The sequence below is a fragment of the Lactuca serriola genome, chromosome 2 (genome assembly GCF_051521515.1).
Source record: "Lactuca serriola cultivar US96UC23 chromosome 2, Lser_US96UC23_V15, whole genome shotgun sequence".
In the NCBI taxonomy this organism is placed as follows: domain Eukaryota; kingdom Viridiplantae; phylum Streptophyta; class Magnoliopsida; order Asterales; family Asteraceae; genus Lactuca; species Lactuca serriola.
This window is the reverse complement of record NC_136409.1, coordinates 168,288-240,376: the sequence shown is the minus strand read 5'-3', so window position 1 is coordinate 240,376 and position 72,089 is coordinate 168,288. Positions and strand designations below refer to the sequence as shown.

The window sequence follows — 72,089 nt, the reverse complement described above, 5'->3', positions numbered from 1 at the left end:
TAGATCAGTAGTTATAAATAACTGTTGTAAGGTCTATTTTGTTCTGTTTATGCTTGTGGTCTGTATTGAACATGACATCCCGAGATTTTGTTATATAATGAAAATACATTTCTTTAAAGAAATGCTTTGATAATTTTTATCATATTTTGTTTTGGGAACAAATTCCGCAACTGCTTTCTTTAAAAGATAACTCTGATTTTAAAACAAAACATAAACACATCGGTCTTTTCTGGCCATGAAATTGGGGATGTCACAGTTGGTATCATAGCATTAGTTTAAGTGAACTAGGAATTTGTAGGATTTCTAGACTTAAACTTAGAATGCTAAGCGATGATTGTGAAATGAGTGTCTACCATATTTTAAGACACGAGCACTAGTATATTTTAGGAATGATGCCTAAAATGCTTTTATGTGCTAAATGTTATATGTTTTCCATATATGCTATTATTTGTTCGGATCTATGGTCTGTTGCCGACTGGATCTGGAGACCTTATGTGTTTAGGATTCTAAGCGTTTGATACGATATTAGAACTAGCATGTAAACGTTTCGGAGTGATAAGGAGATTTATACGTCTATCGTAAATAAAGCTTTCTTATCTTAAATTCTCGCCCGGTGCACCGAACGTCTGCTTGGATGTACAAAACGTTATGGTGAAGACTCGTAGAGAATTGAGTAAATGGAGGAAAGGAAAGGCTTATGATAGTGAATGACGCCTATCAGAAGATATCGTAAGAGTGGTATCTTGCCTTTAGAATATGTCTTATAAAATAACAGTACGTTTAGAGGAGTACGGTACGTTTGAAGTACACCTTCGATTGGCAGTATGATGGAACGGTTGGTGTAATTCTTGAAGTTGTCCCATTCTTCTGGAGTTTCCATCACCAATCGAGTTGAAGTAGAGTTGATGATTGAAGATACGCATGGAAGAAGTCCTAGTAGAGTCTAGGAGAATTTTTATGATTAATTGGACACATTAGTATGTGTTAAATTGTTTTGTGATTTTAGGACTTGGGGACTGTGAGACAATACTCGGGACGAGTATGAGTAGGTGTGAATAGTAGTAGAGATCTATACTACTGGAAGCACAGGACTCACGCTTGGATCATGGGAAGTCGCAAGGTTACCAAGAAGCTAGTAATTGATTCTGTTTTATTCAAGTATGTCATTACCCATGTTTCGGTAGTGGCTAGTAGGAGGATGGTTATTCCGACCCTAGTGGTCATATTAAATTGAGTCCGACTACGATGAGAGGTCATCGAGACACGACCCATCGGTTTGTTACAATAGATAAGGGAATGTACTTATCCTAAGAAGAAGAAGGAGTCCTCAAAAAGGATTTATTTTGTAACTCGAAGGTTATGATTGAAAGTCCAACATAGTATGAAGAGCAGATGCAGGATTGAGCATCAAGGTTATTACTTAGGATAGAGAGATAACATATGGAGTCATTATACGAATCCTGTTTCGTTGATGATTCCGGGACGTAATCATCCTAAGGGGGAGATTATTGTAACGCCCGTAGATCAGGGCTAGTCAATTTAGAGACGATAAGCATCAAAAATGACTTTTTGTTGGAAGATTTTATAGAAGGATTAATCTTAACCAAGTTATAGTATATGTCACAAGGTTTCCGTGCATATAAAAAACGTCAAAATCTGAGTTATAACGAAGAAGTTATGACCTGTCGAAGTTTTGCGACAGAACCGACACGACCTAGCGCGACCCAGCGCGACGTAAATAGTGAATTTAAGGTTGATAGATATCTATCCTTAGTGATCTAAATTATAATTGAAGATCTCATCGATAGTAGTGCAACGACGGAAAGACAGACGAAAACGGACGTCGGACGAAGGAGTTAAGAGTTTATAACGGAGTTTTCCTGTCCCGTCCTACTAAAAGTAATATATAAGTAATATAATCATAATATATTAAAAATAAAGTCAAAATTAGCCAATGGAGTCTAAACGAGAGTTGTAGAGCATAATCTCACCTTCGCGGCGATATAAAGAACGTCGAAAACGGAGTTCGTATGCGAAAGTTATGAATTTCTGAAGTTCGGGGCGCGAAACCCCAAAACTGTCAGAGACCACGACGTGGCAAGCAGTGCCACGACGTGGCAAGTCTCCTGACACCTCCGAGAGTCCCCCATATGCAACTTGCGATGACGCATGCCCACGACGTGGAAAATGGTTCCACGACGTGGCAAGGGCCAGTTTTGCCCTATAAATAGATTTGAAGGGCCAGCCAGGTTTGGTTGCTCATTCTCTCATCTCTCTCCCATATTACATCGTTTTACGTGCAATTTTAACCCCCCGAAGCCCCGGTATCAACCCCGAGACCCGAATCAAGTTCCAAAACCCGAAGATCCCGAGAAGAAAAGAGTTTCCGAGCCGAAGCTCTGCACACGAGAAACCCGGTGTGTGAAGTGATCCCGGTTTCACCGAAGAATACTATCATTGCAAGCCGTAGTGTTGTCCGATCATCTTCTGATCAAGTGAGTGTATAGTCACTTTCATCTTACACATAGATATGAAGTATTTTATAAAATACGTTCTATGTGTATATATATATATATATTGTTGTTTATACGTGTAAGTGTATAGTCACTTTCATCTTACACATAGATATGAAGTATTTTATAAATACGTGCTATGTGTATATATATATTGTTGTTTATACGTGTGAGTGTATAGCTACTTTCTTCTAACACATAAATATAAAGTATTAGCTATGAAATATGTGCTATGTGTTATATATTATTTGTCTATTTGAAATGGGCATGGAATTGATGTTTTATACTAGTGTTAAATGATTTAAACTGTGTAAGTATTTATATCTACAAAAATGTTGGGTAGAACAAAGGTAGATGGGATAGCTGGTGACTATGGAGTTAGCACCTACCGTTAGATAAACCCTGGCGACTATGCGACTTAGTGCCTATCAAGTAAACCTTGGTGACGATGTGACTTCGTGCCTATTAAGTAAACCCTGGCGACTATGCGACTTAGTGCCTATCGAGTAAACCTTGGTGACGATGTGACTTCGTGCCTATTAAGTAAACCCTGGCGACTATGCGACTTAGTGCCTATCGAGTAAACCTTGGTGACAATGTGACTTTGTGGCTATTGTATAAACCTTGGTGACTATGGAGTTAGCGCCTACTGTTAAGTGAACCTTGGTGACTATGGAGTTAGTGCCTGATAACTATGGACTTATTACATGATAGATAAACCTTGGCAGCAATGGACTTCGTGCCGATTCCTTAGGTAAATCCTTAGGAATGAATGAATAAAGGATAGTTGATTCTTAGGGTAAAACCTTAAGAAATAAAGAAGATAATGGGGATGGATAATTGGGTTGATTGTATAATGATTGAATATAATAATTATATTATTGTGGGTTGAAAACCCTATATGCTCACCAGGCTCCCAAGCCTGACCCACTCAGTTTTCTTTGCATTACAGGTAATGGCACAAGAGTATAAGTTGGTGGACTTGACGAGAGATTTTGGATTATAGATCAGTAGTTATAAATAACTGTTTGTAAGGTCTATTTTGTTCTGTTTATGCTTTTGGTCTGTATTGAACATTACATCCCGAGATTTTGTTATATAATGAAAATACATTTCTTTAAAGAAATGCTTTGATAATTTTTATCATATTTTGTTTTGGGAACAAATTCCGCAACTGCTTTCTTTAAAAGATAACTCTGATTTTAAAACAAAGCATAAACAAATCGGTCTTTTCTGGCCATGAAATTGGGGATGTCACAATTAAGCGGTGGCGTGTTCGAGATTCAAGTGTGAGAATATATGTTTTCTGCTTGTCAGGTGAGTCTTCTCACTATATTTTACCTAGAGTAGTAACAGAGTTATGTGACAGGGTTATGGTATGCTATATATGTGATGTGTGGCACTACATTATTTCTATGTGATTTATGATGTGTGTATATCAGAGTTAGGACCGGAAGGTCCACAGAGCTAGGACCAGAAGGTCCACAGAGTTAGGTTTAGAGTTATGTGTCAATGTATTTGTATGATATTTATTTTATGAGATTTATTGTGATATGTGATATGCATGATTCAGAGTTATCAGAGTTAGGACTTTTGGGTCTAAAGAGTTAGGGCTAGAGAGCCCACAGAGAGTTGGGAATGGAGGGTCCCACTGAGACACACTGACCAGAGGGTCAACAGAGCTATAGCCTTGTGTGACTAATGTATGTGTTAGAGTGGTATTTTGGGGAACTCACTAAGCTTCGTGCTTACAGTGTTTTGTGTTATGTGTTTTAGGTTTTTCTCAGGATCACGGGACAGCACCGGCTCGATTGTACACACCAGAGGAAGCATTTGTTTTGAGGATTCTGGTTTATTAAATTGATTGAACAAAAGAGCCATGTATTGTAATTTATAAAAAATGAGATTTTTATGAAAAGTGTTAAAGAGATAAGCGATTTTAAATGAAAATTTTATTTTGAAAATTTGGTGTTACATGATTCCATTGGTTTGTGTGATGGAGTGGATCCTCCATAGTAACCATTACTCAAAGGAAGTTAAATGTTATGTTGTGGTTGTGGTGATAGGCGTGGGTGTTTGCACTGTCATTGATGTCAAAATTAATGTCGAAGGTTTTTTATGTGCTTGTGTCGCTGTTTTAGCCACATCATTGCAACAAATTGTAAGTACATCAACATGCATTTTACCCATATAAATAATATTCCACCTTTTTGTTCATATATATATATATATATATATATATATATATATATATATATATATATATATATATATATATATACATATGTTAGTAACATATATTATATATTTACATAAAGGTCCCGGGTTTAAGTCCATGGGCCTGTTTGATTTAGGACATGTTCAAGGAAGTAATATTATGATATTTCAGAAACCCAGAAAAAACCTGAACTTGAGATTTTGTCAAATTGTTGTGATTTGATTTCTCTCCGAATCAGAAACAATTTGCACATTCTTTGTTTTTTACTCCAGTAAGTCGACAACTGAGCAATTGATTTTTAGTTTCTGCTTACCATTTGTCATTCTTTTATACTAACAGTAACAATATTATCTAGCAACTGAAAAAGAACTGAAAGTACAAATAATCCTGTCGCTCATTCTAAACATATAGAAATCAACTAACTACTCTTCATCCATAGAAAAGTGTTGTGGAACTAGTGCTTGGCTTGCAATAGTTTCATGTTAATCTAGTTGCGATATGAAAATAATCCATGTCTCTTCTTCCTTCCTGTCCTAATCTAACAGGATATCAAATGCAAGAAATAGCAATGTACTTTATTTGTTTGTTCTTTATGGCAATCTAATTCTACTTGTTCCTATTACAGAAATTTACCCAATTGTAGCATTAATGTCCTCCAAATACAAATACAAATATAAATCAATTTTCAATGCGATGTATTGTACTTTGAAAAATCTACTCATTTAAAAATATAACGTTGTAACTGGATGGGTTTTTCAAAGCACAATGCATGTGTTGATAAGAAAAAAAATACACAAATAAATGAGAGTACAATGCTATTTCTTGCACTAGCCGAATCTATTATATATGAAGATGTTGCTCATTTCTCAAAGGAAATTAATGTATCATGTGTTGCAGTCGATAGGGTCTTTGCAGAAGAAGTACTCGATTGGAGCTTTTGAGCTGTTGAGTAAGACGGCTCCTATTCAAGCTGTGTCACTCCTTGTATTTGGTTCCTTCATTGACTATTATGTTAGCACAAACCTTATATTCGATTACATTAAGACCATAAGTTCTGGTGTAATTATAAGCAAAAACCAAAACCTCATATATCCATCCATAACATATAATATATATATATATATATATATATATATATATATATATATATATATAAAGTAAGTTGCATGCATGGTGATGGTGATGTAGGTGTTCATACTCCTTTCATGCTCGTTGGCGGTTTTCTGCAGCATTAGTCAGTACCTATGTATCAGATATTTCTCAGCAATTTCATTTCAGGTTTTAGGCCACATGAAGACAATATGTGTCCTGAGCCTCGGGTGGCTCTTATTTGATTCAGAACTGACTTTCAAGAATATTATGGGGATGCTGGTTGCAGTGGCAGGGATGGTAATTTATAGTTGGGCAGTCGATGCTGAAAACTCCTCCTCCAAGATCACAACTCATACTAAACACAGTTTAACTGAAGAAGACCTCAATTTACTCAAGGAAGGTTTGGAGGACATCCCCATTAAGGATTATGAGCTTGGTCAATCTAAATAGCTACACGCTTCACTTTATTTCTTATGCATTTAATTTGCTCTTTCCTTGCCATTTAAATCCTTTTCTTCATTCATCAAATAGGAAGTTTTTGACATTTCTTTTAGTTATACATATGAAGATTTTTGGCTTTTGTTTATAACTTTATATTCATTTTTACCCTCCCTCACATTTGATATAGATGACAGTTGCAACTTGAACCATGCTACAAAACATTCACATGTTCTTTGATTGAATACTAGGATTGTAACCTGTCACACCCCCGAACCAGACGACGGAATCGTAACATAATTCATCACAATGAATATACATGAATCGTAACATAATTCATCACCATGCATTGAAATATTACAATTGATATCGTTTACATTCAGTACATTGTTTTAGATGTTACAATTTCATAACATGAACCATTCGATAGTAAATCTAAGCAAAACACCATGACATCACTTGGTACTTATTCTTCGGTTTACCTGTTACCTAAGAATACAAGTTATTTTGGAAAAACATCAACATATGAAATGTTGGTGAGTTCAAAAGTAATGTTATGGAAAATGATTTTTGTGAAGTTTGAAAACCCAGAAAATCTGATATTTTCTTAGAAGAGTATTGTTTATAAAAAGTGTGAAGATCCGTAAGTATGCTTGTCGATTTTGTAACATGTATAATTGTTGAACTTTGTATACATCACATAGGTAAAAATGTTGAACTTCCCGGGAAAACCCGATGTTTTCCCCATACATAAAATTTCGTGTCTTATTTATTGTTATACCGATACGACGATTGTTTTTGATTACCTAGGTGACATTGGATTAGTTATGGGTTGTGAGTTGTTATAATCACGCATTACTGAAAATGACTAGTTTATAACTACCAATTACAAACGATCATTTAGGCGTCGTCCATACTACTCACTTAATCCAACCACCCTGACTTCTCTTGATTTACGCCACGAATCTGTCTACTCGATTTCTCATAGCCCCACAACCGAGGAGAAAGGAGGGTACGACGCCCCCCTTTATTTCCATAAGTTGTTCAAGGCTATCGGGAATGCGAAAGGTGCTTGGCCCGACTCGCATTTGACTTCTGGACTTCATTAGCAGTACCAATGGACCCTTGGGGCCCAACAGCACAATAGAGCTATTGAAAGTCCTTTTACATGGAATTAGGTCATAGAAGGCCCATTAACATGTAAGCGCGTTCCCTTCGAGCCCAAAGATCATGTTATTGGGCTAGCAAGGCCCAACAAGCACGATTTGAAACTTTCAAGCCCGAAGATTGAATATTGACTCCTCGTAGATTTCGCGTGTTTATTGAAGTACTACGGTTTATTGATTTTTGTTTTGTTATTGATTCGAGACCGAATCAATTCGTTTGGTAACGATATAGGTGTTGAAAGTGTATTTGTTATTACGTTTCGCCGGTAGTCATGGATCTCGTATTTTGTCTTAAGGGATTTATTTGTTTAAAAGTAAGATTTTTACCTTTTCACGACCCTTCTTTTATAAAATTAGCACTTTTAGTCCTTTATATAAAAGGATTTCCATTTTAGTCCTTAAACCATTTTTCTTGACACTTTAGTATCATAACTTGTTGAAAAGACATTTTTAGCCCAAAATTACTTTGTAAACAGCTTAAGTCCTTCCAGAATGAAGTTTCTCGGTAAGAACCCCCATTTTCGCAACTTTGACAGTTTTGGCCCAAAATAGAAAAATTTTACATTTTTTATCCTTTTTGAATTTGAAAAACATTTTTGACCTTTGAAATGGTTTTAATACACTTTAAGCCCCCTGTTTTACAGAAAACTTCCTTTTCAGCCCCTCAAACTTGAAAATCTCGCATATTGAAGCTTATTGGGCCGAAAAGCCCAAGTATAGCCCATTAAGTGCACAATTCTCATTTTAAGTCCTTCAAAAATGTTTTGTTTCAGAAAAATTATTATAGAAACTGTTTGGACTCTTTTGACCCTCCAGAAACTATAATTTGTCGGTTTGGGCCCTTAGTTTTGTATTTTTGACAATTTAAGCCCAAAAATGGGTTTTATGTTCAAGTATGTTCATCCTAACCATATGAGTTATTTTTCTTGACTTGATTAGTGTAAAATAGTTTAAGTTATGTTTATTTCCTTCCCTATGTTTTGGATCTCGGTTTTTACACACTTTTTGGATAACATATTTATCACAACACATGATATCACACATAAATATGCATCAAATCACACATAGCATACATTTACACGTAGATCTACACATTTACTTGTATTCTCCCCCATAAAACTCATAAAACCGAAAATAAAGGGGGTATGAAGCTCACCTTGGGTTGTGGATCGGTTTTGAAGAAGAAAAGAGAAGAGTTTGTTGTTATTTTCGGCCCTAGCAACCTTTCTTGGAAGATCTCGAATTTAAAGAGCTTAGATGATGAATTACTTGATGAAGATCCTTAGACTTCAAGCCAAATTTTTTAGATTTTGGATGAAGAAGAGTGGATATTCTTGAGTGATTTAGAGAGAGTTTGTGAGGTGTATGTGTTCATTCTCTTGCTCTCGGCCGAAGGAAAAAGAGGGAGAGGGAGAGAGAAGAATGATGAGATAGTGCATGGATACTTGGGTTATTTGCATGGATAACCTCCATGTAAAAATGAGGTGGCAAGGCCTAAGTCAACTCTTCCCCATGGATTGGGCTTGGGCCGAGAATGGAGAAAAGAGAATAGAGTTTTGGGCCTTAAATGCTTAATCCCAATTTTTATGGTTATGTTGAGTGATTTTTGGTTCAAATAATTATAAATGTGATTTTTATGACCTATTAGGGCTAAATTAGGTTAATTATGGCCCAATATGGTTCATTTAAATAACTTATTTCATTCTAGGCCCAATATGGCCCAAAATATTGAAATAAATGGAAGTGGGTCCAATTAGAGCCCGTTCAAGAGTTCTAAGCCCAAAATAGTCCAATTGGAAGCTTATTGGTCCATTGGGCCCAATAAGGAAATCCTAATCCATAATGGACTTAAACAAGGATTTCTAAAGTTTCCAATTGCTTGTTGACTATTTGCAATGCTTGTATGAAGTGTTTGATTGAAATTTTGTTGTCATAGAGTAAGCATCATACATGATTTCATGTTTTTGATTCATAATTGACATAGGTGTTGTAGTTACAAGGCACAAAAATTTCTAGTTGTGACATCATCCCCCCGTTAGAGGGAATTTCGTCCCGAAATTCTTTTGAAAGCTAGATTTGAGAATGCTAGAATAGATGAGGGTACTTTTGCTTCATTTGATCTTCGCGTTCCCATGTGAATTCCGGTCCACGCTTTGCGTTCCACCGTACTTTCACGATCGGGATGCGACTTTGCTTAGTACGCTTCACCTCCCTGTCCATGATTTCGATTGGTTCTTCAACGAACAGGAGATTCTCGTTGATTTCAATTTCGTCAATGGGAATGACGAGAGTTTCATCGGATAGGAACTTCTTTAGATTGGAAACATGGAACACAGGGTGTACACTGCTAAGCTCAGCGGGTAGCTGCAGTCTGTACGCCACTAGGCCTATTCGGGCAAGGATCTCGAAAGGTCCAATGTATCGTGGGTTCAGTTTTCCCCGTTTTCCAAAACGAACGACCCCTTTCCAGGGTGAAACTTTTAACAGTACTCGATCCCCGACCTGAAACTCTAAGGGCTTTCGCCGTTTATCGGCGTAGCTCTTTTGTCGGTCGTGCGATGCTTGTAGTCGAGCTCTGATTTGAACTATCTTTTCCGTGGTTTCACATATGATCTCCGGTCCCGTTAACGTCTTGTCTGATGTTAGTTCCCTCGCTAGCTGGGTGACGCCCACTTCATCCCAACACAACGGTGATCTACACTTACGTCCATATAGCGCTTCGAAAGGAGCGACTTTGATGCTCGAATGGTAGTTGTTGTTATACGAGAATTCAACTAAGAGTAAGTGGGTATCCCAGGACTTCCCAAAGTCTATCACACATGCACGAAGCATGTCTTCGAGCGTTTGGATGGTTCGTTCGCTTCGACCATCCGTTTGTGGGTGATAAGCAGTGCTCATATCGAGATGGGTTCCCAGTGCTTTCTGAAGTGACTGCCAAAAACGTGACGTGAATCTACTATCTCTATCTGAGATGATAGATACTGGCACTCCGTGAAGTCTCACGATTTCTCGAATGTATATTCTTGTCAGTCTCTCCATCTTGTAGGATTCTTTTATTGGCAGGAAATGGGCGGATTTCGTTAGTCGGTCAACTATTACCCATATAGTGTCTAATCCGTCCGACGTCTTGGGTAGCTTGGTCACAAAGTCCATGGAAATCCCTTCCCATTTCCACTCGGGGATTTCTGGTTGCTGTAACAACCCCGAGGGCTTCTGGTACTCCACCTTTACTTTGGCGCAAGTAAGGCATTTGCTGACATAGGTGGCAATTTCTGCCTTCATGTTAGGCCACCAATAATATTGCTTAATATCCAAGTACATTTTATCCGAACCTGGATGGATAGAATATCGCGTCTTGTGTGCTTCATTCATGACTACCTCCCTAAATCCTCCAAGTTTAGGGACCCATATACGGTTCATGAAGTAGTATACTCCGTCCTCTTTCATCTCGAGATTCTTCTCCATTCCGCGTAATGCTTCGCTTGCTCTGTTTTCCGCCTTCATGGCATCTGACTGGACTGCCCTGATCTGAGTGGTTAGATGAGATTGGATGGTTATCGAGAGAGTTTTCACGCGACGGCTAGAGTACTCTTTACGGCTCAAGGCATCCACTACCACGTTGGCCTTGCCTGGGTGATACTTGATTTCACACTCGTAATCGTTTAATAGTTCAACCCATCTTCGTTGCCTCATATTTAGCTCTTTCTGATTCAGGATGTGCTGGAGACTCTTGTGGTCCATGAAGATGGTGCACTTTGTACCATAGAGGTAATGCCTCCAAATCTTCAGAGCGAAAACCATTGCTCCCAATTCTAGATTATGGTTGTATAATTCACTTTGTGTGTCTTAAGTTGGCGGGATGCGTAAGCTATCACTTTTCCACGCTGCATGAGAACGCAACCTAAACCATGGTTTGATGCGTCACAGTAGACCACGAAATCTTCTGTTCCCTCTGGTAGAGATAGTACCGGGGCACTGCAGAGTGCTTGCTTTAGAGTTCGGAATGCTGCTTCTTGCTTGTCCGTCCATTCGAATGATACGCCCTTTTGTGTAAGCGAGGTAAGTGGCTTGGCGATCTTGGAGAAGTTCTGAATGAACCTCCTGTAGTAACCTACTAGGCCTAAGAATTGGCGAATTTCCGTGGGTGTTGTCGGAGCTGCCCATCCTTCGATGGCTTTGACCTTAGAAGGATCCACATGTATTCCTTCCTGACTGACAACATGACCTAAAAAGTTCACGCTACGGAGCCAGAACTCACATTTGGGGAGTTTTGCGTATAGCTTATCCGTTCGCAGCGTTTCCAAGATTTGTCGGAGATGTTGGTCATGCTCTTCTTCGCTTCGGGAATGGACTAGGATGTCGTCGATTGCAACATACACATTTTGAAATCGTGTTTTAAGTAAATAATATTATGAAATATTATGTGAATTTGAATGTTGAGTTCTAACAGATAGCTTTTACTAGAAATGAAGTAAAACTATGTTTAGAATCACTCATAAAATATTGGAAGTCTTATGAGATTCCAATTAAAAGCCAAATAGTGAAATATAGCGAAAATATAAAATTTGGAATAAGTAAAATTTTATTATTGAAAGTTGTAGATAATCTCGTTAGAAACATTTAGGCGAAAATCTCATCGAAATCCAAGTTATAACAAAGAAGTTATGACCAAACGAAGATCCGTGATAAATCCGGAAAATACTGTCACGTAAAAATTTAGTTTTCGATAAACTAATTTTTAGCCTTAGTGATGTAAATGAAAGTTGTAGAACTCGTGAAAATAATCAACTTTCATATAAAGACCGTTTGAATCTAACTTCGTATGAGAAGGTTATGATTTTTCGAAGTTTCAGCTTAGCAGTAGACAGCTAAAAACTCGAATTTTATATCAAGTGATTTTTAGCCGACACAACCTAAACGAGAATTGAAGGACTCGTTGTAACGACCCAATTTTCACGTCCAAAAATTTCGTTTTAAAAACATTACTTTAGAAAACATCAACAGTTAAAAACATTGTTTGATCAAACCATAACACAACGTAGACCACGTCTAAAAGTTAAATCATACAAACCATCAAAATATCATAGTATAAATCCCAGAAAATCTCATAAGTGCGGAAACCAGTGTGTGTGCATGATGTGTCGCTACCGCGCCGGCTCTTTCCCCTTTGACGAAGAGGTACCTAAAACCAAAAATGTAAACTGTAAGCACAAAGCTTAGTGAGTTCCCCCATCGTACCACATACCATACAAACACATAACACGCATACTGCCAGGCTATTCTGGGGTGCCTGACTACCCGGTACGGCCATTCTGGGGTGCCGACTACCCGTGTCAAGCCATTCTGGGGTGCTGACTACCCATGTCGAGCCATTCTGGGGTGCTGACTACCCATCGGTCCTAACAACCGATCCTCGGGGACTAGTCCCCTCCTACTACCTCTATCGCATATAACATAACAGGCCAACATGCAAACATATCATCACGTACTGTCAGACATTTCTGGGGTGTCTGACTGCCCTCCTGTCCTAACAACCGAACTCTACTATTATCACATATAACATATCATGCTAGCATATAACATATCAGATAGTAGCAGCCTAGATGATATCACAAAGACAATCATCTATCATACGACTCCTACTGGTGGGCCGGCATTGTGGCCGTAGACCTACCGCTACTGGAAGGTAACTCACCTCGAAGTAGCTGCTGATCTGAGCGGGAACTGACTGTCTACTGCTGCTGCTGCTGCTCCGGAAATCCTCCGGCTGCAATTCCCACAACATACTCAATCAAACACTGCTAACTGTCCTTTGGGTAAAATGACCATTTTACCCCTGATCATGACCTAAGTCAAAGTCAGAGTCAACTTTCAGTTGACCCGACTCGCCGAGTTGGCTTTCCAACTCGCCGAGTCCCTACCCAAACGTTTGCCCTGAATCCCGTTTCTACTCGTCGAGTTAGGCGACGACTCGACGAGTTCTCATTCTAAACTGATACTCAAGTCCTTCATCCTACTCGCCGAGTTGTATGAACAACTCGTCGAGTTCATCTTCATCCAATAAACACTTATGCTAAGACTCGTCGAGTTGTATGAACAACTCGCCGAGTCTGTTCTTGATCTAAGGAGATTGCCTTGAACTCGCCGAGTCAGGGCATTGACTCGCCGAGTTCCTCCATAGATGAGTTCAGCTTCTGACCTACTGAGTCACACCCCGTGACTCACTGCTCACTCGACACTACGAAACGGGGACAAACTCGGAGACTCGCGAACAGACTCTCCGAGTCACATGAACGACTCGCTGAGTCGTTGCCATGCACTCACTAAATACACAGATCTGCTCGATTCCAGTCCATGCCATTCACAGATCTGGACTCCTAGAACACGAATCACACGTAAAGTTTCCAACTTTACATGTAGATATTCACCAATATGGATTTTAGGGTTCAATATGTACCCAAAAGGGTATATCTAGGGTCTTCATGCAATAAGGGTCCATAAAGGCAACAAATCTGAGCTCCTGGAGCTCAACCATGCCTAGATCTAAGGGCCAATCAGCTTATTATGGAATAATTTGCACATACAAACTTGGGGATTGGCTCAAGAATGACTTAAATGAAGTAATGAGCATAGAAACAAGGGGAAAACGGATTATACCTCAAAGGAACTGCTGAAGGAGTACAGAGATGCCTGGATTCCTTCCCTTCCTCTTGATCTACTTCCCCTTTTGCCTCAAAACCTTCAAGAACACACAACAATGGCTTCAAACTCTCAATGAACAAGCTTAGAACGAGGGTTGGGAGCTCTGGGGGTGAATGGGGGCTGGCCTGGGGCGGATATGCTATTTAAATAGGGTGCAAACCCCTGAAACTTAGGGTTTCATCCAACAGCGGTGACTCGCCGAGTCCGGAATATGGACTCGCCGAGTCGCCAACTTAAACATGTCTCGGGTCCCGTCCTTACTTGGCGAGTCGGACCTATGACTCGCCGAGTCCAAGGCAAAAGAAGGAGAATACTCAAATAAGATTTACGTACCAGGAACCAGGTGCTACAAATCTCCCCCACTTATTTTAGACTTCGTCCTCGAAGTCTGCTGCTCGATCCTGAAACAGCTCGGGGTAATGCTCCATCATCTCATCCAGCGGCTCCCAAGTCCATTCCGAACCCTTGCGGTGCTGCCATTGCACCTTCACTAGCTCCACTTTCTTGTTCCGTAAATCCTTCGACTTCCTGTCGAGGATTGCGACTGGGCGCTCAATGTAATTCAGGCTGTCATCAACCTGAATATCCTCTAACGGCACTACCGCTGAATCATCCACTAGGCACTTCCGCAGCTAAGAAACATGGAAAGTGCTATGGATCTGGCTGAGCTCGGCTGGCAGATCCAGCCTATATGCCACCTTGCCCACCCGGGCTACGACCCTGAACGGTCCGATGAATCTCGGGCCCAACTTGCCCCGCTTCCTGAATCGAATGACGCCTTTCCAAGGCGACACCTTCAGGAGAACCATATCCCCGACTTGGAACTGCAAGTCAGATCGACGCTTGTCGGCGTAACTTTTCTGCTGACTCTGAGCAGTCTGAAGCCTGCTCCGGACCTGCTGGATCCTCTCGGTCGTCTTGAGCACCACTTCGGTGCTCCCCATGACTCTCTGGCCAACTTCACCCCAGCATATCGGGGTCCTGCACCTTCGTCCGTACAACATCTCAAATGGGGGACGGTCAATACTCACATGGTAGCTGTTGTTGTATGAGAACTCGGCCAGGGGAAGATAGGTATCCCAGCTACCACCAAAGTCTAGCACGCACGCCCGCAACATATCCTCCAGAGTATGGATGGTCCACTCGCTCTGACCATCCGTCTGTGGGTGAAAGGCGGTGCTAAAATGCAAATGAGTGCCCAACTCGTCATGAAATCTCTTCCAAAATCTGGAAGTAAAATGCACATCCCTGTCCGAGATCACCGATACCGGCACCCCGTGCCGCGCCACGATCTCCCTGATATAGATGTCGGCCAATTTCTCGGCCGATATGCTCTCCTAAATCGGAATAAAATGAGCACTCTTGGTCAATCTATCCACGATGACCCAAATCGAATCCACTCCACGCGCGGTCCTGGGAAGCTTCGTGATAAAATCCATCGTGATATCTTCCCATTTCCACAGTGGAATATCCAACGGCTGCATCTTGCCATGCGGTCTCTGATGTTCGGCCTTGACCTTCCTGCAGGTCAAACACCGCTCAACGTACCATGCCACATCCCGCTTCATGCAGGGCCACCAATAATCTAGACGAAGATCCCTATACATCTTCGTCGCCCCGGGATGAATAGAGAATCGGGACTTGTGCGCCTCCTCCATCAAAATCTGGCGCACACCTCCGTGATACGGCACCCACACCCTACGGTGTAATGTCAATAGTCCTCGGCTATCATAATCAAAGGAGGAAACCTGACCCACCACACGCTCGCTCTTCCGATGTTCCTCCTTGATAGCCTCCTGTTGAGCCTCCCGAATTTGCTCCAACAGGGGAGTCACCACGGTCATCCTCATGCATACATCCCTGATCGGCGCCGCCTTGCGGCTAAGCACATCGGCCACCACGTTGGCCTTCCCCGGGTGGTAAAGGATCTCACAATCATAATCCTTCACCACTTCCAACAACTGACGCTGCCTCATGTTCAGATTCGGCTGATCCATGAGGTACCTCAGACTCTTGTGGTCCGTGTAGATGGTACATCGAACCCCGTAGAGGTAATGCCGCCAAATCTTGAGGGCAAAAACCACCGCCCCCAGCTCCAAATCATGCGTCGGGTAGTTCGCCTCGTGAGGCTTGAGCTGCCTCGAAGCGTAGGCAATGACATGCCCCCTCTGCATCAGTACCGCGCCCAACCCTGAAATGGACGCGTCGCAGTAAACCACAAAATCCTCTATGCCCTCTGGCAGGGCTAAGATCGGCGCCTCGCACAATCTCTGTCTCAGCGTCTCAAATGCAGCCTGCTGCTCGGGTCCCCACCGAAAGACCACGGCTTTCTTCATCAGCCGCGTCAGGGGTACAGCTATCTTGGAGAAATCCTGAATAAATATCTGATAGTAACCCGCTAATCCCAAGAAACTCCGAATCTCAAATGGAGACTTCGGAACCTCCCATCTCATCACCGCCTCGACCTTGGCCAGATCGACCAGAATCCCGTTCTGGTTGACGAGGTGTCCAAGAAATTGCACCTCGCGCAACCAGAACTCACACTTGGAGAACTTGGCATACAAGGTCTCCCTCCTCAGGGTCTCCAACACCTCCCTCAGATGTTCCTCATGCTCCTCCTGAGTCTTGGAATAAACCAAGATGTCATCGATAAAGACTATCACAGACCGATCCAGCATCGGTCTGCACACGCGGTTCATGAGGTCCATGAACGCGGCAGGAGCATTGCTGAGCCCAAACGGCATCACCACAAACTCATAGTGGCCATAGCGCGTCCGAAACGCGGTCTTCTGCGTATCCTCCTCCCTGACCCTCATCTGATGATAACCCGAACGCAAGTCAATCTTGGAGAACCAAGATGCTCCCTGAAGCTGGTCAAAGAGGTCATCAATCCTCGGGACTGGGTAACGGTTCTTCACCGTTACCTTGTTCAGCTCCCGGTAATCTATACACATCCGATGCGACCCATGCTTCTTTTTCACAAATAGGATCAGGGCTCCCCAAGGCGAACTGCTCGGACGAATAAATCCCATGTCTAACAGCTCCTGCAGCTGCGTAGACAACTCCTGCATCTCGGGAGGAGCCAACCGATATGGTGCTTTGGCTATTGGAGCCGCACCAGGAACAAGGTCAATCCTGAACTCCACCTGTCGCTCCAGAGGTATCCCAGGTAGCTCCTCCGGGAAAACATCTACAAAATCTCGAACCACCGGAACCTCGCTCACTGTCGCCTTGCCCACCTCCCGGGTATCCATCACATACGCGACATATCATGCGCATCCCTGCTGAAGATAGCGCCTAGCCCTCGCTGCTGAACACACAGTGGGTCCACCCTGCGGCCTCTCGCCATGAATCACTAACTCCCCCCCCCCCCCCGCTTGGGGTCCTGACCCGCACTAACTGATGCGCGCAATCTATCACCGCCCCATTAGGGCTCAACCAATCCATGCCAATAATCACCTTGTTCCCGCGCAACGGGATGGGAACCAAGTCTACCAAGTAACGCTCCTCAAACAAACGCAGAACGCAATCTCGAAACACCATCGATGCTCGCACTGTCGATCATCAGCAATCTCTACCTCTAAAGGCAATCTAACTCGCCCGAAGTCTCATGAAACTTCTTGCTAAGCGTAAGAGAAACAAATGATCAGGATGCACCCGAGTCGAACAATACCTGAACTGGGATGCCGTTCACATGGAACGATCCTAATGCATACATATACATACGGAGCACATATCAATATCATAACATCATAAAATAAAAAAAATAGAGGGAAAGAATCATACCCGTCACCACATCGGGTGCGGCGCGTGCCTCCTCAGTAGTCAACTGGAATGCTCGGCTCCTCACCACCGGAGCCTCTGCCTTGCCCTACCAGCCATCCGTGATCCGCAGGGTCGCTGGAGCTGGCGCCTTCATCGGCGTTGAAACTGTCAACTGGGGGCAATTGGCCTTCTTGTGGCCCCTCTGGTTGCAGTGGAAACACAGCAACTCTGATGTCTGAATAACTGATGTCGGAGCAGTGCAATCCCTGCTGATGTGCCCAGACTTGCCGCACTTGTAGCATCCTCATGATCCCATCCTGCACGCCCCCTCGTGCGGCCTGCCGCATTTCCTGCAGCGGCTCGGTCCTGACTGGCCTTTCGGCCTACCATCTGATCCCTTAGGCTTCTTCCCCGAAGCCCCTCCTGCCTGTCCCTCCTCTAATTTCCGTTTCCGGATGTGCTCCAAATCTATCTCCCTCTCCCTCACCCTGGAGATCATAGAGTCCAAGGTAGGGCAAGCCGAAAAGCTAACATGCTCCCGGATGTCAGCTCGTAGCATATCGTGATAACGAGTCCTCCTCATATCCTCTTCACCAGCGTACTGGGGCACCAACAAAGCCCTCTCCCGGAACTTGGCAGTGATCTCCGCCACAGTCTCCGTCGTCTGTCTCATGTCTAGAAACTCCCTGGCCAGCTGCTGAAGCTCGACAGCCGGCGCAAACTCTGCCCTGAACCTGGTCACAAAGTCCAACCAGGTCATAGCCTCGATAGCTGAGGCTCCCAACGAGTCACCCACTGACTCCCACCAATCCCGGGCTCGGTCCCGTAAACACCCTGCTGCATACCTCACCTTTGACCCCTCGGGGCAGAAGCTAGTCAACTGTGCAGACTCGATGTCTGCAATCCATCGCCTGGCAGCAATGGGGTCTTTCACTTTGAAAATTGCTTCTTAAATCGTTCGGCGTTATAACTAATCTTGTGTGCAGGGTTAGTCCCGATGAAAGGGACTTGAGTGATGGGTCGTGTCGATGCTCCACAGCCACGAGCATGGTGCTCTATGTTTAGGCAATTGCAACATTGCATCTCATGGCAAGCCCCATGATGATGGAAACTACACTTATCACACTTCGAGAGTTTTCCCTCGTATGGCCTGCTTGGTACGGGAACGGCAGGGGTTTCCACTTGCTGCTGTTGTATAGCCAGCTTTTGGGATCTCTTGCGTTCTTTCCGGGCTTGACGCTTTCGTTTCTTGTTCTCTGTTTTTCGGCTTTGCGAGCCTGTGACTGTTACTGTTTGGCGACTTCCTGGATGGATATCACGATTGGAAACTTCATTCCCATCAGCAGCATTGACTATGCTGATAGCGCTACGGTGCGCAAGGACCGTGGTTACGGCAGCCACTACGGCAGCTGTAACTGCTGTTTGAAAGGTAGTGGCGTCCATAGGAAAAGCGGAGGTTTCGCTGTTCGACTGATTGCTTCCGGATGACGACATGATTCTGTAACACGAAAGATAAGGGTTTTGTGAGTGATCCTGGTTGACCCTTGATGTACTTAGATTGTTCATGTAAAGAGTACGACTATGTTCTCGAAAGTTTGACCTACATCCCTATGATGCAGTCCTAGTAATGAGTAGAAGTGTGTTTATGAAGGGTTGACCTACATGCCCATGATGCAGTCCTAGTAACGGGTGGAAGTAAGTTCGTAGAATGGTCTCAAGACGTTTGTCGTTCAAGCCGAGGTATCGTGGGTTGGTGAATAACAAGATCCAACCACTGAAAGAGACTTGGAAATGTCTCCGGAGATAAATCACTATATTCCAATGAATTGACTAAAGCATGTTTCAAATAGACCCCAATGAAAGTATGATAAGAGTACTTGAATGAAGAATGACACAAAAGTTAGCCGGTTGTCAATATCTTTGATATTCACGATGTAAAGATTCTGGAAACTGACCTTGTAAAGGTCTTACATCATATCCACAGAAGATAGTTCCTGACAGCATAAAGACCTAACTAAAGTACTTACGGTACAAGGTAATTTCATAGAAAATGCCACATCGGGCATAGATAGAAAACGCGATTCCTTTTTAATAAAGAAATAAAGTAAAGCATCTACTACTGGCGACGGTCATCCCTTTGGTGAACTCTTAGTTCAGCCATTTGACGTTCCATGTCAAGTAGGTGTCTTTCGTACACCCTCTGGCGTACTCGGAGCTCTATGACTTCGGCTCGTGATTCAGCCAGTGCTTGCAGCAGGGTTTCATGGTTTCTCTCTGATATCTCGCGAGCATCTTCTAGACGAATGGTGTGGAGGGTATGCATTCTCGCATCAGCGACAACTTCGGTAATCTGATGTAGGGCTGTCCTGCCTTGAATCTCATTTCGGGTCACTCTGCGGACCAAGATTGGCAAGACTCTATCTGCTGAGCCCCCATTGTTCAAGTCGCAAAAGCTTCGGTCGCCAATAAATGGCATGGGCTGATCTTTTCCTTGGCTCCATGTTTCCAAGCATTCCACTCACTCAGGGTCGGCCCACGAAAAGTTGGACGAGGGTTAGGAATTGGAACGGGAGCTGCTCGGGGTAGGTTCTCAACCTCTGGTTCGGAGTTAGCATCATACAAAAGGTCTTCATCATGGTGATCATTCAAGGGGATAGGATGATCATTATCTGGTTCTTCTCCAAACCAACCAGCTATGACTTCATTCGGAAGATACTGGTTGCCGAGGGGATGGAGTCCAGCTATGTTTTCTATGCGAGAATTTAGGGTAAGAGAATAATTATTAGACGAACTATCTAGATAATTATTTAGAAAACCTTCATTAGTTACATCGCTATTTGTGAAGTGCATACCAGCTATGTGTAATCTAAACAGGATAGACCTTCGAATAAGTGATCTTAACTCCAAATTCACACAGAATTAAGGTGAAGCAAAATTTTCACAGATTCTAAGTCTATAACATCCTAATTACATATAGCCTTAGTGTATCCACTTAGAAACTATCAACTTAGTAATGAAGATCCCGTTTTAGTTCTCAAGTATAAAGTACTTATAGTAACACCAAATACTCCTATAGTATTTTAATTTTAATGTTATGTTCTATTGTTCTCATTGTGGTAGGGTTGGTAAGATTTTAGCATTGTTGCAACCACACAATTAAACTTAGGCACATTCTAGTCAACCCTCGGATAATATAGGTGATCAGGCTATATCTTCCCAGTTTTGACCATATGTCTCTAAGCCCACTTGTGTTGCCCAACAATCGTAATTCTTTTGTACTGTCCTAGTGACACTGATTTTATTATGAATGCAGCACGTATACTTACTTAAATATTTTACTATTTAAAGTATAAACTCTTGGTCAGAATATTTTTAATCCCTTATGTATTTATAGTTAGTATATCTTTTATGGGTTGATATACTTAATTCACTATAAACAATGCTCTGATACCAATCTGTCACACCCCAAAACCAAGAACAGCGGAAACGTTCTGGGGCGGAGGACGTCATGTATAATATCTCAACAATGTAAAGTAGTAAACAAGCAACAACATCATCCATTGCATTAATAATATAATTATTATACAAATGTGTTATGTCAAATTTTGATAAACACTAAAGCATAAATCAAAATGAAAGATAAGTCTTGAACAAGCTCCATCTTCCTTTCTCCTTGCATCGGTACCTGTCTATGATCACCTGAGGATACAAGTAATTTTGAAAGCGAGTATCAGCTTTGAAGCTGGTGAGATCATAAGTATTTTAGTGTCTTAATTTGTAAGTAAGTATTTGTATATATGAATTTGTATGTAAGAATTTGTAAGTATATGAATTGTAAGTATTGAAAATGTTTGTAAAACAACTGTAAACGTTTGAAAAACTCTAGAAATCCCTATGATTCCTATTAGTAACAAAAGGAGTCTTCTACCAAGACTTAACTGTTATCAATGTAGTCTTCTATCAAGACCTAACTGTTATGAATGTAGTCTTCTACCAAGACCTAACTGTTTTGAATGTAGTCTTCTACCAAGACCTAACTGCATTAGTATTACCCTTTGGAACAAGGGCAACTAACAATGTTAACTGAAGACATCCGTAGATGTACATTTACATTTGTTGCTAACAGCTGGGTATAGGAATAGTTAGTCCCCAAAAGTATACCTGTAATGGTATCAACCGTTGACATCCGTGGATGTGCTTTTACCTCTGTAGCTAACAGAGATTCTAGGAATGGTCAATCCCGCAACGTATCCTTTGGTACTAGGATATTAAATCCAATCTATCTCGTCGATTATGTGATTGAATCACAAGGTAAAGATCAGAATGAGGATTTTATAACATAGTCTATACATATAATATGTAATAGAACTCATACTATAATATCTATGTAAAAGTACTCATATAAGTGAAATCATGTAATTGTACTTATGTAAGTGTGATCATGTAATAGTATAGTAGTGTACTGAAATGTTCCCCGTGTGCTAGCTGTAATGTGTGTTCTCTCTATCTAGCAAGTATAGTAATGTAATGTAATGTTATAGTAGTCATGTACGTGCTCTCTACCTAGCAAGTATAGTAATGTACAGTAATGATCTAGAAAGTATTGACTCATGAATGAACTGACTCATTGTATGATATTGTGTTCTAGTAATAGTTCTAGTATCTTCCTAAACTACCCATACGGTAGTTTACTAGTAACCTAATTGGTATGTATGAACATGGATGTATACCCTTGCTACCCAAGGGCATGGGATGAACTGGAAGGGCCTTTATGACTATATATGTACACATGATATATAATTAATATTTAAACGACCTTCGGACGAGTACCCGATATCCCACCAGACCACATCTCAAGCGCGAAAAGTAAATAGGGTGGATAGCCTTCCTAAGTCTCTTAAACATTTCTTATATAACTATACATATAGAGGCATGCAATTTATAATATAAAAACATAAATAAGTTTTGTAAAACATTTGAACATAATTATTATCTTCAGAAAAGATCGACTTGATGTCAATCTATAAAACAGTTTTGAAGGCATGGGTTTGATAAAATAGTTTAGTATAAAGAAACATTTGTTTGAAACACAATTGTAAATAAGTTTGAAATGTAATATACAGAGTAAAATGTACAGTGTAATAAGGAGTTTAAAACATATAAAATGTTTATAAAAATCATTTGAAGGAACTGTTTGGTAAAACGGCTAATGAGTAGCCAAATCATTTGAATGCTATATATTAATCACATGTGATTGATGTAATAACTAGCATAATTCTACTTATTAATCACATGTGATTGATATAATAAGTAGCATGATTCTACTTGTATCCCCCCCCCCCCATAAAACATTTAAAAATAGTTTAAAACATTAGTTAAGGGGTATGAACTCACCTGCAGTAAGTGACTGGAATTGAACGGACTGTTATCGTACGGAAGGATCGAACAAGTGCTTGGTGTCAAGTGAAGACTTAGACACACACAATGATCCTAATTACATATGAAGACATATGTATATAAATAATTAGTGATTAAAACACTAATTATACAAGTATAAACATTTAAACGCGAGGAAAACACTTTTGGTCAAGTGCTAGGGGGCTAATGGGTTGCAACAAAGGAGTGCAATGCCTCTAATGGAAGCTTATGGTCAAATGACCATATGTCTTGGAGTTTACGGCCCAGGGGAGTAAACTCCTGGCCGTAAACTCTCAACAAAGCCCCTAAATGAAGTCTAACAATTATACAACTCATGTGGTGAATTGTTTCAAGGCTAAATCAAGTGTTTGGGTGCCATATTAACTCCTTTAAGGAGTTTACGGCCTTGGGACCATATTCCCTTGGAGTTTACGGCCGTAAACTCCCTTGGGAGGGTGTTTATGGTGTTTTCAAGCCTCTAAATTAACTAGGAACTAAACTAGGCTTTTGTACTTGGCTTTAGAAGAGTTTATGGCACCATTTGGCACCATTTTATGGAGTTCACAGCCCTAGAACCTTTTGGGCCGTAAACTCCCTTACTCTTGGTGTTCTAAGTGTGTTAGCTAGTCCAAAACTCATTTAGGTACATGCCCAAATTGGTCTCTTGGCTTAAGGAAGGAGTTAGGGTGTCGTTTGACCCCTTTATAGGTGTTTACGGCCCAAGAACTTGTCTTGGCCGTAAACTCCTCAACACTAGTGGTTCCTTATGTTTTCTAGGTTCTAAACACTTTAGGGTACATGTCTAAAATAAAGTCTAAGCCTTGGGTTCCTTAAAAGCACCATTTAGAGCATGTTCTTTGGAGTTTACGGCCTAAGATATTCTTGGGCCGTGAACTCCCAAACTTGGGTGATTCTAGCTTGATTTCATGTTCCTAATACACTCCTATACAAGTCCAAGGCAGTAGTACATCACGGGGGACAATCTAGGCTTGGTTTCGGGAGTTTACCGCCCAAGAACACCTTGGGGAGTAAACTCCTAAATCGGATGATTTAGCTATGTAATCTATGTTATGAACATATTTAAAGCTTTCTAACACTACTAGAAAGAGTTACTCACAATTTGGGGTAAAAACCCGAAGATCCGTGAGAGAGAATTTTGACTTTTCTCTAAATGGAATTCAACAAATGAACCAATTTGGTTCAGAATTCCTGAGATATTTTTGGCAGAAAATATTTTTATTCCTGGAACGAACTCTAATGTCCTAGAGTCTTGGAATAACAGTGTTGCACAAAACCCTAGTGCATCCACTCTCCTAATATCTCCTTAAGTGTAAAATCCTAAAAACTGCCAAACTTATACTCGGAGTCTGAATTTTCACTGTAACTGCTCTACTTCTATTGGCTTGATATGGTTTGTTCAGAATGGAAATTTCGGGTTGTCACAGTCCTGAATTATTGCCTCCATTGTCGGTGTTGTTGTTGTTGCGGTTATTGTTGTTGTGGTTTCCCTGTTGTTGGTTCTGAGGAGGGTAAGTCTTGCAGTACTTTGTCGTGTGCCCCTTCCAATTGCAACTGGTGCACTGCATCTCCCTGCATTCTACATTGTGATGGAGACCGCACTTGTTGCACTTGGGAAGATTACCGGAATAAGGTCTAGGAGCACTTGGAGTAGCTGAGGCTGGAGCAGGTGGTGTGGATGGAACTTGAGTGGTTGCAGCGTTAACTGCCACCGTTTGTTGCTTCTTGGATGATTCGGAGCCTTGGCGTCCTTTCCTCTTACTGTTCTTCCCCTTTTTGTTGTCGTTTTCCTTCTTTGCTTCAGTCTCCACTGGCTTCTCACCCTTCTTGTTGTTATGGTCATACAGCTTTTTGGCCAATCTCTTGGCGCTGTCGAAAGTCTCGGGATTTGCTGCTATCACGTTTCCTTGGATCGGGGAGGTTAGTCCCCAGATGAATCGCTCGATCTTCTTTCCTTCTGAGGTGATCATGCCAGGGCATAGCAAAGACAGTTCACTGAACCTTGATATGTATGCATCTATATCCGAGTTTCGGAAGGTGAGGTTCCACAGCTCTTGTTCCATTTTCTGAATTTCGCCACGAGGGCAGTATTCAGCCATCAGCATTTCTTTCATTTCTGCCCATGGCATGGAATTGGCTACGGGGAGTGTCATGGCTTCCACGTGTCCGTTCCACCAAGTGAGCGTTTGGTCAACAAGAGTGCATGTGGCAAATTTGACTTTCATCTCCTCAAGGCATTCGCATATCTCTAATACCGATTCCACCTTCTCAATCCATCGTTTTCAGGGTAATTATTCCTCCAGTGTCGTTGAAGGTTCGTGGTTTGGCGTTGGTGAAGTCCTTGTAGGAGCACGTTTTGGTAGGTCCTTGATTCCCCCCATTTTTTGAGCTTCCAGCGCCTGGTCCGTTGGCTCCTCCATTGTTCCCTTGGTGAATGTGGGCCATGGCTGCAGTGACCGCAACTGAAACTGCTGCCTGAAAGGCATCAGAGTTGAATTCGGGAGGGTTTGGCTCAGGGTTTCCGCGGGTGGGTCATCGAGGCATCTTTCTGCCAAGGAACAGAAAGATGTTGAGTATTTGTGCTTTTTGTGAGAGCGTGATCCTATGAGCTAGGTGTAAGGTACTAACTTAGGTACTTTCACAATTTGGCACACAATCATGGATTCGTACACATAGCAGATTACAACATCAAAGTAAAACACATAAAATTTTACTAATATTATCCGCATTTGATACATGAAAATTTTGCTCGAAAGAGCATACATAAGTGATATTAGTTCGACAGCATAACGGCTCTATGAGTAGTGTAGTCACTTAAACATAGAGTCGGGGTACATAGCATAGATCCTAATGACATAGTACTAAAAACGATTACGGCTATCCCTAGTCGCGGCGGGTTATATGTATCAGGTAGTAGAACAGGTCCTATTAGTAAGGAGGATGACGACGCTCAATTGCCTAGGTGACGCACCAGAATTTCAGCCAGTTCATCCGCCTCTTGGGTGATTTCCTCCACTTTTCGCTCGGCTCGCGTAGCCCTTGCCTTGGTCATGATGAGATGAAGCTTCAGACTGATAACTGCCTCCTCGAGGGCGCGTAGGTAGTCCGTATCCACCCCTTGAAACATGCGCAATTTTGGCGGAACTTCCAACTGGTGAGGTCCACTACATGCCTCCTCTATGCCCTTTTCCTTGCTTGGCTCCTGGTCCAACTCATCATAGTCGAAATCAACCATCACGTATTCGTCGTGTTCCTCTTCCGGTCCATTGGCGTGCACTTTTCCTTGATCTACCTCTGGCTCATCCTTGATCTTTTCGTGGGCTACTAGGACCTGATGTGACTGAATGCCCTGTGGCTCCCCTTCCATGAAGACTGGGAGAAGGCATACAAATAAACTATCATTACTCCTATGACTCTACAACTATAGCATAGATTTAGTTGTGGTTTCCTTCTTGGAGATTAAGGGGTATGTTTTTAGGTTCCCTAGCTATCACGATTTCCTCAAGACATGTGATGGTTGTACCTTGGAGGGAATGTAGTTGATCAGGCTACATCCACTCCTTGATACAACTATGAACAGTCCTGGCTTAACCGAGATACTAGCCTTATCTTGTTTGGTTCGGTATTATGTTCTTTTTCCTAATACAAGCAAGGGTGTTTTTATTGTTATGTTTTACTTGTTTTGTTCAGAGTTGTGTTAGTCCCTCTTTTGGTTTATAGTTGCATATCCATGTGTGGTTAGATATGCTAGTTCACTATAAACATAGCTCTGATACCAACCTGTCACACCCCCGAACCAGACGGCGGAAACGTCCGAGGGCCCATGTGACTCAAATTGAATACCATCACAATGAATATACATGAATCATAACATAATTCATCACCATGCATTGAAATATTACAACTGATATCGTTTACATTCAGTACATTGTTTTAGATGTTACAATTTCATAACATGAACCATTAGATAGTAAGTCTAAGCAAAACACCATGACATCACTTGGTATTTATTCTTCGGTTTACCTGTTACCTGAGAATACAAGTTATTTTGGAAAAACGCCAACATATGAAATGTTGGTGAGTTCATAAGTAAAGTTATGGAAAATGATTTTTGTGAAGTTTGAAACCCCAGAAAATCTGATATTTTCTGAAAAGAGTATTGTTTATAAAAAGTGTGAAGATCCGTAAGTATGCTTGTCAATTTTGTAACATGTATAATTGTTGAACTTTGTATACATCACATAGGTAAAAATGTTGAACTTCCCGGGAAAACCCGATGATTTCCCCATACATAAAATTCCGTGTCTTATTTATTGTTATACCGATACGACGATTGTTTTTTATTACCCAGGTGACATTGGATTAATTATGGGTTGTGAGTTGTTATAATCACGCATTAATGAAAATGACTAGTTTATAACTACCAATTACAAACGATCCTTTAGGCGTCGTCCATACTACTCACTTAATCCAACCACCCTGACTTCTCTTGATTTACGCCACGAATCTGTCTACTCGATTTCTCATAGCCCCACAACCGAGGAGAAAGGAGGGTACGAAGCCCCCTTTATTTCCATAAGTTGTTCAAGGCTATCGGGAATGCAAAAGGCGCTTGGCCCGACTCGCATTTGACTTCTCGACTTCATTAGCAGTACCAATGGACCCTTGGGGCCCAACAGCATAATAGACCTATTGAAAGTCCTTTTACATGGAATTAGGTCATAGAAGGCCCATTAACATGTAAGCGCATTCCCTTCGGGACCAAAGATCATGTTATTAGGCTAGCAAGGCCCAACAAGCACGATTTGAAACTTTCAAGCCCAAAGATTGAATATTGACTCCTCGTAGATTTCGCGTGTTTATTGAAGTACTACGGTTTATTGATTTTTGTTTTGTTATTGATTCGAGACCGAATCAATTCGTTTGGTAACGATATTGGTGTTGAAAGTGTATTTGTTATTACGTTTCGCCGGTAGTCTTGGATCTCGTATTTTGTCTTAAGGGATTTATTTGTTTAAAAGTAAGATTTTTACCTTTTCACGACCCTTCTTTTATAAAATTAGCACTTTTAGTCATTTATATAAAAGGATTTCCATTTTAGTCCTTAAACCATTTTTCTTGACACTTTAGTATCATAACTTGTTGAAAAGACATTTTTAGCCCAAAATTACTTTGTAAACAGCTTAAGTCCTTCCAGAATGAAGTTTCTCGGTAAGAACCCCCATTTTCGCAACTTTGACAGTTTTGGCCCAAAATAGAAAATTTTTACATTTTTATCCTTTTTGAATTTGAAAAACATTTTTGACCTTTGAAATGATTTTAATACACTTTAAGCCCCCTGTTTTACAGAAAACTTCCTTTTCAGCCCCTCAAACTTGAAAATCTCGCATATTGAAGCTTATTGGGCCGAAAAGCCCAAGTATAGCCCATTAAGTGCACAATTCTCATTTTAAGTCCTTCAAAAATGTTTTGTTTCAGAAAAATTATTATAGAAACTGTTTGGACTCTTTTGACCCTCCAGAAACTATAATTTTTTGGTTTGGGCCCTTAGTTTTGTATTTTTGACAATTTAAGCCCAAAAATGGGTTTTATGTTCAAGTATGTTCATCCTAACCATATGAGTTATTTTTCTTGACTTGATTAGTGTAAAATAGTTTAAGTTATGTTTATTTCCTTCCCTATGTTTTGGATCTCTGTTTTTACACACTTTTTGGATAACATATTTATCACAACACATGATATCACACACAAACATGCATCAAATCACACATAGCATACATTTACACATAGATCTACACATTTACTTGTATTCTCCCCCATAAAAACTCATAAAACCGAAAATAAAGGGGGTATGAAGCTCACCTTGGGTTGTGGATCGGTTTTGAAGAAGAAAAGAGAAGAGTTTGTTTTTATTTTCGGCCCTAGCAACCTTTCTTGGAAGATCTCGAATTTAAAGAGCTTAGATGATGAATTACTTGATGAAGATCCTTAGACTTCAAGCCAAATTTTCGAGATTTTGGATGAAGAAGAGTGGATATTCTTGAGTGATTTAGAGAGAGTTTTGTGAGTCGTGTGTGGTCATTCTCTTGCTCTTGGCTGAAGGAAAAAGAGGGAGAGGGAGAGAGAAGATTGATGAGATAGTGCATGGATACTTGGGTTATTTGCATGGATAACCTCCATGTAAAAATGAGGTGGCAAGGCCTAAGTCAACTCTCCCCCATGGATTGGGCTTGGGCCGAGAATGGAGAAAAGAGAATAGAGTTTTGGGCCTTAAATGCTTAAGCCCAATTTTTATGGTTATGTTGAGTGATTTTTGGTTCAAATAATTATAAATGTGATTTTTATGACCTATTAGGGCTAAATTAGGTTAATTATGGCCCAACATGGTTCATTTAAATAACTTATTTCATTCTAGGCCCAATATGGCCCAAAATATTGAAATAAATGGAAGTGGGTCCAATTAGAGCCCATTCAAGAGTTCTAAGCCCAAAATAGTCCAATTGGAAGCTTATTGGTCTATTGGGCTCAATAAGGAAATCCTAATCCATAATGGACTTAAACAAGGATTTCTAAAGTTTCCAATTGCTTGTTGACTATTTGCAATGCTTGTATGAAGTGTTTGATTGAAATTTTGTTGTCATAGAGTAAGAATCATACATGCTTTCATGTTTTTGATTCATAATTGACATAGGTGTTGTAGTTACAAGGCACAAAAATTTCTAGTTGTGACATAACTTGTAGATCATTTAATGCTTTGGTTCACGTAATTAGAATTTCAATTTATGCATTGTTTCTTGTGACCAGGTCCTGCTGGGGAGTCGTGAAGAATATTGTTATGATTGGTGGCTTGCTAGAAGTACCAACTATTTTTTTCCTAAGCAAAGTGACAATCCACTTCCATGTGTTTTGTTCATTCGTGAAAAATCTGGTTCTTGGATTCAATGTCGCAATACATGATATCCATCGATTTACTTGTATGATTCCTTGATTTTTGAGCTAGAGACATCAAATCCATGTCAATTCACGTGTTGGTGTCGTTCTATTCATATTTTGCACTAGCTAGGTAAGGAAACTATATCTTGCTTCATTTTTCCAGGACACTAGATTTTTACCAAAGAGGATACAATGTCTTATGGTTGACCTTCGACTGTAATGACATGAAGCCTGACCTACATCCAAGTATCTTGGTATCCAAGTGTTCCATTGACTTTTTCCTTTAGTTCTTTTAAGGCACATTAAATTACTTAATATTGCATCCCATTTAATAGTGTGAGGTGATGCCATAAACGGACTGACCACACCAATTATGAATACAAACAATATTTGGTCTGTGACAGTAAGATAATTAAGTTTCCATGCTAATCACATATATTAATTTGCATGGTTCCATATAACTTAATATCTGGAACTATTAGAGAGTCAACATCACGATTGTAATTTGTAATCATTGGAGCGTCAGCATCACTATACCAGTCATCAACATAGAATAATACTAATTAATATGATTTTTTCCTTTTACAATGTTGATATCAGAAGAATCCAAAGTAATCACTTGTGGTAAATGGTAATTCCAAGAATGTTCTAATGCCTGTGAATGGGTGAGATATAGAGTAGACGCCATTGATCTTTTCCTTTTCTAATGACTATTGATTTTAATATACAAAATGGGTGAGATATAGAGTACACTCCATTGACCTAGCCATTATAAAGTTCTTTTCAAATACGTTTCGCAACATAGTGGGTTGAACTAGAGTATAATGACTTCTAAAGTGGTAGGTGCATTAACGCATAATTTAAACATGAGCAAACAACCAATTTCGATGCTTAATCCTTTTTTGTGGTCATAGTAGTAATGGCATACCAGATGTACATATACATAAATCTACAGATCCTATTAATATAACTTTGTATGACTAAAATGCTTTTGGATCAACCAGACTAAAAAAAATTCTAAGGATGTAGCACTTTAAATATTGGGTAAATTACATCATTCGTCCCTCGTGCATGTGTCAGAAAGCACGTTTGGTCCCTATTTTAAAAAATTAACTCGGACCGTCCCTCGTTTGATTTAACCTTGCACGCTTCATCCCTGAAAAACGATTTTGTTGCGAATTTAGTCTGTGCTAAATTTTAAAGACCATAATGCCCTTCTACTTTTATTTTTTAATTAATTTAATGTTTTTATTATGATTTAGAATTAAAATAAAAATAAAGCCCCCCCCCCTCTTCGTTTTCCCCGACCCATTCATTATTATTGATCGGAAACAAACCCCGAAAACCTAAACTGTGATTTTTGGTTAACCCTCCTTTTTCTCCCACCACCGTCGTCGAATCCACGCCACCTGAATCCCTTCCAAGAGCCGCTTGAACCACCGCTGACTGTCACGCCTCCGAATTCCCTCATCACAGAAATCAATGGCTCTAGTAAGACGTAATGGAGGTTTGATGTCGCGAAACGGACAAACATGAATTGGGGTTTTTCTGGATCGTTAGGTTCCGAAGAGCCCTTTATTTCTCCTCGTTGCACATGTGATTATAGGTTTACCGGACTGAAATCCATTCAGATGTACATAGGGAAAACATGTTTTCAAAGGAAAGGAGTTCTCTAGAGAAATTAGATAAAAAATGAAGGAATTTGGGAGGAGAAATTGATGAGAGTGTGTCATAGCTGTCATCGATTCTTGAATGGAGTGTTAAGTATTTTGATATTCGATTGATTTTTGTGAGAAAAATGCCACCATTTGTGGCCTTCGCTACTTTGGAAAGGAGAGGTTGAATGTCAATGTTGAAGGCTCCAAAACGCCAGTTACACACATAGCAGAAGTCATCGGCGGAGTTTCAGATTGAGGGTTTACAATCGAGGCGTTGGCGATGATTGGTGGTGGTGTCGGAGGAATAAGTCAGGTGCACTGGTGACATTTTAAACAACAACAGAGGTGATTTAAGGGTGAACGAAGATGGTAGCAAGTGGTATAAGGCAGCGATGGTGATTTGGTTTAGTGATGAAGTTCTGCGAAGTAGATGAGAATCGGGAAGAAAGGAAGTGGCGTAAAGACGGGTGGGGATTTTTTGTTTAACTGGTTTGTAGATCATGGTAGTGGTAGGATAAGGGGTTGAAGATTTTGCGTCCGACCACAATCTTCTTCATATCCTCTCATCTCCCAGCGTCCGACCACAATCTTCTTCATATCCTCTCATCTCCCTTCTTCGTTTAACTTATTTGTAGATCAAGTGTATGGATTTGGGTTTGATTTTAGGGTTTAATTCTAGTTTTTGTTGGAGATGAATGGTCGTGTTTGCCAAAGTTGGCTTGTGGCCTGAGGTGATAGGTGGCTGAAGGTGGCTGGTGGTCGGAAGTGACCGGTGGTAGGAGGTGGTTAATGATCGGAGGGGTTAAAGGGAAATTTTATTTTCTAAAAGTTATAATTAAAAAAAAAAAAGTAGATAAATTATAAACAAATGAAAATAAATGAAAAAGAAAAAGAAAAGGGCAAGATAGTCATTTTATGTATGCGAGGGACGAAACATGTACCTTTTAACGATACGAGGGACAGTCCGAGTTAATTTTTGAAAATAGGGACTAAACATGCTTTCTAGCATATGCACGAGGGATGATTTGTGTAATTTACCCTTAAATATTCTTTGCCAAGTCGAAATCCATAGTTTTCACCAAACCACAAGTTTAGCTTAAAAACTTAATACTGTACAGCTTTAAAGTAAAAAAACTCTAATATTCTATTTGAAATGCCTGAAATAGATCATTTACTTCCAAATTCTATTGTGTTCCACCTGTTTGAGTGTGAATTTCATTTTCTATTTCCGCGTCAACACAAGGAAGGCCGTTAACATGTGTCATCAGATTTATATGTATGTATAGAATAGTGTCCTCCGTCTGTTAAGTGTAAACATCTTTTTTTATGCAATTATGCTACAGAAAAAGCAGTAGAAGAACCCGTGAAATGGTTGACAGAGCCAAAAAGCGACTTTGATGCACCAAAATGTGTAATCCTATAAACACCAGAAACAGCCTCATCCGGAATCACCCATTCGATAGTTGCATAGCTTCGTGTACTAAGCTTTGAAGGCCTCGACCAAATAAACTTTAGGCACCAGTCATCATCATCATAAACGGGTTCCCAGTTGGACTCCAAAATCTCCACAAGTGCAAAGGTGCCTTCGGTCATAAGGTCATTCCTCGGGCAGGCTGACCAGAACGTGGCAGTGACAACATCGCCCCTTGAAAAGATTGAACCAGGAGGAACATCGGTTTTGCAGTCACCAAATCTTGAACCAAGAGGGGTTGCGTCAAGTAACACTGGGGTCAGAAGGCTGATTTGGTTGTCTAGTAGGTCCGGTGGTTGTGGGCCCGGTTCCACTTTTTGGTCATTCATGAGAGAAGATGCTAATTTCTTGAATTCTTGGATGTATGCATTCAGGGTGTGTGGACCATACAGAGTTGAAGCTCCCTGAATATAACATATAACATAACATAGTTAGAGCCACTTACAAATGACTTCAAATTCTGGACTGAACTTGAGATTTTGAGGTAAACCACACGGACCATATCTGCAACCATTGCAAACTTAAGGACTGAACTTGTGATTTTGAGTAAAACATAGGGACCAAATTTGTGATTTACTCTTTAATAAACCAATAAATAACTCAGTTTTCAGTGGCATTATCAATTCTAGCTTCACTCTGTTAATAGCATACCAAATAAACCTTATGCAGTGTTTGGTTGTGGTATGCAGTACTCAAAGAGGGAACCAAAGAAATCATGTTTGGTTCGCATCATATTGGAATGTGATTCCTTCTCCTACTTTGATTTTCATTCCATAGGGTAGGGGTGTTTTTCTTTCATTCCTGGATGGATTGGAATGATATATTGTAGTGATACATTACTTTTATTTATATAATAATATTCGGAAAAACAATATATATTTTTTTTTAGAAAACTCAAAACTTAAATTAGGCTATCCTTTTGTTATTTACTTAAGATAACTAACAATATATATATTTTTTTTAGAAAACTCAAAACTTAAATTAGGCTATCCTTTTGTTATTTACCTAAGATAACTAACAATATTTTTTCGGTATAGTATTATGAAAAGATGTCCTCGTATTCAATTCTTCTTTTGTAAACAATTTTGAATTTTCTAAAATGATAAATGTACCTCTATTGACTATTTGAAATACATATAGTATATATTTCAGATGGCATTAAATATGTTGATATCTAATTTATATATCAATATATCTTTTATTTAATTAGAGTTTATTTTTAATTTTTACAGAATAACATTTTTTTCTTTATTCAGTAATTTTGCTCTATTTAGTTTTGTAATTGTACATAATAAAAACATCTTTGAATAATCCATTACATTGATTCCTTCAAGCCAAACAAACATGATAATAGAATGTATTTATCCATTCCATTACATTCTTTCTTCCATTATTTTATGATTTATTTCCCTGATCATGTTCGGTTGGCTGTAGAAATGGAATGAATTTTCAAATTTTCTTTTATATTACGTGTGAATAAAAGATATAGTTTCAATACTATTCTATATATAAATTAACTATAATTGTAGAATTTATTATCTACAAGATTAAAAGATTAAAGATAATAAAAGCTCATTGAAACCCAAAAAAGTTTATAATAACAAAAATACTGTCCATTTATTTCTAGAAAATAATATTATAATAAAATCAAAATTTGAAATCCTTAAAAAAGATTTGTCAATAAAAAATTTTATAAATAAAAATGGGTTATATTACAAATTTTCATTTCATTCCATGATGGAATGAAAAAAACATCCCCTACCAAAGGAATGAAAATTAACAAAACAGAAGGAATCACAATCCATTCCATCGGGTAATAGAAACAGTTTTCTTTTCATTCGAATGGATTGAACCATTCCATTTCTTGTTACACATGAAAATGGACAAGCTTTTTAAGGCTAATTTGGTTATGAGGATAAGGAGGGCATTTACGTCTTTTGGTGAGATGTTGAATAGAAAGGTAAGGTATGATATGCTGACCTCGTATCTCTGAATCTGATATTCCTCAATTGTAGTCACATACTGTGAATAAGTATTTGTAAGTCCAGCAATCACAACATGAAATTCTTCTTTTTCTTCTTCCTCTCCAAATGAACTCAAAACTTCTTTCACTGCATCACGCAGGCGCCTCCCAGCCATAGTCGTGAATTCTACAAAAACCATAAACAAGTGGAAAACTAAATATGCCAAGAATAAGATTCAAAGAAATATATATATATATATATATATATATATATATATATATATATATATATATATATATGGGGTTAGTGAATATGTGGCTGTGTTGTATGTAAGATTACATATAGAACCTACTAAAACTACATAGTTTTAACTAAAATTTGGTTTAAAACATTTTTAAATTTGATGCGTATTATAATTTCCATAATTTACGTCAAATTTCTCAAGCATAACATGGTTAATTTTGGTTAATTCCCTTTAATAAAAGATAATGCATATCTTTCATGTCGACAATTGGTACAGTAATTTCCATCGTCTTACGTTGATTAATGTATGTTTCTTTCTTTTTCTTACTTATCCAGTGTCAATATTTATGAACACAAAATTGCTCATGTCAGTTTAAGATGGAATTGAAAAAACGATTATGATAAAGCTGCAAAGTCAATGTAAGAGTAATCATTTGAAATAAATTATTGAGGAAAATCGATAGAATTGGAGATAACCGATAGAATGGGAAATATATTACATTTAAAATTAAATATTTGTATTTAAATCGTCAAAACAACGTAGTATTGGAAGTTCTATACCTAATGATATATACATGACAGCCACATATTCACTTTTCCCTATATATATATATATATATATATATATATATATATATATATATATATATATATATATATATATATATATATATATATATATATAGGTGTGGTAATTGATGTATTTGTTTGAATGAATAAGTAATAATTACCTCCTGGAACACTGAGAATAACAAGTTGCCCGATTTGCAAAATCTGAATTGGTAGTATGGCAGGCTGCATAAAAAAAATTAAAAAAAAAAAAATAATTGTCAGCTCAAACAATATAAAGAATAATTGATAAAGAAGATTTAGATGAGATTAGGACATACGGCCCAGTCATATGGATCATGCATTTCACCGGTGTCAATGAGAATGGGTTTGGGATCCTGACAATTGATCTGTTCCTCATCTGGTTTTTTCAATAACCCTCCAACAAGCTTCCAAAATGCATTTCCCTAAAACATAACATTACATTGCTAAAGTTAGATTCATTAATTTAACAATTAAGTGAGTAGTGTACCTGGTCATCTCCCTGTTTGAAGTCAAAAGCTCCAGGTCCATCAGTGGTTCCAGCAGCAAAAGCAAATCCCATAGCAGCAGGGCACGTTTTGACACTAGACCCATTAGCAGCTGTGACTGTGACTGAGAGGTTGGAAAAATCAATGTATGTGTGTCGATAATTAACTTTCCCTTTCAGCTTTTCAGATGCACTTTCAAAGAGTTGTGTCGCTTTTCTAAATTGCCGTTCGCCAATGATACGTGTGCTCTCGAATTCATCTGGGTAACTAAATAAAAACTCCAACAATATAAGTTTCCATCATGCAACAGGATGAAAATTTGTGTTTTAACTTTATAACTTTTTTTTAATTTTCATTATGCCATGACTTTACTTTCTGAAAATATTCTTTGTATTACATTCTTACTTGCTTTCTAATGATATTTAATTTTTTAGTTTAGTAAATAATTAAGGGTTAATCTCATAAAAGACCTTATATTTTGTGTTTTTTTCCAGATTAAACCTTAATTTTATTTTTTTGACTGAAAAAGACCTTGTATTTTTTCATTTTTCCCAAAAAAAACCCTCAACTTTGTCGTTATTCCAAAAAAAAAAAAAAAAAAACTCAACGTTCTAACTGCCTCCAAATAAACCCTTAACTTTTTTAGTTTTTCTTGAAAAAAAACCTCACATTTTACAAAAAAAAATTTGGAAAAAAATGACTAAAAGGGCCGGATCAGAAAAAATTAAAAAATACAAGGACTTTTTTAGTTAAAAAATAAATTTGAAGTTTACCCCGAAAATATATATATATATATATATATATATATATATATATAAGGTCTTCTATGAGATTAACCCAATAATTAATTATATATAATATATAGAATGGTAATAAAATAAACTACACATAGCTGTATTTACATACGATATAATAGCTCATATGAGAGTTGATGACTTTCTTACAGGCCAGCCAAACATGATAATGGGATGTTATGACTCATTCCATTCCCATTCCATTCCTTCCAACCAAACAACAGAGCCTTAAAGCTAGGTGCATGCATATATAAATAAGAGCTAAGAGTTAAGAGGTAAAGATACATACCCTGGACCACGGCCATAGCAGAGTTCATTTCTACCATTGCAGGTACTCTGATTGAAATCACAAGGCAAGCCGGTGTCTATGCAAAATGCTCCAAGCACATTTGGGCTTACATCCCCACAATTTGTTTGACAAAATGCTGACACAAATTGAGGCTTTTCAGCCTGCCTAAAGCTGCTCCTCACTCGTCTTGCAACACTTAGAGCTCTTGTAACACCTCTTCCTCCAGATGCCTGGAAGCTCAAAGCAATTTCCATCAGCTCTTTACCTGTATTATTAAAAATTGCAATATTACCCTGTTTTTTGATGACCCAAACTTTTTAATATTTTTACTATTTGAATAAATTTGCTTTGTTTTGTTTTTGAAGGTTTAGCATATAAATTAAACTTACGATGTTGATGAAAGTCTGGAATTATGTTGGAGATTCTTCGAGGTAGTTTATATTTGATAAGTGATTGGGTTTGAAATCCTTTATTATACCAATCCTCCATAAATCGTGCAGCTGCACCTTTATTGTCACCACTAATCAGTGAATTTGTACGGCTCATAGACGTTCCATGAGTGGCAAACCAATTAAAGCTTCCCACTGGACCCCACTCATCATCTACAAACTTCAAAAGTGTCATCTCTTTATCAGTGTCATATTCGTAATTACTCCTTTCTTCTTCTGGATTATTCAGATAGGCACTCGGGCTACGGTTTATACTCGCATCTAACAGATCTCCTGCAGGATTACAGCACCAATACTTTAACAGATGTTTCAGTATATACACACACAATCATAGAAATTCCCAAATTAGTCCTCCAACTATTGTCCATGTACTCATTTAGTCGCTTCACTTTCTTTTTGGAGGCCCAAGGTAATTTAACTGTGTCCATCACACCATATGACCTGTTATAGCAGGTTTCACAGGTTACCCAACTCCATTTTTATTTACAAATGTGCCCAACTTTTCTTTTTATTACGACTTTGGTCCCAACTTTTATTCCAAATTTTTTTATCAATATTTATTTTTATTTTCTTTTTTGTTACAATTTTGTCTTGGTCCCAACTTTTATTACAAAATTTGTTTATCAATATTTATTTTTGTTTGCTTTTTGTCTTACTTTACTGTTTTTTTACAACGTCGTTTTAACATGTTTTTTACCAAGTTAAAAAGCTATGTACAAGAATGATGTTGTAGAACATGTAAAAATAAATTTGTAAAAAAGATAAAAATAAAAAACAGGTAAAAGCGAAGTTGGAAAGTTAAGTTGTGAAAATTTTGTAAAAGAGTTGGGGGGAAATTTGTAAAAAAAAAAAAAAAAAAAAAAAAAAAAAAAAAAAAAAAATGTCGAATTTAGTAACTAAAGTTAAAACTTAGGGCAAAGTTGTACAAAAGAAGTTGGTTAACTTGTGAACTTTGCTATATCAGATCATATGGTGTAATGCACAATAGTTGGAGTTGGAGGACCAATTTCAACCATAACCCTATTTGAAAAAATAACTAATGAAACCATATTACCTTTATTGATAAAGACAGACCCTGGACGAAGATTCTCATGAGCTTGCATAATGCTTCTTTCAATGCCATCCACAAGGGCATTGAAAGATTGTTGTACAAAACCAAGAGATGTTATAATATATACAACATATTGAAGATATCCTCCAGGCCCAGCATGAGTGTGAATCCCACTAATAGCAACATTCTCCTCAGTATATAGGTTGCCATACCTTAACAATTGAAAAATATATATATGAGAATAAGGGGTTGTTTTTCTTTTTCGATCAACTCATGTATCGGTAAAGTGGTGTCACGATAAAATAAGGTCTGTTTGTTTTTAGATGGAATATAAATCACCATTTCACCCTTACATTCCATTATACAAATTTCACATTTTAACATGAGAGGAGTTGGAAAGGAATAAAGAAGGCCAAATATTTACAGGATTAGAGTGTCTGAATGAGTAATGATGAGTGTATGGATAAAGTAAGGTCTGTGTCTAAATGAGACTAAATGACCATCTTGCCTTACACTCCAATATACAAATTTCACAATATTCATGGAGTTGGGAGGAAAAAAGAAGGGAAAAATATGTAAGGATTAGTGTCTTAAGTCTGACTAATGGTTCTTTTGGCTTAACCCATTAATTCATTAAAAAATAACAGCTATGTATAGCTATCCAGATTAAACACAAAAAGAAACAGCCCCTGATTCAGAAATAGTGATTAACAGCGGTTTAGCAACTGGACACATTTTGTAGCATTCTTAAAAGTAAAAGTGAAAGGTTGAAGTATCTATCAACCTTGCCTTCAATCTTTCTATAACTTTAATTGTAACAAGCTGTGAAGCCATGCACGCATCCAAGTTCACAAACACTAGGGATTTTTCTTCTTGAGGTTGTGACACAATGAATGTGCGAGCTCTCAATCTGAAATGAATACCAGAGGCAATTTGTTCCATATTAGCATATCCCATCATGTTCACATCAGCAGCAGGCCCTGTGATGTCATAGCTTCCAAGACCAATCATGTGTGTAGTAGATTCAGATTCAGATGAAGTCTGTGTCTGTATGCACTTCACTAGTACTAACATAAATAAGCACATGCATGTGGCTGGTTTCTGTACAACAGAATACGATTGATGACGTGGCCCCATTGCTTTTCTTAAAGAACATGAACTGAACCTTCAAAATATCCTTTCCATCCTCTGGGGAAAAGATAAAAATTGAAATGTTGATATATTAGCTCTTTTAGTTGAACTATGGTATATGCTACTCACTTGTCACTTGTACTAACAATTGCTTCAGATTGATTTATGAGCATAGATTTTGGTGTCATGTCGCAATTATTTCTGCTAAGTACAAATCCAAACTTACAAACACATAACAATTAATATGTATCATCATATAGTTGAGAGTTTTCTCAAAGAAATAAATGAAATCCAGGACTGGATCAGCAATCCTACTAAGTCTCATCAGGTTGTTTGAAACCCCAATCAGACAGGCACCCTATTCCTGATGCATTTTAGCCTATTTTTTAGGGATTTAAGTCTAATCATTTGTGACAATTGCCTGTTTATGCCACAAAGTTAAATTGGTAAGAATCCAGTTTGTTTCATAAATTGGTAAAAAAATTGTAACTTCCATGCGTAAGTAAGTGTTTTACAATTCCATCATTTATTCACTTTCAGGAGTTGCTACTAAGTCAAACTAAAAATTTACTCCACGAACCCATCCAAAACCATCCCTTGTACAAAGATCAAAATCAGAAAGCTTTCAAACACCTTTTCGTTGCTTACCTCCAACGTGAATTATAAAACAGAGAACCAGTAATGATACCTCTGAAAGTAAAACTCAACCAGATTATAACGACGGGAAAGAACAATTCGAAAGTAAAGCCAAGGAATCACGCTAACAAAAAAAAAAGAATTAAGGGTCAATTAATAACAAATCCAGCCTCATAACAAATACCTAACCAACTAGTCAGAATTAAACCACAAATACGGTGTCGGGCTGAATAGAGAGCTCAAAAAGTACAAAATCAGATAGAAGAATCAAATGGAGTATAAACCCTATTTCAGATAACACAATTGACAAGATCATAAGACTAAAGGGGATTGAAGAATGAACAAACCTCAGATCTCAATAATTTATAAATTAAAATGACGAATTGATCAGAAGTAATGCGATAACACTTCAAGAACAACCTCGATTAAGAACTGAGACATAAGTCTCCGATGGTACAAATGGGTATGCAAGCGTACAAGTCGAACTATGAACATCGTTTTTTTTTAGAATAATCAGAATTGATATCGGATCAGAATCAAATATAAATGGGCTTAAAGAGTTAAAGTGAACCGATGATGAACAATATTGATTGCAATTTGGGCTCAAAATGAAGAAATTAATGTTTTGGGTTTAATATGGATTGATGAAATGTTTGGGCTTCGAAATATGAAGTAATGAATAAAAATATGATTGATCTTTAAAAAAAATAATTTGATCAATGGGGTTTGAAACGAAATATATCCAAAGAACCAAAATAACAAAAAAATTCAAGAACGAAGCATGAATCCGAGAGACTCACCATAAAATCACATTGATTTTCGAATACCCACTCTGATACCAATTGATGTGAATTAAGAGCATTGATTTAGCATGCGAAATTAAAATGAACATAAAGAACACGGTGATTTGGGTATCTAAGAGATGTATTCGATCATGAAAGGTGTTACAAAAAAGAATAAGCTAGATCTAGACAAATAAATAAATCACATTAACACTCTCAATGTTACATCTCTTAAGCACCCTCTACAAGTGGTATGCAGAATTAAAATGAACACCAAGAACACGGTGATTTGGGTGTCTAACAGATGTATTCGATCATGAAAGGTGTTACAAAAAAGTATGAGCTAGATCTAGACAAATAAATAAATCACATTAACACTCTCAATGTTACATCTATTAAGCACCCTCTACAAGTGGTATGCAGAATTAAAATAAACACCAAGAACATGGTAATTTGGGTGTCTAACAGATGTATTCGATAATGAAAGGTGTTACAAAAAAGTAAAAACTAGATATAGACAAAAAAAAAATAGCTCATACTAACTACTCTCAATATTACATCTCTCAAGCACCATCTACAAGTGGTATGGAACCCACCTTATATAGAGGTGTTTACATCTCTCTCTCTCTCTCTCTCTCTCTCTCTCTCTCTCTCATGTCACAAGGCTACTCTACCACATACAAGTGAGTCTACAAGAGTCAAACCATTACAAAGTCATTCATGCATAACTTTACACTCAACAGCCTCATAGGGTAATCTGAAATTGCAGAGTTAGAAATGAAGGGAAATCCAAAATGAGTTAAACGATATATATAAGGGGGACCACATTTTCGGGGCTGATATGTTACCCATAAATGCTCCGAATACAAGTAGTCATTTTAAAAAATAAAAAGGGTTATTATTATTAAAATAAGATTAGAAAGTGTTAGTTTACTCAATTTCCCTTATTATAAATTATAAATTATATAATACAAAATTGCCCTTTAAGTGATGCTTTAAACATTCATAGCCTCACCAAGACCTATAAAGTTTGAGGCTCGATATTACTGTTACATCACGCCTCACGTTATTTATAACCTTGGTTTTAGAGCTGGATTATCACAAATAATAATAATAATAATAAAATTTTAACTTTTAAATTATAAACTAAGTGCACTTTACACCTATTTAACAAAAAAAAAACGACATAAATGATGGGGGTCTAATTCAGAAAACAAATTGAAACCGCACGGATAAAATCAACAAGAGAAAAAAGTTTAGGTACCCAATTCATGTTCATATAAGCACAAGGATGATTTTCTCTAAAAGTTAGACGAGCTAACAACTCTAATGATTATATATATGCCATTCATGTCGATGAAATGGTTTGTTACCGCTTTACAAAGCCGCCAAACAATACACCCCTCAGTTTGTCATCTTCTTCACTTCGCATCATCTGCTCTGAAACGTCTAATCAATTCATCATTTTAATTTATAATATATTAATATCTGAGGTTTGTTCATTCTTCAATCCCCTTTAGTCTTATGATCTTGTCAATTGTGTTATCTGAAATAGGGTTTATACTCCATTTGATTCTTCTATCTGATTTTGTACTTTTTGAGCTCTCTATTCAGCCCGACAGCATATTTGTGGTTTAATTCTGACTAGTTGGTTAGGTATTTGTTATGAGGTTGGATTTGTTATTAATTGATCCTTAATTCTTTTTTTAGTGTGATTCCTTGGCTTTACTTTCGAATTGTTCTTGCCCGTCGTTATATTCTGGTTGAGTTTTACGTTCAGAGGTATCATTACTGGTTCTCTGTTTTTATAATTCACATTGAAGGTAAGCAACGAAAAGGTGTTTGAAAGCTTTCTGATTTTGATCTTTGTACAAGGCATGGTTTTGGATGGGTTCGTGGAGTAAATTTTTAGTTTGACTTAGTAGCAACTCCTGAAAGTGAATAAATGATGGAATTGTAAAACACTTACTTACACATGGAAGTTACAATTTTTTACGAAGTAAAAACAAACTGGATTTCTTACCAATTTATGCATCCATATCTCGGTTTGCTACCAATTTGTACCATAATATCAAACATACCAATTTGGTTGCATAAATTGGTAAAAAATGGAAACGTAGTTGAAAAAATTGGTATAAAAATTGTAACTTTGTGGCATAAATAGGCAATTGTCACAAATGATTAGACTTAAATCCCTAAAAAATAGGCTAAAATGCATTAGGAATATGGTGTCTATCTTATTGGGGTTTCAAACAACCTGGTGAGACTTAGTAGGATTGTTGATCCAAACCTGAATCGGTGAGCAGTCTAAGTAAGAATCCTTAGGGTGATAAGGAACAAGTAGGGGCGAGTGATCGAGTGTGAGTATTCTCGATCGAGTCTCTGATTATTTTGTGTTGTGTTTCAAAGACATCTTGGTGGGTACGCGCCACAACCCTGAGAGCAGTTGAGTTAGCGATGATGAGATTCACAGGATGATTCACGATGGATGGTCGCAGCTATCTGAGAGGCTATCCCAAAGATGTTTGGGTCTATTAAGACCACATTGATTGAGACGTTTGATGAGCGATATGTTGTTGTTACTGAGGCGGCTGCTGCAGCCACCGCAGCTATCGTTGCTGCCAGGCTGCAGGGAGGTGACTCGTTGTTGTACCGAGAGTTCAGCAACACGAAGCCACAAGAGTTTGATGGGACTCAGGATCCGATTGTTGCGATGAGATGGATTTCTGATATCGATGGGTGTTTCTACACTTGATCTTGTCCTGATCATTTGAGGGTACGGTTCGCGCCGAACCAGCTTCGCTTGGGAGCGAAGGACTGGTGGAAGTTTGTGACAGCCAGCTACACTATTGCAGATCTCACTGCAATGACTTGGGAGAGGTTTTCTACGATGTTTCAAGACGAGTATGTTCCCCCGATGGAGAGGGAACGGTTGGCCCAGGAGTTTCTATCCCTCAAGCAGAGGACAGAGTCAGTGACAGTGATTACGAGGATGTTCCACGAGAGGACGTTTGTTCTTCCCTGAGCACGTGTCTACCGAGCAGGCACTTATGAGCCGATATTTGAGCATACTAAGGAGGGACATTCATGAGTTCGTGGCGAACTCGACTTACCGGACATTTGTTGAGCTCCAGGAAAATGTCTGGAAGAAGGAAATCGAGCTGGAGACTCAGGCCATGAAGGAGGCGGAGTCTTAGGGGAGGGATTGGCGGTCGGCACAGTCTCAGCTAGCAGCCAAGCGGGCGAAGCCCGCTGATCCGAGGTCTGGAGGCCAAAAGGGCCGCACTTGCAGGAAGTGCGGCAAGAGTCATGATGGAGTGTGCAGAGCGGGTGTGTGCTACAAGTGCGGCAAGGAGGGGCATATCGCGAGGGATTGCCCCAAGGGGTTTGCAGTTTGCTTTCACTGCAACCAGACCGGCCATCGGAAGGCCGATTGCCTGTAGCTGCTACAGGGATCAGCACATGGATCTGCCCCTGCTGGTATACAAGCAACAGAGAGTCGGTCGGCGAAGGCCGAGGTACTGAGGGCTCGCAGTAGAGCCTTTCAACTGACGGCGGAGGAGGTCCGCGCAACACCTGATGTCATGGCTGGTATGTGTTCTTTTTACTTATTATATTATTGAGTATATTGTGCTTATATTGTAACATGTATAGGTACTTTTCTTGCGAGTTTTGTACCTGCCTTGGTGTTATTTGACTCGGGTGCGAGTCAATCCTTTGTATCATTAGCATTTAGTCGTCACATCAGCATCCGACGAGAGGCATTGAGTCGACCTCTGAGAGTTTCCATAGTCGATAGATCTTGTACCCATTGCGATGGGGGATGTCTGTGTCATTGTGGGCATGGACTAGTTGAGTCGATTAGGAGCGGTGATAGATTGTGAGCGTCAGTTAGTGACCATACGAGACCCTAGTGGGGGAGTGCTTACAGTGTATGGATAGGGTACCCGATCTGGGTCAGCATGCTGCTCTGCTGCCAGATCAAGATAGATTCTTCAGCAGGGTTGCAGGGGATTTGTAGCATATGTGATGGATATGCGAGTTACAGTTGAGAGACCGAGTTCTATCGCGGAGATTCCCATAGTAAGTGAGTTTTCAGATGTTTTTCCCGAGGAGTTACCGGGTGTGCCTCCCGAGAGGCAAGTGGAGTTCCGGATTGATTTGATTCTGGGAGCGGCGCCTATCGCCAAGGCACCTTATTGCCTTGCGCCACCTGAGATGCATGAGTTATCCTCACAACTCCAGGAGCTGTTGGGGAAGGGATTTATTTGATCAAGCAGCTCACCATGGGGAGTGCCGATCCTTTTTGTCAAGAATGGTTCACACCGGATGTGCATTTATTACCAGGAGTTGAACAAGCTGACGGTCAAGAACCGTTATCCACTACCGAGGATCGACGATCTGTTCGATCAGTTGCAGGGTGCATCTTGATTTTCCAAAATCAACTTGAGGTCTGGATATCATCAGATGAGGGTCCGTGAGGAGGATATCCAGAAGACGACCTTTAGGACTCGTTATGGGCATTACAAGTTCTTGGTGATGCCTTTTGGACTCACCAACGCACCGACAGCATTCATGGAATTGGACTAGAACTCATATTGCATGGTTGACTTAAACTGGAATGGCACAGAAACAAAATTATGTCAACACGATAGGTTATAAACTCAAGTCGTGTGCTAGTGAGGATCGATAAGGTTTATTCTTGATTTGCTCTTGAAACTTTTCAGTATCATTTGAAACTCCCACTGACCTCTTGACATATAAGATTCTCTTGTCAAGAAACTTTCCTTGACAAAACAAATATTCAAGGGTTAGTGCGAATTTCTATCAAGACTAACACTTCACATAATTGGTTCTAGTTGGTCTTTGTATTATCCAAGACATCTGTTAGGGTCGAAGTCTTTGTGCTGTAAAGAGTCGAAGTGTATTTCATCATTTCGTATGTAATCTATTTGCTCAGTCATTGTTTGTTCGAAGCGTCAATGTATAGACTCAGTACTTTTTGTACTCTTGGTTTCCTATAAATAGGAACTAATCTTAGAGTTAGACAAAAAGTTTTCCCCCAATGTTATCTGTTTTGTACTCTGAGTTTGTTAAGAGTAATATGAGCTAAACCAAATCTTATTTACATTGTGTTATCATTTCATTGATCTTCAGCTTGTTTAATTCTGGTCTTAATCGATTTCTCATTTCAATTCGTCAACAATTGGTATCAGAGCGGGAATCAAACTGCAATGATCCGATTTTCATTCTGAATCATCTGTTTTTGAGTCATTTCTCGTCTCAAAAGTTTCCACGCTTTTGGTTCTGAAAATCACGCCTGATCTACAAATTTGATTAGATTCTGCATTTGAATTGTATAATCGAGTGATCGATTACAAGCTTCTCATCAATTCATTCAAATTCATCAAATTTTTTGAGTTTTCTGAATTTTATCATGTTTTCATCAATGGCGAACTTCAACATGAACACAATGACTTCTTATTCTCATTTGCTTGGATCGTCAACTAAAATTCCAATGTTGATTCCAGAGTACTACGATCAATGGGCTGATCGTACGGAAGACTATCTGAATGGACTGGATGAGGAATTGTGGAATTGCATTAATGGAACAGTTCAACCTCCACCAAATGTTCAGAACATTGGTTCATCTGGAACAACTTCTGTTGTTGGAGATCAATTAACGAGACTGAAAAATAATGAAAAGCGTTGCATAAGAGAGTTGAGAGGTGCATTGTCACCTATTGTTTACAACTACATCCGTGGTTGTAAATCTGCTAAGGAGATCTAGATCACTCTCAAGGAAAAGTATCAAGGGAGTGAGAAGACGAAGATTAATTCTGTTAAGCAATGTTTAGTAGAGTTGAAGGAATTCAGACAAAAGGAAACTGAAACTATTGAAGTTTATTATGATCATCTGAACGAATTGATTTACAGATGCAACCGTTATGGAATTACAAGGTCCTTAATGGAGTACAATCTTACTTTTATTATGGGACTATGAAAGGAATGGAGGAGTGTAAGTATGATGATCAAAAATCAACAGAGTTTTGACAGTTCATCTCTAAATGATCTATACAATCAGTTGAAAACACACGAAAGTGAAGTTTCGGAAATGATGGAAGAGGCAAAACAGAGCATAGGAGGACCACTGGCTCTGGTTTCGAAAGTGTCTAAGGTGGAGACTGTTGAAAAGGAGAATTTGGATGAAGAAGGTTTTCTCATGAACTCTGATGATGAAGCAGTAGCTTTTTACTCGAACAATCGAGTTAAAAAGTTTTTCAAAAAGCCTTTTAATCCTAAAGCAAAGTAGAGTGAGATGAAGGGAAGTTTTGTGAAGTCAGGTGTGGAAGAGAAGAAGAAGTTCGAAAAGTTTGAGAAGAGTGATGAAAAAGTGAAAGAGTCTAAGATAGAGAAGAAGTTGAAAGGGGATTCTGGAATAGATTGCCATTATTGCAATAGGGCGAATCATCTTGCGAACGACTGCATGCTTCGTAAGAAAGAGGAGAAAAAGAATGGAGTGAAGGACGAAGCATACTATGCTGAAAAGTTTGAAGAAGTTTGTGCAAAGGTAAAGGGATTGTCCCTTATGGCAAGAGGAGAAGATGAAGAAAGTGGAACTTATCAGATCTGGTCATCCGGGTCTGATGATGAAGAAATAAGGCATCCTACTCATGGAGACATGTTCTCAAAGTTTGAGGATGGAGAAGGAGAGGAGATAACTGGACGATGCTTCATGACGAAGTCAAGTGACAAATCTCCTATGACAACAAAGGTATGTTTTATACTCGAATCTATTAATATTCCTTTACAAGCATACGATTCTGAAATAGTTGCATTTGATGATACTGTTGCTTACTTTGATGTTATTGTTGTGTCTGCTAGTAACGAAGCAAAGAAACTTAATAATCACCTGTTTGAGACACAAAAGTTACTAGACACGAAACGAAGCAGGGTAAAGTATCTAGAATTACAACTAAGGAATGTTAATAATGATAGAGAAAATCTAGATAAGGATGTTAGGATGTTGTTGGCTCAACGGAACATCTATTGTAATTCAGCAAAACGTTTGTATGCAAAATTAACTGCTTTACATCATTATTCTGATATTAGCAAAGAACAACATCGTAAGTTGTTGCCTTTTCTTGCATTCGAAAGAGAAAAAGTTGATATCATGTCATATGACTCTGAAAACACAATAGTTGATTTTAACAAAGTGCCAGATGATAGGTTTGCATGGTATTGTTAAGATAGATGAGTTTCTAAATGATGATGAATTTGTTGAAATTGTGAATGAAAGTTTGACAAAAGATGAACAAGTGAAAATTTTGAAAAGAACTGAACATTCGAAACTTGATTCACAATTCATTTTTGTTGATGTCGATGAGAATTCGGATAATTTTAGCGAAATCAGTGAAATTGAAGAAGAAGAAGAAGAAGAAAGTGTTGATTGTTCTTAGTTGTCTATCATTAATGTCACATCTAAGGTCAAAGGTAAAGAAATTGTTAATGATTCGATGGTTGAGCATGACATTGGAAAACCCTCTACTTCGAAAATCCTTGACTTTGATGATGTGGAAGTACGAGGCAGTCAAACAGATAGTAATGATGATGAGGTGGATGAAATCAAAACTTCGAACGATTGTGAGTCAGAAAAGAAAGTTTCAACTGAAACAACTATTCCAAGAGTTGTTGTTGAACAAGTGTATGGTGACACAGAAAAGTTTGACAAAGTGTTAACTGACAAAGGAGCTCATTTTCTAGAAACCAACACAATTGTGTATCCAAATTTTACATGCACTGATAAAGTAGTGTTGCCAAATCAAGTGTTTGTTACTGCTGGGAATGCTGAAAATGTAAAGCCAAAGTTTCATAAATTGGTCGAAGAAGATAATAAGCATTCAACGGGTGAAGGATTCTTTGCAAATCAAAACACAGTAAAAAACAACCTAACCAAGAATTCATATGTTTTTCAAAGACAAAAATCAACACAAAAATGGGTTGTAAAATCTGAAAAAGAAAAAGAAGTTTTTGAACAGGAAGTTGTTGATCCAACTTCAATTGTGAAACTTAATTCACACGAATTCAAAATGCTTGTTGATAAATTTTCAAAAGAAAAAGGCGTTTCAAAGAGAAAGGCACGAAAGACAATTTTTTGGCAAGTAGCGTCTAATGAACAACAAACAACACAGTCAACAAAGAAAACGAAAAACCCGCTCTGACAATATCCAAAGTTTCATCTGACAAAACTAATTCTTCAAATTTAACATAAAAATGTTTTCTCAAACAAAGACTCTTCAAAAGACTTTTTTCAAAAGTAAACCAACAAACACATCTTTTTATAACCCAACGAAGGTAATAGACAAATTTCCTACAAATAAGCATAATAATCATTCAAACCAAAAGGTTGAAAATGTTCAAAAGTTTAACAACATTCGAAAGTATAAGACATCTCAAAAGTTTGTGAGTGATCAAAAATTTGACAATGTTCGAAAATCAACGAACAATCAACAATTTAGGAAAGAAAAATTCAAGTCAAATGTGAAATTTACACCACAAAAGCCAAATTTTCCAAATCCTTCAATCAATAAATCTACAAAGGTTTCATATTCAAAAGGTACTTCAGATATTCAATCCATAAATCATTGGCTTGAGGGACAAGGAAAAAGGTATCAATCTGGAAAGTTTTCGCAAGAACATATCAAATATGCTTACGAAAAGTATTTGAATGAATCTTCAATTGAAATTTCATCTTCTCAAGATTCGAATACTCCAGTTTCGAAGTGGAAACCAATCAACAAAGCAACACGAATTGAGAAGGCTGAGGTGAAATCAATTGAGAATCTGAAACTATCGATAAATTATGTTTCAATATCTTTATCTGATGATGTTGACTTAATTGATAGTGTCAAGGAAAAAGCTCAAACTTGGGCTTTAAGTTCTAAATTTCAATCGTTGTTTCAGGCTAATAACCAAGGACCCAAAAAGCGTTGGGTACCTAAATTATTTAATTGAATGCAGGTACTATGTGACGAGCAATATGATGAGAAATGGTACATTGATAGTGGTTGCTCACGTCACATGACTGGAAGGAAGGAGAACTTAAGAGATTTTTGAAGTCTTGAAAATTTTGGAGTGGTGAAATTCGGAAATAATAAAAAATGTTAAGTCAAAGGTTATGGCAAAGTAACGAATGGACAATTCACAGTAAATCGAGTTGCTTATGTGGAAGGTCTTCAACATAATTTGATTAGTGTTTCACAACTTGTTGTGGGTATTGGCAATCAAGTGGTGTTTACCGAAGAAGGAAGTATCATCTCAAAAGTTAAAACGCACAAAGTGTTGTTAAAGTCTAAACGATATGGAGATATGTTTACGATTGATATCAAACCAATTGTGGGCAAACCATCTATTTGTTTACTTTTGAAAGCTTCAAATGATGTCAGTTGGTTATGGCATAGGCGTTTATTACATCTTAACTTTTGAAACTTAAATAAGTTGGTTACAGAGGACTTAGTTCGTGGTTTTCCTGTGTTGAAATTTGATAATGATACTCTTTGTGCAGCTTGTGAACAAGGAAAACAACATCGCAAAGGACATCCTATCATTATAGATTCGAAAATTGTTGAACCGTTGGAACTTCTTCACATTGATCTTTGTGGACCTTCGACTATTGAAACACTCAACAAGAAATGGTACATTTTAGTTATTGTTGAGGATTTTTCACGATTCACTTGGGTATTTTTTCTCAGGCTAAAATCTGAAGTTGCTCAAACAATGATCGAATTTATCAAGAAGATAAATATTAGTTTGAAAAAGAAAGTTCGAAGGATCAAGAGTGATAATGGGTCTGAGTTTAAGAATAACATGTTGGATTCGTTTCTAACAGACAAAGGAATTTCGCATAATTTCTCATCACCATATACACCTCAGCAAAATGGTGTTGTTGAAAGGAGAAATAGGTCTTTATGCGAAGTGGCAAGGACAATGTTGGCATATGCGAATCTTCCTCAATATTTGTGGGCAGAAGCAGTTTCAACAACATGTTTTACTCAGAATAGATCTTTCATTCATCGACGTTTCAATATCACTCCTTATGAAATCATAAATAATCGAAAACCTAATGTCAAATTTTTCAATGTTTTTGGTTGTAGGGGCTTCATAATGAATCTCAAAGATAATCTTTCGAAGTTTCAAGCTAAAGCTGATGAAGGAATATTTTTGGGATATTCACACAATTCGGTTGCATATAGAGTGTTAAACAAATGAACTTGAAAAATTGAAGAAACGTTCAATCTTACTTTTGATGACTATTATGTCAAACAAGTGGAAAGACAGTTTGAACAAAAACCAACTCTTAATGAATCAAATACTCAAACTGAAGATGTTAATTCAATAGACATTGATTATGATTTAATTTTTGGTGTTTCGGACAGGGCTATTGACGTTGAAGTTCGTGCTGCTGATAATCAAACACCTGAATCCACAAAACACACTGATGATTCAACACTCATTTTGGATACTACTGCAAATGGCGAAAGTATGCTAGATGCTCATATGGAGGGGGAGCATACGAATATATCTTCAAATGTCGAGGGGGAACATCCTTTCGAAGGGGAGAAGAGTAATATGAATGATGAATTTGAGAGGGAGCATCAAAATGACAATTATTTGAGGGTGAGCATAAGGAAACAAAAACAATAAATCTTGATCAAAATGATGAATTTCATGATTTTAATGATAATATTTCTGTTGCAGGATCTGAAAATGAAGAGATGTATGAAGATGCACCATTGGAATTTGATCCAACATATCCACCACTTGAGAAATGGATGAAAAACCATCCAAGAGAGCAAGTAATAGGAAATCCAAAAGATGGAGTTTTAACGAGAGCTCAGATTCGTGCAAAAAATGAGGTACTCAATAAAAATCAAGAATTATGCATGTTTAATGTTTTTATTTCGAAAATTGAGCCAAAGACAGTTAAGTTGTTATGGAACACTCAGATTGGGTTGTTACAATGCAATCTGAACTTGCTAAATTCGAACGAAATAAGGTTTGGAGACTTGTTCCAAAACCAAATGATGTTTCGATTGTCGGGTTAAAATGGATTTTCAAGAATAAAACTGACAAAGATGGCAATATTATTCGAAATAAATCTAGGCTTGTAGTAAAGGTTATTCGTAACAAGAAGGTATCGACTACGAAGAAACCTTTGCCCCTGTCGCAAGATTCGAGGCTGTTCGAATATTTTTAGCCTATGCAGCTGTAACGCCCGCGTTTCCAGGCTAGACATTATCATTGATGTAATAGTCTAGGTTAACCCTTGTAACTCTTTTTGGAGTATTAATGATGAAATATTTGAGTATTATGTGAATTATGTGTTTATTTTCTTAATTATTATAATTTAATGAATTAAGAATAAAATAAGCGTCAAAACTAAAGTATGAGATAAGCCCGATATCTTTGCATAAAGATGTAGTGGTCGAAACAATGATTCCGAAGATATAAAGAATGCCGAAATCCAAGTTATAACGAAAAAGTTCCTGTCGAAGTTTCGCGACAGAACCAGCAACACTGAATGACGTAAAAAGTGAAATTTACGTTAGAGCGATATTCAGCCTTAGTGATCTAAACGAAAGTCGTAGAGTTCGTTAAACCGAGAGCGTGCATAAAAAGAACGCCCAAATTTGACTTCGTATGAGGAAGTTATGATTTTTTTAAGTTTCGACTTAGCAGTATGCAGCCCGAATACTCGATTTGAGACCGAGCGGTTTTTAGCCGAAACAATCTAAACAAGAATCGAATATCTCGTTAATTGTAGTGAAACGATAAAAAGATAGGCGAAAACGGACGTCGGATGAAGAAGTTATGAATTTATAACGGGGTTTTCCTGTCCCAGCCTACTAAAAATAAAGTCAAAATTAGCCAACGGAGTCTAAACAAAAGTTGTAGAGCGTAGTCTCACCTACGTGGGAATATAAAGAACGTCGAAAACGGAGTTCGTATGAGGAAGATATTAATTTTGAAGTTTATTAAATATTTTCGATATTTAATTTAAATATAAAATACCGATATTATCCAAAGGGGGGGAGTCAGCGGTCTTATCCCCATTACGCCCAGCGTAATTTGGGTTTCCAGCCCCCTATAAAAGGATGTCGAGGGCAGCCGAGTTCTTTGCTCATTTCTTCCCTTTCTCTCGTGTTTTTGCATCGTTTTTCGTGCAAGAATTATCCCGAAGCCCCGGTATCATTCCCGAGCCCCGAAGCAAGTACCGAAGCCCCGAAGATCCCGAGAAGTGCAATTCCAGAGCCGAAGCTCTGCCCGCGAGGAACCCGGTTTTTTGTGAAGATCTTCCAGATCTGCCGAAGAATACTACTTCTATACGTCGTAGTGCTATCCGATCATCTTCTGATCAAGTGAGTGTGTAGTTACTTTCTTCTAACGCATAATTATGAAGTATTTTATACGAAATATGTGTTATGTGTATATTTTGTGGTTATATGTGTGAATGTATATTCATTTTCTTTTATCTCATAGATATGATTTATTCTCTATGAAATACGTGTTATGTGTATGTGTCTCATCTGTTGTTTGGAATATGTATTGAATGAGAATGCTATACAGGTTTAAACTATGTATAAATATATATATATATATATATATATATCTACTAATATGTTGGGTAGAACATGGGTAGATAGTTGACGTGTGATAAACAGATGAGAGGCCTCGATGTTGTTTTTGATTCAGTCATCTAGCGGAGTTTAGATGACGACCACATAATTTTCTAGACAGTCCTGTGGAAGCTAGCAGGTTCGCCACCTGTAGGTGTTAATGAACTTGGGTGTTCATTCGCTGTACTCCATCCCCCTCATGGTTGCCTTATTTGACATATATTGTCGGGAAACCCCCGAATGCATGTGTTGTCGCCTCGATGAAATATTCTAAGACTAGGTCCCTTGTGTTAGTTGTTTTAGGGACGTAAAGTAAGAATAACGGGAATGGGTAACTGGGTTATTGTTGGTTGGTGGAATTAAATATAATTATTTATTGTGGGTTGAAAACCCTATATGCTCACCAGGCTCCCAAGCCTGACCCACTCAGTTTATTTGTATTACAGGAAGTGGCGCAAAGGCATAAGATGGATGAATCATCAAGTTGTTTTGTTTACAAGTTTTTTTATGTATATATTTATTGAATGACTTGTAATGTTATCGTTTATGCTTTATGGTCTGTATCAGAACATGACATCCCGAGTTTTGATTATATAATGAAAATACATTTCTTTATGAAATGCTTTGGTAAATATTATTTTATCACGTTTTGTTTTGGGAACAAATTCCGCAACTCTTTTAAATCAAAAGGATTTACTTTGAAATTATTTTAAAAGCATAAATGAAATCGGTCTTTTCTCGCCGTGATTTTTGGGGATGTCACAGTTGGTATCAGAGCATTAGTTTAAGCAAACTAGGAATTTGTAGGATTTCTAGACTTAAACTTAAAATGCTAAGTGAAATTTTGAGATGTGTGTCTGTTATGTTTTAGACACGAGTACTAGTTTATTTAAGGAAAGTTGCCTAAAATGCTTTTATGTGCTAAATGTTATATGTTGTCATATATGATATTATTTGTTCGAATCTATGGTCTGTTGCCGACCGGATCTGGAAACCTTATGTGTGTAGGATTCTAAGCGTACATCTACGATATTAGAACTAGCATGTAAACGTTTCGGAGTGATAAGGATGATTTGAATATCTATCGTGAATGAAGATCTAAATTTCACCTTATTCGATGTATAGATCAAGAATGGCAATAACAAGAAGCGGTGTTGGAAACGCAAACAAGAATAGGAATCAACCACTTGTAATTGAACAAGTCGCTATTGAAGTTGTTGCACCAGAGCAGATCACCATGGCTGGAGTGCAAGCCATGATTCGGGCTATTTTAGCTGAGCAAAGGGAAGAAATGTGACAGATGTTGCATGGGAATAGGGATGAACCTATCATACCCATTGTGGAACCCGAACTGATTCCCGAATAATCGGAGGAAGGGAACAATAGTCGCATTATGAGTCAAGTTGGGACTCAAGAAGAACGAAGGAATGATCCTGAAAGGAGAAACAACCAGTATGGAAGGAATAATGGAATGGGATGCAAGTATAAGGATTTTCTAACTTGCAAACCATCGACCTTCACTAGAAAGGAGGATCCGATCGGAGTCATGGATTGGATCTCAGAGATGGAATTGGCCTTTATGACTTGTGGCTGCAGAGGCAAGTTACAGACCATGTTCGCAATGCGTCAATTCATGGGTGGAGCTGTTCGTTGGTGGAACACTCTAGGGAAGACCCTAAGCCCAAATGAACCACTGTAATTGACATGGGCAAAGTTCTTGGTGCAGTTCAAACGCAAGTTCTGCTCGGCCCAAAATCTGTTGGAGTTGGAAAACAAGTTTCTGACATTGAAAAAAGGCAGCATGTAGGGAGAATGGTGCAGCGGGTTATATGGATAAAAAGGATAAAGTGGAATCTTTTTCTAGAAATGAGGACAAAGGGGAAGTAGTTAAAAAGGAAGTTAGAGAAAAAATGAATATGGCTGGGCAGAAATATATTCCAAAATCAGGAAAGGAATTCAAAGTTAGTTCTAATTTTGATTCTAAACCTCAATCTCGGATGGATCTTGATTCTAGTAATCTTTTATCCAAAAATAAGTTTGATGCCCTTAATGATTTGGAAGATGATAAACCTTTTATTTTTTCTAAAAAAGGAATTGATGAAGCTGATTTAGCTTATTTGGACTCTGTTGATCATATGGAGGTTATAGGAGGTATCCCTTTGTCAGATACAAACATGGATTTGGAATGTTAGGGGTTTTAATTTATCCCCTAAACAAAAAGAAAGAAAAAATCTGATTGAGTCTAATAATTTGAGTTTACTTGCTATTCTTGAACCTCAAGTTAATTTTTTTAAACTTGATGTGAATTGTAACAAGATCTTTGGATCATGGAAGTGGATTGCTAATAAAGGGCCTGGTCGTACTTCTCGTATTATTATTGGATGGAATCCTAATCTTTTTAATGTCAACTTGATTGATCATAATGATCAAGTTTTTCATTATAAAGTTAATTTTCCCCATAATAATAAGTATGTTTTTTGTTCCATTGTTTATGCTGCTAATAAATATATGGATAGAAGAGCTCTTTGGTCTTCTTTAATTCATCACAAAGGTGTGGTCAAGGACGATCCTTGGTTGGTTGGGGGAGACTTTAATGTCACTCTTAATCTAAATGAGAGCACTGCTGGATCTTCAAGATATACTAGAGGCATGGTGGATTTTCTTGAATGTGTTAATGCTATTGAAATTCAAGATATTAATAGCAATGGGTTAAATTTTACTTGGAACCAAAAACCGATGGGTAGTAATGGTATGTTGAAAAAACTTGACCGTGTGATGGGCAATTGCAAGTTACTTGAAGTTTTTCCGTCAATTCATGCTTCCTTTCTCCCATTTGGAATTTCCGATCACAGCCCAATTGTAATCAAATTGCCGATGAAGATCAAATTTAAGGCTCTTCCTTTCAAATTCCCAAATGTTCTTACTTTGAAGCCTGATTTGAAGGAATTGGTGGAGAAGCACTGGAAAAATGAAGTTCAAGGAATCAATATGTTTCATCTAGTTCAAAAACTCAAAATTCTCAAGAAGCCAATACGCAATCTGTTAAAGGCACAGGGGCATTTTTCGGAAAATGTCAATTATTATCGAAAAGAGCTGGAAGCGATACAAAAGGATCTCGATTTGGACCCTTTCAATTTTCAGCTGCGTGAATTGGAAGGTATCTTTCTGGGAGAATTAAAAAAAGCGTATGAAAAAGAGGAAAATTTCTTGAAACAAAAAGCCAAAATTCATTGGCTTAAAGAAGGTGACAGCAATTCAAAATTTTTTCACAAAATTGTTAAAGGGAGATCGCATAAAAACAGAATTGAAGCTGTCATGAATCGGCAAGGGGAATGGTTAGAAGGAGAGGATGTCTCTAAAGAATTTGTGGAATATTTTAATGATTTTCTTGGTTCTAATTATCCCTGTGCTGAGATTATTCAGCCAAATTCTTTGTTCAATAAAAAATTAGACCTTGTTGATGCGGTTGGGATGATCAAGGCTGTGACTAACGATGAAATTAAAGCTGCCCTTTTCGATATTGGTGATGACAAATCTCCTGGACCTAATGGATATTCAGTGAAGTTTTTTAAATCTATGTGGCCGATCATAGGGGAGGATTTTTGCCTTGCTGTCAAAGAATTTTTTGCTAGTGGGAAAATTCTTAAAGAAGTTAACGCCACTGTTATCGCTTTAGTCCCTAAAGTTGATTCTCCGGGTAAAGTGAGCGATTTCTGACCCATTTTCTGTTGTTCGGTCATTTATAAATGCATTAGTAAGGTGATTGTTGCTAGAATAAGGAAGCACTTGGGATCTATTGTTGCTGAAAATCAATCTGCTTTTATTCCCGGTAGATCGATCACGGATAATATTCTCCTCTCTCAAGAACTTGTCCGAGGTTATCACAGAGATCGAGGTTTCTCCAGGTGTGCTCTTAAGGTGGACATCCAAAAAGCTTATGATACTGTTAGCTGGTCATTTCTCCAAGACATCCTTTTTCTTTTTGGATTCCATCCAGCTATGATCAAGTGGATCATGCAATGTGTGAGCACCCCTTCATATATGATCAGTATTAATGGATCTTTTCATGGTTATTTTGAAGGAAAGAGAGGTCTTAGAAAGGGTTGTCCTTTATCCCCTTATCTTTTTACTTTGGTCATGGAAGTTTTTAATTTGATTCTTCAAAGAAAGATTATAAGTGAGCCGTTTTTCAAGTTTCATTGGAGATGTAAGAAGCTCAAGCTTACACATCTCTGTTTTGCTGATGATTTGATGATCTTTTGTCATGGAAATACTGCTTCGGTTAGAGTGATCAAAGAGAGCCTTGAAGAATTTGCTGGTGTGGCTGGCCTCCATCCCAATTTTTCTGAAAGTCACATTTTTTTGGAAATGTCAAAGCTAATGTGAAGAGTAAAATTCTTGATACTCTTCCTTTTGTTGAAGGGAAACTGCCAATGAGATACTTGGGAATTCCTCTTATATCCACTAGACTGTTTATTCGGGATTGCAAAAGACTTGTTGATAAAGTTCGATGCAGAATTGGAGATTGGAGGAACAACCTCTTATCTTATGCGTGAAGACTTCAGCTCATTTCCTCGGTCCTTCTTTCTCTCCCGGTTTATTGGGCTTCTTGTCTTCTTATACCGGCTGCTATAACAAAAGAGATTGAGAGATTGATGAAAAATTTTCTTTGGGATTGTGATGAATCTAAAAGAGGGAAAGCCAAAGTGGCTTGGTCTACTATTTGCAAACCAGTGGAGTATGGAGGTCTTGGTTTAAGAAATCTCAGAGCTTGGAATAAAGCTATTCTTTCTAAGAGAATTTGGATGATCATTTCTAATCATGACTCTTTATGGGTGATATGGATAAATTCTTATGTTTTAAAAGGGAGAAGCTTTTGGGATGTGGATGAAAAAACAAGATTTGAGTTGGAGCTGGAGAAACTTGATGAGATTAAGGCCTCAATTTAGAAATCATTTTTATTCTAAAGTTGGGGATGGTGCAAATACTTTTATGTGGTATGATGATTGGCACCACCTTGGAGCTTTATCTTATGTTCTTTCACCAAGAGAGATTGCTAGTGCTGGTTTTAGAATTTCAGACAAGGTCAAGGATGTTATTGTTGATAATTCCTGGTTTTGGCCTTCGGATTGGATTTCTCTTATTCCTCAGCTTGAAGAATTTCAACTCCCTGTTCTTGATTCTCGGGTTGCTGACAAAGTTTTATGGAGGAAAAGAAATGGTCAATTGGTTGATTTTGACTTACATCAAGTGTGGATTGACCTAAGTAGTTATGGTCAAAAGGTTCCTTGGTTCCATTTGGTTTGGTTTAAGCAGCATATTCCAAGGCATAGTTTTATCTTATGGTTGGCTATTCAGGAAAGGCTTATCACACAAGATATAATGAGATTTTGGGATAAAAATAAGAATCTCAAGTGTACTCTTTGTAATTTACAATCGGATTCTCATTCCCATTTGTTCTTCGAATGTCCTTACTCTTCTTCGATCTGGAAATATGTGAAAGATAGAGTGGATGTGAAAAGTGTCTCTTTTGGATGGAAAGAAATTATTGAAGAAATGCAGGATTCTCTTAAAGGAAGGAGCATTCAAGTTTACATCAAGAGAATTGCTTTGGCTGCCACGGTTTATCATGTTTGGAAAGAAAGGAACTCTAGACTTTTCCGCAGAGGCAAGAATGAAGAGAATAAAGTTATTTTGTATATCTTTGAAGAGATTCGTCTTAAGCTCATTGGGCTTAAAGATGGCTTTTTGGGGTTTGATAACTCAATGTTGGGTTGAAGATTCGTTCAAGGATTGCGTCATTGGGCTCGGCTGTTAGTCCATATGTTTTGTGCTCCGGTTTTGGGCCTGTCCAACCGTGAGCTTGTTAGGTTTACTATATAAGGATATGCTTGCATGCATATTAGGTTAACGCTTTAGAGAATTACGATAGCTTTGATTTTCTTTATCGTTCCTTGTAAACCTTTCAACCCTCTACAGTTGATGTTCTTGATCGAGCTCTTCTGAGGGTTTAAGTTTAATCATTCGACTCGTTTGATTCATTCTTGACTTGTTCTTTATTGTCGTGTTCTTGCTGTTTAATATTTATTCACCTGTTTAAGATCTAATCGATCTTCAAGATTAAGTTTTAATCTCATCAATTGGTATCAGAGTAGGAGGCTGTGTAATGGATACACATCTTTTCTGTGAAAAGGTTTCAATTAGGGTTTTTCCGCAATTACTGATATTTATTGAGCCGTCATCTCATTATTGACGTATCTTGATATTTATTGTTTTGCCCTAATCTGATTTATTACAAGTCTGATCTTTGAACAGGTTTTTCGATCATAATGGACGAGTCACAATCAAATCCCATCAATATTTCCAACAGCATCGGTTCAACCACGAAGATTCTGATCCTATATACCCATGATTATGAAGTCTGGGCGCATCACTTCGAAGACTACGTTATAGGATTTGAGGATAATGGATACCTCATATGGGAAGCAATCATTAATGGACCTTTTTCTCATTCTGCAACGTCAAGGATTATTAAAACTCAAAAGGAGTATAATGATCTGCTGATGGATGTCAAAGATATTGCGCAAGATGAAAAGGATAAATTCCAGTGTAATATCAAGGCGTTAAGATTGATAAGATTCGCCCTTCAGTCCGACACCTTCAGGTTGGTCAGCTCATGCACGACGGCAAAGGAAGTTTGGGATAGACTTCGCGAACTGTACTCTACAGACGAGGATCTTGAACATTCTATCCAAACCTTGCTCTTATCTGAGTTTGGAGAATTCAGGCAAGGAGCCGAAGAAACTGTGACACAGACGTTCGATCGCTTCAATCATCTTCTCAGCAGGATGATCAAACATGACATCGAAAGGAAGCTTATCGAGCAGAAAGTTACGTTCTTAAATGGTCTAAGGTCAGAATGGAGAGCAGTGGTGTCAACAGTTAAAGCCCATGAGCAGTTTAAATCATACTCTTTGGCGAAACTGGTGGGTATTCTCAAGTCTCAGGAGAAGATTGTGCTGCAGGAAAAGAATGTTGTTTCAAGCCTAGGTTCGCTGGCCCTCCTGTCAAAAAGTAAAGCTGTGATGGAGGATGAAGACCTCAACTTGGAGGAGTATGACCTCACGTCTGAGGATTATGCTATGATGGTGTCTAACCCCAAGAGGTTCATTAAGAAGAGATTCCCCAGCAACAAAAACCGAAACTGGCAGGGGAGTTATAGTTCAGAAAAGTTTAATAATGAACCAAAGGTTGAAGAGCCCAAGAAGGAACCGAAAGCAGATGGTGATTCTGGAGTAAGCTGTTACTACTGTGGAGGGAAAAATCACTATGCTAAGGATTGTGTCCTCAAAAAGATGGCTGAAAAGGATGAGGAAAAGGATGAGGAAGCTTTGCTACAGAAAAAGCTTGATGAGATGAGGAAGAAGAAATCTACCGCTAACCCTTCCATGAATGCTCTTATTGTGCAGGGTTCGGTTGCTGATGACGAGTTTGGTAGAGTGGAAGTTTGGTCAACCGACTCTGAAGACGATGAAGTGAGGAAGCCTTCTCATGGAAAGGCTTGCGTGGCAAAGGAGGAGAGCAGTGGAGGAAGGTGCTTCATGGTGTTCGATGTATCTCAGATGAGGGGATACAACACTGATGGTGGAAGCAATGAACTGAAGGAGCAGCAGGATATGTGCTTTACGGCCAAACCGCTCAGCGTGCAGTTCAACGAGCTCGATGAACTGATCAAGAAGGTACAATCGGTTATCGTTTCATTTAAAGTACCACAATCCTCGTATGAGAAAGAACTAAAAAATGTTAATACAAGAATTTCTCATCTAGATAGTAGTTTAACTCAAACTCGAGTCACCAATTCTAACCTAACTGATCAATTAAGCAGGGTGTCTTCGAAGAGTGAGGAGCGGCACATGTGGATCGAGTTGAAGGAGTCTGAATTAGTTAAAATAAAAGACGAAAACATTTATTTACAAAGAGACAATTTAAAGTTGTTGAAACAGCAGAATGTTTTTTTGTTTAATTGCAAAACGTCTTTATTCTAATATTACTCAGCTTCACTTGGACTGTGAAATAGGCCAAAAGATCCATCGCATGATTTTGCCCTTCCTTGAGTTTAAGGAGGATGAAATCGATGCTGAAGCTTATAATTGTGAGAGTGTGATATCATCTGATGATATTAATCCGACCTACATGTATGGACTGGACAAAATAGAATCTTTCATTAAATCCAAGGACCACAAGGACATGCTTAAAAACCTTTTGGATGAAAATGATAGACTTAAACTGAGAACCGAAACCATACAAAAATTTGACTCTTTAAACGCGAACTTGAGCTCAGAAAACAAAATTGATGTTGAAAATGCATCTGAGCTTAATGAGGACGACAACATGAGTGAAATTTCTGTAGAGGACACGGTTGACTGCTCAGAATTTGTAAAAAACGAACCTGAAAACCACAAGAATCTAATTTCTGAAAATTCAGTGGAGTTCGCTCGATTGTCCCAACAAAAGTCCCCGATCTTAGCAGAAAAAGCGGTCGTATATCAAAAGGTCAGGACCACTCCAAATCAAGTGTACAAGGTCACTGGAGTAACCGAACATCAGACCGCTGAACTCACAGTTATTGTAAATGAAGACAATGCTGATGGCTGCGATGAGTACTTCTGGTCAGCTCCAATAGATAATGCAAATGAAACGGTAGGCTTATCAGAAAGAACCTCATGGATGAGTAAAGGTAGATACATACCAGAACCCTTGAATAAGCCAGACAATTTCGATGAGCCAAGTTCTAGTGGTACGAAAGACATTCCTCAAGAGAATGGAAGTTCGACAAAAGAAGACATTCCCTCTAGTTCCTCAGTTCAAAGTGAAATTCCTACAGTTCAAAGTGAACCAGCCAAGGAGAAACCGAAAATGAAAGCCAATATTCATCATCAACCGAAGCAGATGAGGAATAAGAAACGTGAAAGGAACCAAAGATACAGGAAGAATCTCTCTGAAAGGAAACAATTCTGGAGTTTGAGAATCTGAAGTTTGAGAACAATCCTGTCAAAAAGCATGAGAGCCACAACAACCGAAAGCCAAGGTTCGGTTCAGAAGAGAATACCAACCGAAAGCAAAGGCTCGGTTCTGAGAATGACTCCAACCGAAAGCATAGATTCGGTTCAGAGAACTGATCCAACCGAAAGCAAAGGTTCGTTTCTGAAGTCAAAAGAGATCAAAACTCTAAGGTCAGTCCCACCACTGATCAAAAGCAAAAGGGTCACCTAGAGTCTCCAGCCAAGAAGTCATCTCAATCCAAGCCCACTCCTTCTCATTCATATAATTCTTCTAATTCTTCCAATTCATCTCCATCTTGCTCTAAAGCTCATTCTGTTCGTTCTCAAAAATCTCATTCGTCAGCTGAACAAAAAGGCAAACAGAAGGTTAATGCATCCAAACCAGAGTCTAAACTGAACGCACCTAATCCTAATAAAATAAAAGTCTTTACCATCAAAAAGAAAGATGAAACAACACTTATAAAACGAACATATCTTGTTGACATCTCTCTTACTGTTCCTGTTCCTATGAAAAGCTCACGTGGACCCAAGAAACTTTGGGTTCCTAAATCTGCTTAATTTTTGCAGGTTATAAGTGACGAGCAGTTCGACGAAGAATGGTACATAGATAGTGGCTGCTCGCGTCACATGACAGGAAGGAAAGAAGAGCTTAGGGAATACAGATCTCTTTCAAATGGTGGCAACGTCAAGTTTGGAAACAATTCTTTCGGCACCATAAAAGGGATACGGAATGATAACTAATGGTGATTTTACTATAAGGAAGGTAGCTTATGTGGAAGAACTACAACACAACCTCATCAGTGTATCTCAGCTTGTTGGAGGTACAGGTCTCAAAGTCTCATTCGACGATGAAGGTTCTGAAATTATTGAGAAGAAGACGAAGAAAGTAATTCTCAAATCGGAGCGTAAGGGTGAAATGTTTCCTCTAAACCTTAAACCTATCAAAGGAAACCCAGCTATATGCTTGTTATCAAAAGCTCAATCTGACGAAAGCTGGTTGTGGCACCGAAGACTCTCTCATCTCAACTTTAAAGATATCAACAAACTTGTCACTGGAGGTCATGTTCGAGGCCTTCCATTGCTCAAGTTCGACAGAGATCATTTGTGTGCTGCATGCGAAATGGGGAAGCAGAGTCGTCAAAGTCATCCATCTATAATTAACACAAAAGTTGTTGAACCACTCGAATTACTTCATATTGATTTGTGTGGTCCATCATCTATCGAAAGCATCGGTGGTAGCAAGTATATTCTTGTTATTGTTGATGACTTTTCACGATTTACATGGGTGTTCTTTCTAAAGCTCAAATCTGAAGCGACTCATAAGCTGAAAGTGTTCATCAAGCAGATTGAAGTACAACTCAAGAAGGTCGTTCGCAACATCAGAAGCGACAATGGTCTGGAATTCAAGAACAGGGAATTTGAAGAATTTCTAGCAGAAAAGGGAATAAGTCACAACTTCTCAGCTCCCTACACACCTCAACAGAACGGAATTGTCGAAAGACGAAACCGATCTTTGTGTGAAGCTGCCCGAACTATGCTAAGTTTCGCTTCCTTACCTCTTTACTTTTGGGCTGATGCAATTTCTGCTGCTTGTTTTACACAGAACAGGTCTTATCTCAACAAGCGATTCACGCTCACACCATACGAGATTCTCAACAACAGAAAGCCCAATGTGAAATTTTTCCATGTGTTCGGCTCACGGTGTTTCATCTTTAACTCTAAAGAACACCGCAATAAGTTCGATGTCAAAGCCGAAGAGGGAATCTTTCTAGGTTACTCTCTCACTTCCAAAGCATACAGAGTCCTAAACAAGCGTTCGAGAAAAATCGAAGAGACCTATTACGTGACTTTTGACGATAGCTATGTCAAAAAGCTACAGGCCAAAGAAGACACAGCTGGGGACATCTTTCCTCAAACTGGCCAAGTCACAGTCTCGATCGCTAATCTATACGAGAAGTTTCTGGAGCTATTTGACGAACCAGAGAAAGCTACTCTCTCAGAAGCAGGCGCAACAGACAACAAGGTAGACCACATGAAGCAAATTGTCGAAGAAGCTGCCAGGAGAATGAATGAAGGAGGATCGAATTCTGATGGACCTCCATCCAACGATGCTTCAGTCGAGGGGGAGCCAAGCTCACATGTTGAGGGGGAGCCAAGCTCTACAACTGCTACCGAAAGTCCAACTGCAACCGAAAGTGCTTCTCCAACCGAAGATGCATCAACGCCTGAAAATCCAGCACCATAAGAAACCTCTGAACCTCAAGTTTCTCATAGCTCATCAATCGAGGGGGAGCATGGTGATATGTCACTTGACTACGAAAGCCAATCCGAGCCAGAAGAAATGATCAATGCTGAACTAGACCCAACCTTTGATCCAAACTATCCTCCTCTTACCAAATGGACCAGAGATCATCCTATCTCTCAGGTGGTTGGTGATGTCTCCGAAAAGGTTCTGACCCGATCACAACTGAAGGCAAAACAGACATCCTTATTTTCAAAGGTTGAGTTTTGTATGTTTAACTCATTCGTATCAAAAGTTGAACCGAAGACAGTTAATACTGCTCTCGATCACTCTGATTGGGTTCATGCGATGCAAGACGAACTGAACGAATTTGAAAGGAACAAAGTTTGGCGCCTGATTCCAACTCCTCCAGATGCCTCGGTTGTTGGTCTCAAATGGGTCTTTAGGAATAAAATGGACAAGGAAGGGAATGTAATAAGGAACAAAGCTCGTCTGGTAGTAAAGGGATATTGTCAGGAGGAAGGGATTGATTATGAAGAGACTTTCGCTCCCGTAGCTAGGCTGGAATCTGTTAGAATATTTCTTGCTTACGCTGCCCACAAAAACTTTGAAGTTTTCCAAATGGACGTTAAGTGTGCATTTCTTAATGGAGAACTCGAAGAAACCGTGTATGTGGAGCAACCTCCTGGGTTCGTGAACGAAAAATATCCAAATCATTGCTACATTCTGATAAAGCTGTGTATGGCCTCAAACAAGCTCCGAGAGCCTGGTATGAAACGCTAACTAAATTCTTAAAGATGTCTAAATTCAAACAAGGTTCGGTTGACCCAACCTTCTTTCGCAAAAAGGAAGGTAACCACCTTATGATAGTTCAAATTTATGTCGATGACATCATCTTTGGCTCTACGAATCCCAGCCTAACAGCTGAATTCAGAAAGCTGATGGAGACTAAATTTGAAATGAGCTCAATGGGTCCTATTAACTTTTTCCTTGGTTTAAATATTAGACAGGGACCCGAAGGCATCTTTATCAATCAGGAAGCTTACACGAAGACTCTCCTAGCAAAGTTTGGTATGATAGGAGACTCCAAAGTCAAAGTCCCAATGGCATTTGGCACCAAGCTAACTCCATCTCTAAACAAACCGGCTGTCGATATCACGCTCTATCGTCAAATGATAGGCTCACTAATGTATCTTACTGCTAGCAGGCCTGACATCATGTTTTTTGTGTGTTATTGTGCTCGATTTCAGGCAAACCCACGCGAACCTCACATGCTTGCAGTGAAGAACATTTTACGCTATCTCAAGCGAACCACCTCTTTAGGTCTATGGTATCCTTCCAACTCAGGCTTCTTCGTTCAAGCCTATTCAGATGCTGACCTTGGAGGATGTGGACTCGACAGAAAAAGCACCACTGGTGGCTGTCAATTCCTTGACGGGAAGTTGGTTAGCTGGCAATCCAAGAAACAAACGTGCGTGTCGTTGTCTACTGCCGAAGCAGAATACATAGCCGCTGCATCCTGCACCTATCAAGTGATTTGGATCCAGAGTCAACTTCGAGACTATGGCCTCAATATGAAGAAGATCCCATTATATTGTGACTCTGAAAGTGCAATTAGGATCTGTCATAACCCAGTGCAACACTCTAAAACCAAACACATAGCACTGAGGTATCACTTCATCAAAGATCACGTGGAAGATGGAAACGTCGAAGTACACTTTGTCAGAACCACTGATCAACTGGGTGACGTCTTTACCAAAGCTCTTCCTGAAGCATCATTCAACAAAATTTTACAAGGGCTAGGTATGATGGAATCAGAGTCAGTACCTCAAACTACCTCTCAACCTCAAACGTAAGAAGCAAACTTGACCGAACGTTCAGGTTCGGTTAAATCATCTGACTCGCTCATCATCACAAAGGTAGTTTTCTTGGTTGTATATTTTTTGTACACAGTTGTTTATCTTTTTGTTAAAAATATTTTCTGATTGCAAGCCTAAATTCCTTGGTTTTCTAAAATTTTCCAAAACCGAAACCTACCGAAGGTTCGGGTTCGGTTTCTCAAAATTTTCCAAAACCGAAACCTACCGAAGGTTCGGGTTCGGTTTCTCAAAATTTTCCAAAACCGAAACCTACCGAAGGTTCGGGTTCGGTTTCTCAAAATTTTCCAAAACCGAAACCTACCGTAGGTTCGGGTTCGGTTTCTCAAAATTTTCCAAAACCAAAACCTACCGAAGGTTCGGGTTCGGGTTCGGGTTCGGTTTTTCAAAATTTTCAAAAATATTTTTCTTTTTTAATTTTGTTTGTGTGTTCATTTGTTTATGGGGATATAATTGTTGGATTACTTAAGTGTCCCTAGAAGCATGCTGTTGTATGTGTCCCAAGCCTCAAAAGATTTTGAATAATAGCCTTCATGACCTGGTATAAACAAACCTTGTCTTCCCAATAAGGCTACCACATTTATTCTAATCGTGAGCTACCTCACTCTCTTCTCACATGAGTTAAGAGTTTTCTGCTTGGTCCTTCTTTTTGCAGCTGAGGTACTTTATTTTCTTACACCATCTCCATTACATTCGTTTCATCAACATAACCCTTGAGACTCTCAGAAATTACCACTGAGGTTTATGGTTACACAACAACTGTGTTTATGATCTTAGTTTCGTGCCACTACGAGCTGAGTGAAACCCAAAATTCAACACCAAATCAGAATTGACGGTGAACAATTAAATTGCTCAAGTTTTCACCAAAGAATTGACGGATGTACCTTGATGAAATCTCAAAATTTTATTTTATGTGATTCCTATGAAATTGTTAAACACAATAACATTTCTTCCCTTGGGATCCAGTTTTTATTCTTTGTTGAGATTTTATTTTTTTCCAAGCTATTTAAAATTAATTCCTACCTACTTGTTCAACAGACTACACCGGTCTCACAAGTACTTTGATCACTTTCTTTCTTATTTCAAGATTAGAATTGTTGCATCAAAGCAAAAGCCACCCTTACTTAGCCTAGTTAAAAGAAGCCTTTCAACATTTATTAATAAGTGTTTGATCGTAATTCAACGGGAATCCACATTAACACTTTGAGGTCTCTCTTCATCTTGAAGGAAGAGATTCGTGCCCGGGATCATTTGTTTCGTGTCATTATTGACATCACAGTCATTCCTCGAAAGAGTTGCTTTATTTCTTTTCCTTTTACACTCTTCGCACGAAAATCTTTGATTTTCCAAAATTCCGTTACTAATTATTACAGGTTGTATTATTGCTTTGGTGGTTAATTATCAAGTTGTGGTCAAAAATCATCCACGTGGGCAATTAATTCAAAAGATGCCATATCAAAGATAAGACGAAGGGTTGATGACTCAGGCGGGAAACAAAAGGATTGAATTTCAACCGGTGAAAATAAAAAGGGGCGCGTGTGAATTTGAAATGACCACTCTTTTACTGAGATAATGGACGCGTGTGCGAATTTCAAGCGATTCCTCTCTTGCACTTAAAGGCGCGTGAGGATTTGAAATGGTTTGTTCTGAAACGGCGCTTGTTGGGCGGCGTGTTCCTAGGAATCTGACACTCTCTCTCCTACGTGATCATCGCATGCCTTAACTGTCACGCATCTGTCATTCCGGAAACCTTTTCGTATTTCCATAGAAGATTTGAAACGATTTTTCTCTCTCCTTTCCTCCACTATAAAAGGCAGTCTCTACTCTCATTTACCTCTTTACTGCATCCGAAATTTCCAAGAAAGCAAACACTCCCAAAAGCCTCACTGATCATCTTCTTCTTCTACTTTCAACAATGGCAGAATCATCTTCCGTCCATGCTACCTCACATATACTACCCATTCGCCCTCACCAATGCTTGGTGATCGATCTGAACCCTCTGGCGTACAACTCTTACATGTCGTCGATCATTGAGTGCCTGAAGTACTCCCAAATCGCTCCAGCTCTCTCCAGGATTGAGTCTGTGCCCATGGAGAGTCTCTCGCAGGTGTATGCGACTGCATATTACGACAAAGCCGTTGAGCGGGTGTTCTTCGAGGTTGCTGATCACAAGACCTCCATTTCTCGACAACGATTCTGTACACTGCTAGGGTTGGCTGCTGACCCATCGAGAATTAATCCGGAGACGATTCCTCTTGGCCATCTGTACAACATGTTCTATAATATGGGGTACACGGAGGCGCTCACCTCCGTTGCGAAGTTCAAGAAATCCTGCTTGCCGCCACAGTGGAACGGCATGTTTACAGTCCTCTTCAAGGGCTTATCTGAAAGGAGCTCAGGATCTGATGGCTCAAGTCGACTGTTCCTGTCGATTATGTATGCAATTTACAACGGAGTCAACCTAGACTTTGGGTTGGTCCTCTGGCAACAACTCATCCAGAGCCTTTCTTCTTCATCACGACATTCTGAGGTGTCGTTTGCCCGGTTCTGGATTCTTATCACCAAATGGGCGATGGATAAGTTGGATATTCCCACTGCTGCTGGTGCATCGATGTCTTCGGTCGGTACTTTTCATACCATGAAGATCATCGTCTCTGATGCATCTAAGTTTTTGTTCATTGGCTCTATTCCGGAGACAATGTATGGCAATGTTCCCTCTAACAGCAGGCTCATCCAGACGATTAAGGAGTTCAAAGTGACTGGACCTAGGCAACTTACACCGGAAATGCTAAAGTCCATCCATGATGCTGACAAACCGGTTAACAGGGGCAAAAAGGCGGAAAAAGGGAAGCAAGTGACCAAAGCTCCTAAAGGTCTTTCTCCTAAGAAGAGGAAACAAACAAAACTTGCCCAGTCACCGCAACCGAAGAGAAGGAAGACTCAACCGAAGCGAAAGCTTGTCATCCCTTCTTCTTCAAGTGACTCAGAAGGCGAGAGTTCGGATTCGGACGGCTCTCAACGAGGCGAAACCCCTCCAAGAGGCAACACCCCACCCCGATCTCCTACCCCAGACATGGAAATCCATAATTCACCCATTCCTTCACCCACTCAAACAATCCCTACTTCCATTCCCACCATAAACCCCACTACCACTATCTCTCCAACATCTTTCCCTATACCACCACCCATTTTCACAACTGTAACCGAAACACCACCTGTAACCGAAATACCACCCGTAACTGAACCACCACACTCAACCACCACCCGAAACTACACCAACCAACACTCAACCTGAACCTACAAAAACCACCACACCCCCAGCTTCACCACCCCCACCATCTCCAGATCATGCCTCTGATGGAGATAACCCGTTCCTTGGCGGTGAAAACATGACCTTCGATTCGGTCTACTTTAGTCCGTTTCAGGTTCAAAGTGACGAAGAGGACGATGCTCCAGTGACAAAGAAGCATCTTAAGGAGCTAAACGAGAAGGTTGACTTACTTCTTGCTTCTCCTTCCAACACCCAGTCCTCTCTCTCTGAAGCCGCTCTTCAGAAGATTGTTGATGCCTTCTCCAGGGCTCAGCATGATTCGGTAGCTTCAGCCACAGCCGCCATAGACGCCTCCACAAAAGCCTGTGAGGCAGCGACCGCAAAAGTCGATAAACTATTCTCAGACGCCTCTTCCATGTTGAAGTCCTTACAGGAGAGCGCTGGTGCCACCAAGACAAATTTGGAACCAATCGTTCAGCAATTGGAAAGTTCGTCTCAACGGAGTTACAGTCATTCGCTAACCTTCGCCAATCTATTAGTGATGACAACTCGGCCCTTCGTGCCTCCATTGATGAGCGCCTCGCTAAGCTTCAAGAGGATCTCGCAGCTGAAAACTCATTAATGTACGTTCTTGCAAACAAAACCACCGCCCTCAAGGTCAAGAGCACTCAGCTTTCAAACTCACAACAATAGCTTGAAGCTCTTCGATCCGAAAGGGAGGTCATAAAAACATGTGTTTCGGATGTACACGCTGCCCTATCTAACATCCTAGAAGCACACGATCCGATTCTCAATCATTCGGTGAGGCGAACCCTTGCTGAAAAACTTGCTCCCGCCATGGACCTTCTCAGCAAAATCGAAGGCTTACCTAGTTTCGTGTCCATTCCGAAACAAGGGGGAGAAGTGAAGTCCGGATCGAAACCACCTCCTTCCTCCAAAGCTACTCACACAACCGAACCACCTCCGACTGGTCAAACTTCAGGTTCGGGTGTGAAGGATAAAGGGAAGAACATAGCTGAGGAAGAAGATGAAGATGAAGATAAAGAAACCATTACGGACATGTTGAAACGGAAAAACAGTCGCAATGTTGATGATGATATCAATCGTGTGGCGCGAGAGGCTGAAGAAGCCGAACGCAAGAAGAAAGAAG

General features: G+C 39.0%; 2 protein-coding genes and 1 pseudogene across 3 annotated transcripts; 2 read left to right on the top strand and 1 right to left on the bottom strand.

The window, feature by feature from the left end:
* Window positions 1-6,273, top strand: part of LOC145090216 (UDP-rhamnose/UDP-galactose transporter 2-like) — a 17,082-nt pseudogene extending 10,809 nt beyond the window's left edge.
* Window positions 6,274-33,075: 26,802 nt separating this feature from the next.
* LOC145085876 (neutral ceramidase 2-like) lies at window positions 33,076-41,532 on the bottom strand. Of its 2 annotated transcripts, XM_079023552.1 has the most exons (10): window positions 41,376-41,532; window positions 40,046-40,449; window positions 39,265-39,473; window positions 38,151-38,483; window positions 37,762-38,026; window positions 36,681-36,945; window positions 36,490-36,615; window positions 36,331-36,394; window positions 35,373-35,542; window positions 33,076-33,796 (listed from the first exon to the last, which is right to left on the bottom strand). In XM_079023552.1, exons 2-10 carry the CDS (start codon window positions 40,396-40,398, stop codon window positions 33,254-33,256), a joined length of 2,328 nt encoding a protein of 775 aa, XP_078879678.1. In that variant the 5' UTR covers window positions 40,399-40,449; window positions 41,376-41,532; the 3' UTR covers window positions 33,076-33,253. The 2 variants fall into 2 exon arrangements, with proteins under 2 accessions (XP_078879678.1, XP_078879679.1); XM_079023553.1 differs by lacking the exon at window positions 40,046-40,449 and having other exon boundaries at window positions 41,376-41,516.
* Window positions 41,533-59,167: 17,635 nt separating this feature from the next.
* Window positions 59,168-60,265, top strand: LOC145086501 (uncharacterized). The gene is made up of 2 exons (XM_079024271.1): window positions 59,168-59,233; window positions 59,354-60,265. Exons 1-2 carry the CDS (start codon window positions 59,168-59,170, stop codon window positions 60,263-60,265), a joined length of 978 nt encoding a protein of 325 aa, XP_078880397.1.
* Window positions 60,266-72,089: the final 11,824 nt, after the last annotated feature.

What these genes read in the sequence shown, in the direction of transcription:
- LOC145085876 (XM_079023552.1), bottom strand. Translation starts at nt 40,398, where the DNA reads ATGGGGCCACGTCATCAATCGTATTCTGTTGTACAGAAACCAGCCACA. An exon ending in ATAGAAAGATTGAAGGCAAG is followed by an intron (nt 39,474 to 40,045) that starts GTTGATAGATAC and finishes TCAATTGTTAAG; the next exon opens with GTATGGCAACCTATATACTG. An exon ending in GTCTGTCTTTATCAATAAAG is followed by an intron (nt 38,484 to 39,264) that starts GTAATATGGTTT and finishes GTAATCCTGCAG; the next exon opens with GAGATCTGTTAGATGCGAGT.
- LOC145086501 (XM_079024271.1), top strand. Translation starts at nt 59,168, where the DNA reads ATGAATCTAAAAGAGGGAAAGCCAAAGTGGCTTGGTCTACTATTTGCA. An exon ending in CAAACCAGTGGAGTATGGAG is followed by an intron (nt 59,234 to 59,353) that starts GTCTTGGTTTAA and finishes ATGTTTTAAAAG; the next exon opens with GGAGAAGCTTTTGGGATGTG.